The following is a 56,412-nucleotide window of genomic DNA, read 5'->3' on the forward strand; positions in this document are numbered from 1 at the left end:
CAGCCTAAAAAGGTGGGTAAACTTTACATATTACGATATGAACAACTTGCCAATTGGTCATAATTGGTGGCCAAATTGTCAATCGATATTTTTTTTTTTAAAAGTTGCCCCTGACACAGAGGCAACTTTTCCAAAAATAAAGTGTGCTGGGGAAAAACAGAATGAAACCCCAGTGATTTCTCTGTTTGTTTGTGTTGCTGCTGCTACACCGAACATCAGCTAGAGCAAGAGGACTTTCAATTATAGATCACAATTATCCCCCTCTCGCTCTCTTCTCACCCCACTTCTCTTTCTATCTAACTCTCTCGATCTTTTTTTTTCTCTCGCCTCCATCTCTCTCTCTCTCCAGCTGTTGATTTAGCTTTTAGCTGTGAAATGGAGATAATTCTGTCCTGTCTGGATGGGAACACAACAGCATTTTGCTTCAATTAGTCTGAACAAAAACACAATAAACCCTGCAGAGAGCACAGCATGACTCTGATCACTAGGTGTGAGTGTGTGTGTGTGTGTGTGTGTGTGTGTGTGTGTGTGTGTGTGTACATGAAGGTATGAGAATGCATGTTGTTTGTGCATTACAAATGGAGAGTGGATGTTATGTGTGAGGTTTTTTCCTGGTAAAAAATACATTATAATACATGCATGTGTGTGTGCTCATATGTATCCACACAAGTATGCATGTATGTGTATGAATGGTATCGTGCATACTGTGTTTGGGTACACATACACACACCCAATCACATGCATAAACATACACACAGAGAGTATGCACTGTCACACACACTCCACCAGTAGCAAAACTCCTTGGAACTTGCATATTGGAATTTGCACTCAGAAAATATAATAATTCACAGAAAAGATTTACAAATGTGCAAGTCAATATTTGAATGAATGGAATAAGAAGCTGCAAAACTTGAAATATGATATTTAACCAAAACAAAGAAAATGGATCACATTACCCCACTGCTTAAGACACTGCACTGGCTCCCTGTATCTATTAGAATTTATTTCTTTCACTTGTTTATAAAGCTTTAAATGACCTTGCTCCTCCCCAGAGATGATCTTTCATTTTATGTTCCAGCCAGATCACTAAGGTCCTCCACCACTTTTCTTTTAAATGTTCCTTATGTGTCCCATAAAAGTACCGGTGAGAGTGCCTTCTGTTTTCATGCCCCTAAACTGTGGAGCTCACTGCCTCTGGGTATTAGAATGGCAAGCTCTCTCTGTATTTTTAAAAGGAAATTAAAGACCTATCTTTTTAATCTGGCTTTTCATTTGGAGTAATGTTATAGCCTTAGTTTTTAAGTTCTAATCATTGGTTTTTACTTTATTTTTTATCCCTGGTGTTTATTTTATTGTATTTTTATTTTATTGACTCTTATTTATTGATTTTTCAACATTTTATTGTTTTATTGTTGTAATTTTGCTATGTGAAGCACTTTGGGCTGCATGCTTGTATGAAAGGTGTTATATAAATAAAGTTGAGTTGAGTTAGCTAATGAAAAATAGCATGTCTTCGCACAAGAACCTCTCCTTTATTTCATGCTCTTGCATGTTTTGTTATGACCATTAACTGCCTCATTGTCAAAATTGATAATAATCCACACCACAGATAAAAATCAAAATCAAACTAGAAGGGCACTCTGAGAGCGCAGACCTCCGCCAAGGTTCGTGCTGTTATTGCTTGTTCGTGAGTCGGATCCGGATCCGCTCCAAAATTTAATGGGTTCTTCCTTGGCCCATGCTACACCCTTCCACCAAGTTTCATGAAAATCGGGCCAGTAGTTTTTCCATAATCCCGCTGACAGACAAACAAACAAACAAACAAATGGCACTGAAAACATAACCTCCTTGGTGGAGGTAATAATGTTGCTAACGCTAACCTTGGTAACCATTTCACAAATTGAGCAAATGTCATAAGTTGGCAGCCTCTATTCCATTGATTCAAATACTGATTGCATATACTGTATGCAAATCCTTTCAAATGTAGGACACATAATAATATGAATATTTTCTGAGTGTAAATTCCAGCATGCAAGTTCTCAGGTGTTACGAACACCTTCATACCACTTTTCATACACACTCTTTCTTTTCACATACACATCCCCCCCCCCCCCACTCTCTCTCTGTCTCTCTCTCTCTCTCTCACACACACACACACACACACACATACATGTATGCATCTACCACACACAGGCACACACACAAAATAGGACACACCCGCACTCTCCTACACCTACACACACCTGCATGTAGTGCACCAATACCCATGTAAACATCTCACTCACACATGTTTGGTCATAACACATGTTTGCTCTTATACACACCCACACACACACACACACTAGAGTAAATAAAGCAACCATAGATAGCATGTTTTCTGTTGGAACAAGTCAGATTGCAGAAGGGTTAGGTTCATTTCACTCTTATCGTCGCCTCTCTCCTGTTCTGTTATGAGTCCAAATAATGTTGAGTTTCTGTTCTATCACTTATCAGACACCAGATAACTTTTTTTTTTATAATCCCACCTATCACTTTTATGATTTAGAACCGCCTTTCTCCCTCTCTCAATCGCTCCCCCGTCCCGTCTCTCTCTCCGTCTGCTCTTTTTCTCCTTCTATCTCTACACGATTAAAAGAAAATGAACATTGACCCAGCTATACAATGTGTGTTTGTATAGCTTCCTTTCCCCCATGACTGTAAGGGGAGACAGGATGATGTTCTCTGTTTTTAAATGTACAATGGTATCTACATAACTTGCATGGTCGGAATTTCTCGCTCGGAATTTCCGAATCGGAATTTCCGAGTTCCCAGTTGGAAATTTCAACTGGAACGCCCCCTGAAGTCGGATTTCCGACTCGGAAAGTCGGAAGAACCTCACCAACCCCGACCTCAAAATCCAAGATGGCTGCTCCGCGCCTCAAGCTGTAGTAATATACGGTTTATTAGCGCTTCTGTCTTATTTCTGTCTCATTAAATCAGTCGTACACACAGTACTGTCCAACTTCTATCTGTGGACATGTTGCTACAGTGTTTGTATGCGCAAAATACTGTGTAATGCGTTGTTATCAACTGGTATTGCTAACAATGGCTAACCTGGCTAGAGCAAAGCCCACTTCCCCCACCCCGTGAAATAAAAAAAACTAATTGGTTTTCCGACTTCTCAACTCGGGTGTGACGTCATTCCCAACTCCGACTTCCGAGGTAAATGGAATGCAGCATAAAGCTGCAATAAGTGTTTTTTTCTGACCACTAGAGCTAGCTAGCTAGCTAAACGTAGCTACAGAGAAGTCTCACCAGTTACCAGTCTCGTTTTGCCAGAACTTTCTGCTGCTGAAGGTTACATGTCGTACAAACAGTGACAAGCGATGAGGTAGTTAGCAAGTTCACCAGGTTACCCGCTAGCTTCATCAATTCCACCATTACGAAAACATTTACAGGAACGGGAGGGGCGAGGGCTGCTTCTAAACAGGAAGGAGTCAAGCTAGTTGGGAAGGAGCCAAGCTAGTTTTCAAAAATTGAAAAGCTACTGAATGGTACGGAGCCCCTCTGGGGTCACATGGTAGAAAAAAAAACTTGATGTGTAAATCCGTGCAACGGATTTGTAAACTGTGGGCACAGATTTCTAAACCATGCCCTCGGATTCACAATCCGTGCGAATGGATTTGTAAACTGTGCGAACGGATTTGTAAACCGTTTCACAATCCGTTCGCACAGTTTACAAATCTGTTCGCACAGTTTACAATGTTGGTTTTCGGGTGAAAAGCACAATAAATGCTAAATTACACATAAAAGCTGTGAAACTCCAAAAACACAAAGCTAAATCAATTTAACTAATTTCACTAACGTTAAATCTGCCGTTAAATCTAGATAACATTGAATTTACTTGGTGGATGTGGTCACCGCAGTCCATGCAAGGCCATTCGCTGAAGAACAGAAGAGTGCATGTAACCGTGCGCACGGATTTGTAAACTGTGCGAATGGATTGTAAAACGGTTTACAAATCCGTTCGCACAGTTTACATCCGTTCGCATGGATTTACACATCAAGTTTTTTTTCTACCATGTGACAACAAGTGCGTAAGCGTGTGTAGATATTAGTTTATATCATTATGTCTCAATGAAATCTCCACATTCGTTTCAGGATTGGTTATAAGGTCTGATATCACTTATTGCAGGTTTATGTTAAGCTACTTTTTTAAAGCTACATTTAAAATGCAGTTTAGAAACTCTCTAATGCTCTATTTCTGTCTTTCTCATTCTGTCTTTCCCTCCTGCATCCTTCAATGTGCCAAAAAAAAAAAAAAAATTCAGGACAAAATGTTACAGAATTTTATAATACATGCTCATTACAACAAGAGAGAACATCTTCGGAATGTTAAAAATGTTTGGTCATGTACAAGCCTGCAACATGTATATTTGGTCATAACAATAATGTCTGCTCTTATACACCCAAACACACACACACACTCACACTACAGTAAATAAAGCAACCATATATAGCATGTTCTGTTGGAACAAGTCAGATTGTAGAAATCTCATTTCACTCTTATCATCGCCTCTCTCCTGTTCTGTTATGAGTCCAAATAATGTTGAGTTTCTGTTCTATCACTTATCAGACACCAGATAACTTTTTTTTATAATCCCACCTATCACTTTTATGATTTAGAACCGCCGTTCACCCTCTCTCAATCTCTCCCCCCTCCTGTCTCTCTCTCCGTCTGCTCTTTTTCTCCCTCTATCTCTATACGATTAAAAGAAAATGAACATTGACCCGCTAAAAAGATGATCTCACCCAGATGGCACAGTTTCAAGAAAATATCAAAAATAAATATAAATTAGAACTAACATGCATTTGCTTGGTTCAATACCAACTATACTGAAACAGATAAAACATTCTTAAGATGTCTGACTGTTATTGGATCTACGTAACCAGATAATGTGTGGTTTAATTATTTCAGTTTGATGGAAATGTATCATTTAGCAAAGGTGGAAAGTAACTAAGTACATTTACTCGAATACTGTACTTAAGTACATTTTTGAGGTACTTGTACTTTACTTGAGTATTACCATTTTATGCTACTTTATACTTCTACTCCACTACATTTCAGAGGGAAATATTGTACTTTTTACTCCACTACCTTGATTTGATGAACTTAAGTTACTAGTTACTTTGCAGATTCAGATTATTAATACAAAATATAATCAACTAATAAATTGTGATGTATTATTATAGATTACTGTAAGCTACCCAGCAGTATATAAAGTAGTGGAAATCAGCCCCACCTTTTCCAGCTGCAACATTAAAGTGATGCTTACACATTAATGCATCAATAATTATAATTCAATAATATAATATATACTGTATTATTCTGAAATGGGCCATTCTGCATAGTGAGTACTTTTACTTTTGTTGCTTTAAGTACATTTTGATGCTAATACTTTTGTACTTTTACTTAAGTAACATTTTGAATGCAGGACTTTTACTTGTAACAAAGTATTTTTATACTGTGGTATTTTTACTTTTACTTAAATAAAAGATCTGAGTACTTCTTCCACCACTGCCATTTAGACAAAACACATTTGTTCATTCAATTAATTTTAGCTCCGAGTCAATTGATGTATGAATACTTTATTTCATGCAGTTTCATGAATGAATAGGAACTATCTTTTGGTAGGTAAAACATCAAAGCATCTGTCAATTCTTACCAGCATATTTCATTTAACTATGAAACTAACTAACTAACTATGAGAACTCCTTCTTACTCTTTCTCTTATACTCTCCCATTGTCTCTGTTTCTCTCTCATTCTTTGCCTCTACCTGTCTCAATTTGTCTCTCAAATCATTTTATGAGTCAAATAATGTATATTTTATGCAATAACATCGGAGTCAAAGGTAAAACATGTGATGAAAGGAAGCCTAGGCTCTCTTTTTTTGTGTGCAAATGTCAAAAAAAAAAAAAAAAAGGCTTCATTTTCCTATGGTGACCCTATGTGTTTCAGGACACACTTACACACAGAAAAATAAAGGCTTTCTTGACTTCTTTCTTTCTTGCCTTGGCTTCCCTTTTTCTCCAAGACGCGCTATTATTTTGAAATATCACTCTTCACTCTGGGTAACATTCCTCGGCCCTGTGTTGCTCTTGCTAAAATGTGATCGCTTCATCATTTTTACGACTTTGCGGGAAACTTTTGAAAGCGCGCTCACTTCAAAATTTATTTTAGATAGGAAAGCACAGCGGGGAGGTGGCAGATGGGGGTTATTAGCCATAGAGACGTAAATTAATTTTGAGCCATTTTATGAAAATTACTATCTTGTTGCTGTACTAATATGATATGCCGCTCATTCTGCCTGTGCCTGCACGCACACACACACATACACACACACACACACACACACATAAGGGTTTGACCGAAATGGGTTTTTCTTAAAATCTGTCCATTTTCATGCCAAAAAAAAAAAAGACAAGATTTTGAAGATTATCACTTTAACCTAACTGGGGCCAACCCAACTTTAAATCCTAAACTTTTTCTTAATGAGGTGAATAATTAACTTTCAGGTTTTCCACTCTTGTAGGGGCACACACACACACACACACCCCTCTCCTCCTCCCCCTCTCACGTCTCCAGATAAAATCTGAACCTCTTTCATAAATCAAATGGCCAGCTAACTCTTCATAACATCTGGAGGTTGAGCCAAGCTTCTCATAAAGATTAATCATCATCATTAATAAAAGAATATTAATTCCATATCTTGCCGTCAAATCTGGATGAGGATAGATGATATCAGCCACCGCCAGTAATATATTGGCTGTAACTTTATATTAACAGTTCAATCAAAAGACATGAGTTATAAGGTAAATTGATGTAGTGACACATAATGTGATTCAAACTCTCTGTTAAAACCAATATGGTTCAAGTGTGAGTAGTATGAAAATAATAATAATATATGCTTCATTGAAATTGGCTACTGGCTGTTCACTTGCTTACATTGATGTATAGCAGTGATTCTCAACCTTTTTCATATCAAGGACCCTAATTTAATCCATATTAGAGCCACGGACCCCCATTGATGAGATTTTGTCTCTCGGACCCAAATCTGAGAATATTATTTTTTTGTTAGATATGATTTTGTCGAGAATTCCATGACTATCTGTATTGTAGGTAGAGAGAGAACAGTGAAACTATGATCAAAACAGTCATTCTTCTACATTCTCTAATTGTGTTAACTTCTTGTAAATGAAATAATGCTGAAGTTTAACAATTCATCCATTTGCTGGGGACCCCCTGGAACCCCCTCAAGGACCCCTGGTGGTCCCCGGACCCCACGTTGAGAACCACTGGACTACGCCACCTTGGGACTTTCACCCAAAGAACTAGCTGGTTGAATTAACTTGTAACCAACACAGAGGGTTTCCACATACACAGATTCATTCTGCAGAATTGAGGACAGAGACGCGAGTTTCACAATAAAAACAGTGTTATTTTCCGTCTTGATCAACCACAATTAAAAGTAGTAATATCCTTGTTCTCTTAAAACAGTTATGATCGTTAAAATAACTTTAGCGGTTACCAAACCATTCAATTGAGACGATGGAGGGCTGCAGGCCGACTGCAGTGGGGGGGGGGGTATCACCATAGGCGGATTATGAGACAAAGGGCCCCTGGCAGGCACGTATACGCAGAGGCAATCGCACAATATCACCTGAACCTCAACTCAGGATTTACAGCTCAGAATTTACACAGTCAAAGCCAACAGCATGTTAGAAAAACACTTATCTGAATCTAATTTTGGAATACGTTTAAGTCACTTCTAACAACTGAATGCCCTCATTGCGTGTATAATATTGCTATGCCTACACTCTCAGAAAATAAAGCACATCTTTGTACCTTTAGGGGTACAACGGCTTGTCACTGGGGCAGTACCCTCTAAGGTACAGCTGTTGTACCCTTGACATTGGGTACTTATTTGTACTTTGTACTTTGTATTTTGTGTGTGTGTGTGTGTGTGTGGGTATTGTTTTTCGTTTACTTACAGTCAATATTATATCATAATTACAACATTAACTGGATAATTGTATTAGCAATTTTTCATATCCACAAATCTACTTTTATTTCTTTTATTTCAAGGCTACTCAACCATAGCCTACAAGTTAAAATCTACCTTAAATAAATAAGGAAACAGTAAAACCTTCAAATCTAAGAGTAAAATTAATATTTTACCTAACTTTTTTTGTATTTGGCCTAACACACACTGTCTCCTGATATTGTACCTTAACATTTAGAAGAAATGGTACATATATGTACCTTTTACTGCTTGGGAACATACAGTATATGTACCTTTTTGGTCCTCAAAAAGGTACACATAGTTACCTTGAGGTCCAATAATTAGCCCTAGGGGGTACATTAGTGTAGATTGTACCTTGGGGGACAGAAATGGACTCCTACTGTACCCCTATTTCTGAGAGTGTATTACTTATGGGAGAGAAAACAATTACAAAGGAATTACAAGTTGCAAACACATATTATTCTAGGCCTATGCCTGCAATGTCCCAAAATCTACTGTCTGGCCACACAGCAGCTGCATGGTGTGACTCAGTGGGCCCTACTGACAGATCAGGAGTGGAAAACCATGACTTTACATTACAAGGCCTTTGGACAATGATGCAGAGCTTTACTGCTAAAGCGCTATAGATAAACTGAGGGGAACACTCACTGTGACAGTGCCATGGTGACACCTTCAAAACAAATGTTTAGGTTATTATAGGGGGAATGTTGGGGCTTTGGTTTTGATATAAATGACTAAACCCTTTGACTGCAGGGGAGTAAATGTAAAGTTAGTGACAGCATCATCATGTGTCAGGCTCTGGCTTAGGGGCCCCCCCTGAGCTCTTGGGCCCCTGGGCCTGTGCCCGGTTGACCCGTTCAGTAATCCATCCATGGGTATCACTTGTATTAAATGGCACTCTGGCTAACACCACTTGTGTCGGAAACACCACACACTTCAAAAGAAAAATAAGTGATAAATTAATACTATCACTGCAGGAAAGCATGCAATAGGAAGGAGCTGCTTGTACTGAGCACCACCCCAGAGCGAGTACGACTGCAACCACTCACTAGAGCAGTGGTTCTCAACGTGGGGTCCGGGGACCACCAGGGGTCCTTGAGGGGGTTCCAGGGGGTCCCCAGCAAATTGATGAATTGTTAAACGTCAGCATTATTTCATTTACAAGAAGTTAACACAATTAGAGAATGTAGAAGAATGACTGTTTTGATCATAGTTTCTCTGTTATCTCTCTACCTACAATACAGATAGTCATTGAGAATCACTGCACTCGAGGAGCAAACAATTATAAATGTTACAGAGGTAGTGAATCAGAGCCGTGGGATCACTCTGAAACCTTTGTGATCACCACACACACACGCACACACAGTATACCGAGAAGTGGGATAGACTAATGTGGAGGTTACCTCAGTGGACACAAACACTCCCACAGTTGCTGTGTCTCCTACCAACCATGGATCTGCCCGCAACCTGTGGTGGACGGCCAAGTGCAGCAGTGCTGGAACCTCTGAAACAGCAGTGTAAAAATCACAAAAAAAAGAAACTGTTGATGGATAGATAGATAGATAGATAGATAGATAGATAGATAGATACTTTTATTTGTCCCCATGGGCAATATTGTTGCCCAGATGGCAACAATTCAAATGAGGAGGCAAGGGTGCCTCTGGTCACCCACAATGTTGTCTGCCTTCTTCAACGTTCTATCTCTGTAGATGCATTCCATACTTGGTTACGCAATCCCTAACAGTTTACTGGCCGTTGTTACAGTTTTTCTGACTGTCTTTTTCTGTGCCTCAGTAGCATTGCCAAACCAGCAGATGATGCAGAAGGTTAAAACACTTTCAATAAAAGCACAGCAAAACATTTGGAGCAATTTGGTGTGGACATTAAAAGATACAAGTACATTCTTTGTTGTGTCTTAGTTCTTATGAGGTCAGTCCACAGGTCCTATTTAAGCTTATGGTCGAGCACAATACCAAGGTACTTGTAATCTGTAACAGATTGTATTACACTAGTAATGGTGCATTCCATTGGAAGTTGGTAGCTCTGAGTTGGAATTACCGACTTCCGATCTAAATGCGTTCCAGTGCGTCTGCCTTTGTCCATTAACATTAACGGTAGCTATTAATGCTCTAGTAATACTAGCAAAGACTTCTATCTACTAACGAAGCACAAGTCAACAGAATGGAGTCATTCCTATGTCCCCAGGGTCCTATGTTCCCCAGATTTATATGGCACATAATGGGAACATGACAAAGGCTCCTATGGTCCCAGGGTCCTGTGTTCCCCATGTCTAGGGTTAGGGTTAGGGTTAGAGACCTTCGAAATCAAATAAACTGATAACCATATGTTTTGTTGTGTTTATATAGCTGTTTTGAAGCCTTGTTCCAATAAAAAAAAACTGGATAATATTTATGAAATATTTTAACTTGAAACGGGTCAAATTTGACCCGAACACAATAGGAGGGTTAATGTGTGTTAACAGAATATTGAACAGGGGAACTTAGGACCCTGGGAACATAGGACCTTGGGAACATAGGACCCTGGGAACATAGGACCCTGGGAACATAGGACCTTGGGAACTTAGGACCCTGGGAACATAGATACGCTCCCAATGACGTTACATATGGAAACTTGTTATTGTTACAACACGTTTTCCTAACACAAAAACTACATATCAAGTAAAATCAAGTTTTATTAACTACAACTGTTGCACTTTTCAGTGTTGGAAGTCGTTTTTCTCCGAGTTCTGTGTACAATGGAATGCACCATAATTCTACCGGTTACATAAAAGAGCAATTATTATTTATATTTATACGCGACAGCCTTTGAAAACGATGATAAACGTTGTTTTACAAAACACTGAGAATAATAATCTAAGCATTAATTCTGAGACTAATTGGTCCTTACCCCACCTTCTACTCATTGGGTAAGCAGAGTCAGAAATGAATGTACATCGGAATGAATGTTTGAGAAAATTTAAATGACCACTTTCTTAATGTAGCACAATTAGAGGTGCAGATGTGATGAACATAACGTAACACAAATGTGATGTTGTATATGTATATGATGAATATGATGTACTGGATTCGGGCCCCAGGAAGACTAGCTGGTGCCATGGGCATCAGCTAATGGGGATCCTTTTAAATAAATAAATAAATATTGCAGGGTAAACAGATGCTAACACGGACTTCTAGCTAGCCAGCCACAGTTTTGTAAACAAATCCCCATGTAAAGCCTGCCAGACACATATCCCTCTGCGAAACAACAAATAGTTCTGTGATTTCCTGATTAGTCAAAGTGTGTGTAATGGCGGAACTGTGTCATGTTTACTCTCAAGTCCCCTGTGGAGCCGACAAATGGCTTTTTTGGAGACCATTTTGTTCTTGATGACCATTGGGACTCATTGTTAGCAGCAAAAGGCAATAGAGCTCGCTGTTTCAACCAACAGCTGACTCTGGAGCCAATATTCTCTGCAGGTCTACAGGTTTAAAGCAGTGGTTCTCAACGGGGGGTCCGGGGACCACCAGGGGTCTTTGAGGGAGTTCCAGGGGGTCCCCAGCAAATCGAAAAACTGTAAAACTTCAGCATTATTTCATTTACAAGAAGTTAACACAGTTAGAGAATGTAGAAGAATGACTGTTTTGATCATAGCTTCTCTCTCTGCCTACAATACAGATAGTCATGGAATTCTGGACAAAATCATATCTGACAATAAAAATATTCTCAGATTTGGGTTTGAGAGACAAAATGTTATCAAATGGGGGTCCGGGGCCCAAATGTGGACTAAATTAGGGGTCCTTGACATGAAAACAGTTGTGAATCACTGCTTTAAAGAGTCACTAAACCCCAAACCCAAATCTGTGGTGAAGCCTGACACCTAATGGTGAAAAGTAGGGTACTGAACTGGCCTTCTCCTATTGGCTGGTCTTTGTGCCAGGTGATGTCACCACCTGTTGTACTCTATGGAGGGTGACATCACAGGGCATAAAAACCAGCCAATAGCAGATGACCAGTTCAGTACTCTACTTTTCACCAGTAGGTGTCAGGCTTCACCACAAATTTGGGTTTGGGGTTTAGTGACTCTTTAACTACTTGTATGAAGTGGACAAAATAATGGAAACAGCTAACGTAGGCTATGTATGAAAATCTAATAAGGAGCAGGGCCACTCTCGTATATGCAGACATTTTTCAGTGTACTGCCATGGGTGAATTAAGAGATATGGTGCTAGCAGCTGATTTCAATACTGAGAGTATGGCTTATCATTTTGAAATTTTGACTTAATTCATTTTTACATATATATACCTGGGTGGCGAAGGTATGAGTGTTGGTGTGTGTGTGCGCATGTGTGTCTGTGGATGAGTGTGTGTGTGTATGTGAGTGTGTAGTTTATGTACCGTATGTATGTATTTGCACATGTACATCTTTATATATACATTTTTATTTTGCCAATATTATTATTATTAGAACTGTATAATTTATTTATTTAATTTCTGTATATTACTTTTAATTTGTTATTTTTATTTATTTATTTATTTTCTAAGCTGTACTTAGTATAAAATGTCAACCTCTTTTGCACATCATATTTCCGCTATGTTATGTTTACCTTTTTAACTGATTGTATGTCTGCAGTTTTTTGTTGAAAATTAATAAAAATTTGGTCAAAAAATATAAATAAATAAGGAGCATGGCCACCGTTTGCCTTCACAGCTTCAGTCCTCCTTGTCATGCTGCCACCCTGCATCCTGATATGGGACCTTTTCTTCAAGAAGGAAAGCCTCCGGTTCTTTGAGGGATGAAGGAGGTGGAAATCTACTTCCCAAAAAAGTTCAATGATGTTTAGATCTGTTGACTGGGGAGGCCATGTGACCTTTCGCCATTATGGTAGTGGGAAAAGTGCATGGGTGGAGCTTAAAAAAAGAAACCAAACCATGCGACACACTGCAGCTAAGAACTATAGCATGTGATGGAAAGTTCTGTTCACACACTTTGATACTCCATTTTCACAATATAAACTCCACAGAAAAAAGCCAAACCTTAGAATTCTAAGATAAAACCAAACACTCTAGTCAAAACATGTTATCTTCTGTTTCTAAATTAAAGATCACACTGAAAAACCATCAAATAAATCAGTACTGAATACAAAAAACTCTGGTGAGATAAATTGGAAACACTACTAGTTGCCGTTGAATCTGGATGAGCACTACTCATCCAGATAACACTACTAAAAGTTGTTAATCAATCAGAACCAGCCTCTATACATTTTGCACTTGCAATGCACTTTGCACTGTAACATGCAACTGTAATTATACAGAAATTATGTAAGCATGCAAGAGTGTCTAGATAATAATTACTCAAGTAAAACAGTAGGCCACTATAGGTGACTTTCCTCTGTGCACATTAGCACATACTGATTGATGAAACTCTAGAGTCATATTCATTTTGTTTGCAATAAAATGTCCAAATCTATTGGCATCATCGGCAAATTTTGAAGTTTGGTTCATCAGAAGTGTCTATTAATTCTTTATTATAGCTTAATAATGATAATTGTTATCACAGTTTAGCTGTTATCTCTGTACCTACAATGGAATGGGTCATGGAATTCTGGACAAAATCATATCTAACAATAAAAATATTTTCAGATTTGGATCAGAGAGACACAATCTCATCAAACGGGGATCCATGGCCCTAATGTGGACTAAATTAGGGGTCCTTGATATGAAAAAGGTTGAGAATCACTGAAGTAGAGGGTTCACATCTGACAGAGAGAAAAAGCAAAGAGCTTTCACTTGAGAGGTAGGAAAGGCAAAGATTTTTTCCACTTGAGAGAAATGAAAAGCAAAGTGTTTTTACTTGAGAGGAAGACGAAGCAAAGCTTTTCCACTGAAGGAGAAGAAGAAGAAGCAGAGACGTTTTCCCTCAAGAGGAAGGAAGAGAGTTTCTGTCTGAGAGGAAGAAAAAACAGAGTAGAAGAAGCAAAGATTTGTCACTTCAGAGAAATAAAAAGCAAAGAAGAAGCAGAGAGTTTCAATCTGGAATAAGAAAATGCAGATTTTCACCTGAGATGCAGAAGAAGAAGCCAGTTGGAAAAAAAAAAGCCGAGCTTCCATATCATAAAATATCTAAGGTTTGGGAAAAAAAACTATACTACTGATGTCATAAAAGCATAATCCAGGACCAGGCACAATAATTTTGAATTTATTGTAGTGTAATGCTCTCTGGTATGCACATACATATGCTTGATATGTATTCAGCTGTATTTCAATTTTTTCAGTTTTGAAAAATACAAGCATTCGCGTCTTTTTGTAATGTAATGACAGATTTAAATTAACGGTTTGTCTTCTAAATCAGTGGTTCTCAACGTGGGGTCCGGGGACCACCAGGGGTCCTTGAGGGGGTTCCAGGGGGTCCCCAGCAAATCGATGAATTGTTAAACTTCAGCATTATTTCATTTACAAAAAGCTAACACAATTAGAGAATGCAGAAAAATTACTATTTCAATCATAGTTTCACTGTTATCTATCTACCTACAGTAAAGATAGACTTGTAATTCTGGACACAATCTTATCTAACAATAAAAATATTCTCATATTTGGGTCCAAGAGACAAAATCTCATCAAATGGGGGGTCTGTGGCCCTAATGTGGACTAAATTAGGGGTCCTTGATGTGGAAAAAGGTTGAGAATCACTCTTCTAATAGTAGACGGACTTTGATCCAACGTACTCCAAGTCCCACAATGCCTAGCGTGGAATTGGAAATGTGCGGGGCGGGGATTGGCTGAGCGCTTATCACGTGCCACCTCCAGGTTCTTTTAATAAGTGACATCCTGCATTCTCATCCAGGCTAGCAGCAACGGGGCAAGTTTGTAGTTGCGACGGTGTAGCCGAAGAGACGCCGTTATCCTCCTCAAACAACCACTACGGTACGTTCAACGTCTACGGTAGCGTTTGTGCTATCTTTTCTCGGCTTCACGGTTTGTTTTAGCACCTCCTGCGTGTCGTAACGTTAGCTTATCTGGAGCGCAAAGGTCTCTGTTTGAAGAGCTGATGCGCTGGCTGAAGTGACAACAGAGAGGGATAACGTTGTTGTTGCAAAACACACTCGGCTAAGTTAGCAAAAAACGGATTTATATCGAGGTAAGTGGATTAATTTGGATTTCAACGGATACCTGACCGAGTTGAACCGGTGAATAACTATTCGGCTGCTTTCTCCTTCACTAATTTTCCCTATCTTGTACTTTTCAGCGTTGTTTGTTTGTCTCCTTTATCGCTCAGTGATAATTGTTTGGCTCATTGGTAGCCTCGGGTGATATTTAATTAAGGGTGTGGACTCCAGGCCTAACTTTAACGCGAGTTGCCAAATAACAACAAGGTTGAGATTTGGAGTAAAGTTAATAACATTGGTGTCTGACAATGTGCGTCCTATAGGGACTTAATAAGAATAAAATGCACCTTTTTTAAAATATAAGGTAAATGTCACTGTCAATCCAGGCAAGACGTTTTTATTCACTGATTTACAATGAAGTTAGTATATTATAAAAAAAAAAACTTGTAAGCCATAACTCTCTGTTTTACTCATTCAGAACTGTTATAAATCATTCCCATGTTTTTAATAATGCAACTCCCATAGATTTCTAATAGAGCCTTTTCCACCAATGATTTCCTGCATTGTTTGACCTGCTGGTTTGTCTGTGTTCAACATAGTCAGGCTATTTGTGCGTTAGTTGGCCTTTGTCAACACAGTTACCCATCCAGCTATGAGGGCGTTCACATGAAAGGGGGCGGGGCTTGTAACAAACAGCCAATCACATGGAGCGTGTGGACAGATCCAGAGCAGGGGATTTAACTGCATAAATAAAAAATTCAGTTTGCAGGGATGCCACTGCCCTCTGACCACTTAGTGTGTTATCCTAGATGCATATAACCGTTTTGTGAAATGGTTAATTGCATAAATAAGATAATCAAACAATAAACTATAAATGTGGGATTATGTAGCCTGCATATGCTGCCAACCATTTCAACATGTCAAGTCGATTGTAAAAGTGGGTGTGGGGAAGAGATGGATAACATTTATGTCCTTCTCTCAATTAATCTCTCAATGCTGCTGCCAAGGCTAGAGAGGATTGCAAATAGTGTAAATGCATAACTTCTTATCACTGACCTATCAGCAAGACACAGTGTTCGTTCTTGATTGATACAATATTGTCACATTGGCTGTGAAAGATTATATATTCACGAGTCGGCATTTTGCAGAGGGCTGTGGTGATGGAGTGAGAGTGCAGTCTATTACGTTATTATTGTCAGTGTCGGGAATCCTGTGAATGAATGTCTGTGCACTTAGCAATAGTAGGCCAATGTTTCATTCATTATTGATAACTATGGTCAACTAATGTAAGCTAATGTAATTTATAGGCCTGTATCTGATGTAGCGTAATAATTGCAGCCCAGTGATTTTTCTATGTCTCTGACAGGGCTGGGCGATATGGTTGAAATCAATATCATGATAATCATAAGGATTTTTCTCGATATCAATATACATCACGATATGGTTCATGTATGCGAAATCACGTTAAATAATCAAACGAATGTTCATCTCATTGAACCGAATGGTAATGTTAGGTGTGGTGTCAAACAAAACAGAAATATTCAAATAATATTCCTACCATACCTCCATTTTATGAGAGTTTTTAAGTAAAATTTGCTTGTCATCATCAGTTTAGACAGCAGAAATGTGAGTCACGATATTAAAATATCTTCATATCATCACGATATGATTCCACTGAAAGACAATAAACGATAATATTGAATTATCGTTATTATTATGGAAAGCAGAGTGGTCCTACCGGTCTGTAAATGCAGTCACCCTGGGAACAACAGTCCTTCTTACTATCTGTCAATTCAATAGTTTTTTCCCCGTACGGTTCTTTCATTTACTTGAATTCAATATTTGTGTTCATATCGGGATCCTGTAGGAATGGTGACTCATGCCAGTGTTTTTGAATCATATGCAAGGTTTTAGAAGGCATTTTAGTTACATTGACAAGGACTGCGTTTACTTCACTTTTTAATGCAATCGATTCATGAACCATTCAACTATTCATTCAACCCTCCTGCCGACTTGAACTTCTTTCTCTAAACTATTAGTGGTGATCCTCCAGTTCCATTTTTTGTCCAGCACTGTGACGTCTTTTTTCCCTTAGATTTTCTGTTGAAGTTTGAGTTTCTTTCTGTAGGTGTGGCTTTTTTTTTTGTCTGCTCAGCTATTATTTGCAAATAAACTAAGAAACATAAGATGCATCACTTCCTCTACGTCAGAGGACACCCTGATTATAACAATGTAATAGCTTTCATTCACGGGGTATAGGTTGAATCACTATTTGTGTCATCAACTGGTGACAAAGTAGCATGTAATCCATCTAATAAACCACACATCACATGGAAAAAGTAAAAAAATAGTTCTCTCTTTTCCTCCTCACACCCTAGATCTCTTGTCCATCCGCCGCCATGAATTTCTTCCTGGAAACCCTCCAAGTCCTCCTCCTCTCCCTCTGGTACAACGTGGAGGCCTTCGTCCGCCTCTTCGTCCCCGCCGCCAGGAAGAACGTGGCCGGCGAGGTGGTCCTGATCACGGGGGCCGGCAGCGGGATCGGCCGCCTCATGGCCCTGGAGTTCGCGGGCCTCGGCACGGCGCTGGTGCTGTGGGACATCAACCAGGAGGGGATGAAGGAGACCGCCAGGCTGGCTAAAGAGAGGGGGGCCATCCGGGTCCACTACTACCTCTGCGACTGCAGCGATAAGACCGAGGTGTACAGAGTGGCTGACCAGGTAAGGATCAGAGTAGAGCTGTGTATCTGTTAGGGCTGAACAATTAATCAAAATTTTTATCGAAATCGCAATATGACCTACTGCAATTTTCAAATCGCATGGAGGCGCAATATTTGTTAGGTGAAATGTGTCAAAATAGCATTTTAAATGAAATATTGTGGTGCTGCAGAGATGTCCCGGCCTACACATCATATTCTACAGACGTAAGAAAACATCTTTGTTTGGTACAGATCCCCGCAAAAATCCCACCATAATCATTTGAATCCGTTTTTCAATGAAAATGAGAATAATGATGCAAAAATGATCATTCCCTCTAATATCGCAAATCATATCGCAATCGCAATATCAGTCAAAATAATCGCAATTGGATATTTTTTCAAAATCGTTCAGCCCTATTTTACGGTGTATCAAAAATGCTATGTTTTCTAAAACTATGCCGTGGAAAACGGTTAAGTAGAATTACCTGACTAATAAGACTAAGCCAACGTTCCATTGAAAAAATAACGCGACTGAAGGCTATGGTCGTCCTGAGAGACTCCCAGGTGTGAATATACTGTACGCAACTCAAAGTAAAGCAGGGTGTTGCTGGGGAAAGGCCGGGCATGCGTGTTTTTGCCTAGAGGAGGCTCTGTTTGGATACATTCACCACTAATCCACCGATGAAAGCTCCATGCCGCAAACATAGAAACTCACTCAAGTGAATGTTGTTCTTGAGTTGAATCCAGCAGCATGCGAGTGTGTGTGTGTGTGTGGCGCCCCGGAGGCAGGGAGGGAGTCGTCAATGTTGTGTAAACTGATGCTCAGGTGGCTCGGGGCGCTAAATTGTCGGCAGTTACAAGATATTGCCAGTGTCACGCGGAAACTTATCTCCCAACTGTTTTTGGTAGTAATTTGGCAGCAGAGGGCGATACTACAAAGTTTGTTTATGGGGGGTTAGCAAGGTAACTTCAGGTTTAATTTGTGTGTGTGATGTCAGGAATGCGGTTCACTTTTAAAGCAACATTCCACTTAATTTTAACATGGGGGGGGGGGTTATTCGGCACTTGAGCACCATGAAAGATGCAGCTGGATGAGTTTGTAGCGTTCAGATTTTTACTTCTCGTTCATTTGAATGAGGCCAGGAAAATAACCTGAAAACTGACATTTAACACGTTGGAGAACAGATTCAACAACAGATCCAGATACTGTGATTTTCACTTGACTGTTGGTCCAACGTTTTAGAACAGAATTTCGCCAAATAGCATTTTTATTGATAGAAGACAACATAGCGGAGGGATACCATTTAGGAGAGATAGTTCCTGTTTGGGAGACCGGAACTACTTTTATTTTTAAATACTAATTTTAGTGTAAACCGAGAATAGAAATGCAAACTTATGACGAAACCAGGACTGCTTTATTGTCTTAAAAGCGGGATCTGTTGTTGAAAATGTTGTGTTAAATGTCAGTTTTCAGTCTATTTTTTTTTTTATTGCACATGCATTCGTTATATTGTTTATCTTGAGAGAACCATAAATGAAGTGAGGCCTGTGAAGCTAGTTCAGGCAGACTGCTCCCTCACATGATACACACACTACTAATACCACTCTCAATAAGGCGGTCTATATATTTGTATTCATTCTCAATAATCTGTTTACATGAGTTGGCAGACTGAAATGTTAGTAATCCATTTCTTTCCCGTATATACTAAATGTGTTGAAATCGTTAGCGGCATACGTACATTAACTCTTTTCTACCTTTGTTCTTTTTTTTTACTGCTTCTTTTTTATATCCCCCATGGTGATTAGGAGCAGGTTGATAACCACCTTCATGAGACCAGTTAGGCGGGATTGCCTTTGTTTGGTTTTGTGCAGCCGGCTATTACAGAGATACTGGGACTGTGCTGAGCTTGCTTTGTGACATAGGGCACGGGACCAGATGATCCCACAATGCACTGCAAAGTCTCAGATATACCTAGGTTTCTGTGGGAAAAACTATCCAGATTGTTCTCATTGCTTGAAAACCTACAAACTATAACCATATGCTTTGTGAGGATTATGCATATCACATTGTACCTCGTCAATTATTTTGTTTGCCAGTGACCAGATTTAATCACTTTTCTGCTTAAAGAGCCCAAAAGTTTGAGTTTTCCTTAAGAGCTACTAGAAAACTAAGTGAGTACAATTTATAATACTTACTGATGCCACCTATTTGTGTACTTTTATTGAAATTGACAATATTAGCTAGCTACTTTAAAGACACTGTGTTAATCTAATTGTAATTCTCCCAATATCTAGTTGTAATTCTCGCAATTAGTTTGTTATGTAAGCAACATAGCAACATCAAACGGCTTAGTTGTTGGTATCTCTGGCCTTCCCCTCCACTCCACTAACAGCCATCTGTGTTATACACCTTTACCACACCCTCAGAGATAACACACACACACACTCCTCCTGCCTCTCCCCTTATCTCATACCAAGAAGTATATAATCTATCAGGACTGGAGTGTGGAACATTGGGTGAAAGGGCACAGTTAGTTCAGCTGCAAGATCAACTCCCTTGTAGTCTATTCGGAACCAAGATTCTGCCCATTTTACCTTTAACTGTGGTATAACCGACTTTAATGTTTGCAGTTGGTGCAGCTGTGTCTAGTCTAATGCAGTATTCTGGTTAGTGTAATCCTATTTACATACTGTTGTAAGATGGTTAAAATTGGACTATAAGGTCTACAAATTGGTTCATGCTGTATTAAGTAAGATTTTTATGTAGAAATCCGTATTGACAGTGCATCACCAAAGATGCTGTATGACTCTCCACAAAAAAGTCTAGATGAGGTTCAGGAGTGGAACAGGGGAATCGGGGAGAGGATGTACAACAGCAGTGTCAGTTCACTAAAATCCTGAGCTATAGTATGACGAAGTCCCCTGCATCTGATATTGATTACCAAAACCTCCAAATATAGGTCTGCCCCACGAGTCCCAGGACAGGTCTGTGATGTCAGAGTAAAGTGTCTGCACCTGTCACTCATCTGCGTTTGTTTAATGTGGCCCGGCTTCCCTGCTACGTGGAGTTCTCCGTTTTTTTTTTTTTTAAAGCACTGTGATTGGCCCCCCCCCGATCGGTGTCCAAACACCACCCAGCTGGCGAACTCGGGTGTATAAAACAAACCGAGCCAGTGGCGGAAAAGTATTGGTGAGGGCCTACATCCTGTGTTAAACTGAACTGCATAGAGCAGCAGGAGCGGTCTTTACCACACAGACCTCTACTTCCTCTCCATTTTTGCAATGAGGAAAAAAAATGCACAATCAAATTTGCACTCACTTAAGCTGAGGGATGGCAGGCGCTTTGCTTGAAGTTGTTTCTGAGGTCACTGTCGGTGGCTTTAAAAAAAAAAAAAAAAAAAAAAATGCTAGGGCAGTTGACTTGTGGGGCTATGACCCAGTTTCATTTCCATGATAGTGTAAAAAGTGTGATTACATGGTGGTTCAATGAAATGTAGGCTGCCATACACTTCATACACATTTTCAACTGAACCTTAAAAACCCTAAACAGTGGAATAGAAAGTCATCTGTGTTCTAAGATAAAAAAGGAAAATGTAGAAAAGTATTTGAGCGAATCACAAGGTTGTCCGATAGTTGTATGTAAGGACTGTTTGGCTGATGACCTTTTGAAACCATTTGTCTTGTCTTGAGGTCATGTCAAGATGACTAACCTTTCATGTTAAAGGGGAAATGCCATTGACTATGACTAAGTATTAAACAGAGTCGTATGGCCCTGATCACTTAAAGGAATAGTTCACCCAAAAATGAAAATTCTGTCATCATCTCCTCCCCCTCATGCCAGTTGAAACACAGGTGAAGTTTGTCCATATAACACACAGGGAGGTTGCCAGCACAACTCCATAGCAGCCTTCTCCAAAACAACTGAAGTCAGTGGGGACCAGTTCTTCAGAGTTCCAAAAAGACCTACAGTATATTTACACCATCATTTAGTGCAAATCTTAACTACAGCTGATTGATTTGCAACAAATAATGGTGTATAGGTCTTTCTATTCACAGTGTGATTGTTTGGCTGTTTTTGTTTTGGAGCTCTAAAGAACAGGTCCCCATTGACTTCAGTTGTTTTGGAGAAGGCTGCTACCAAGTTGTGCTGCAGCCTCCCTGTGTGTTATATGGACTGACAAATTTCACCTGTGTTTCATTTGGCATGAGGGTGAGTAGATGATGACAGAATTTTCATTTTCGGGTGAACTATTCCTTTAAAGTCTTGGCCAAGCTTTTCTCTAAACTGGATCACAGCATTAAACTACATCAATGACTGTTATGTTAAATGTAGTATGCTGACCAAGCCCTACACCTTTTTTACATATCACTGTCTCTCTGGTGGAATATTTGTTTGCTTTACATCGGAGGTGTGATTTCTCAGATTTTCAGTTACTGAGGTAAATGACAAAAAAACCGAAGGAAAAACAAGGCAGACGGTGGAAGGAGTGGGGACTCTGTAATTTCACAGCATTTCGTAAAAATGTCTCAATTATTGTGGCAGTGAAACACTCTTTCCCTGTCACACAGGTAGGCTCCCCGATACACTCAGTTTTCTCTCATATGGATAGACACACTAAACTTTGTTCAAAAATCTGGCACTGGCCGGCTTGCTTATCGACAAAGGTCCATACCCCATTAAAAAAATGATTCAGTGCCTCATCTGAATCTTTAGAAGCCATTCTGAGTCATGCAGTCTCTCAGCATGCATCTAATCCACCAAGCAGCACAATAACATTTGAGAATTGGGTTCACCTGTTATTCCCGCAATCTTCTTCCAGCCAAAATGCACCATGGAGGGCGGCTGGTGAGCGTGAAAATTGGGACTCCTCTTTGCAACAGCAAGCAATGAGGTTTACGGGAAATGTGCTCTTAATTTTAAGAAGAGTGTGGTAGAGGCTCCCCAATCGTTTCCACCATTGTGTTATTTGTTTATGGTAATTTTACCAAGGTCTTACAATTCATCTGACAATATCTTGATGTTTAAAAATGATACAAGTAGGACCTTTTTAGCTGTAAGATTAAATCAGTGCAGATAGTGGCTGCTTTTAGAGTCCAAGAAAACCTCTTTGGCATGAGAGGGTTGTCACTTCCAACTTATCATTGGCAAACAAATTGGGCTTTCTGTTTACCATTGGAATTGACTGAACCAAAATGATTTTTTAGGGTATGATGTCCTGGTCATGTCATATTACCTTTCACCTTTTAAAAAATGGTAGGGGAGCACTAGAATCCATGTTATTCCTATGATGGGCAGATCGATTGTAGTCTTTTTTGTGTAGAAGATAATGCATGATCCTTGACCCCAAACCCGAGCCATTCATTGTATAAGGTGTAAACATACATGGGAGTCAATGAGAAGAATCAATTGGTTTTCCTCAATTCCTGGAAAGGTGACTTCCTCATAGTGTCCATGGGGTCCTGGAGAAAGTCTTAAATTATCTCTATATGTATTTGACAAACCCTTTTTTTTTGACATTTGCCCTTTGCCCCCATGCAGGTGAAGCGGGAGGTCGGAGATGTCAGCATCCTGGTGAACAACGCCGGCATCGTGACAGGGAAGAAGTTCATGGATGCTCCCGATTCTCTGATTGAGAAGACCATGGAGGTCAACACCATGGCTCACTTCTGGGTCAGTCAGACAGAGTATCAGATTTGCTATGCTATAATTGAATGTCATTTTTTGTTTTAGTTCCACACTTGGTCCCCGTTTCAGCCCTCATTTATGGTTCTAATCCAGTAAACACATTAGTTTTAAATATTAAGACTACACTTGTGTGTTATAGATGCATATTGGGGGAAATTTTCACATTTTCTGCAGCAGTAGATGCAATTTTCTTGTCACGGAGGCAGAAATGAATACAGAGGAAACACTGCATTCATAGCACATACAACACTGCCTCAGTGTCTCTGTGGAAGCTTTACATGTATTCCTTCTGGTTTGTGCCCACAGAGATAAAAGGCCTCCGCAACGTGGCATTGAAACCCAATACTAAGCTTGATGTGAATGGGTTCCGAAAAAAAAAACCCAAAGCCCAGATTCACTACAGGTTTGCACTATATCACCAAAATGACCAAATCAGAATGCCATGCTATTCACTCACCATGCACAATGAGTGGAAAGCTGCCTAATAGTACAGTATCTTTTTCCACTCATAACTATTTGTTGGCAAGGCCATACGAATCAACACTCCGCCCAATTCACTCCCACTTCCCAATACCCACTTCCCCCAAACGACTGTAGCACGTGTAAGATCCCTTTTGTGCAAACTCTTTACACCACCTTTTTCCAAAGAGTTTGTCCGTTCAGACTGGCTGATCAATACCGCAAGACGCAGGCATTGTTGCCAGCAAGTCGGGGAAGCAAGAGAGAGGGTTTTTCCATCCTCAGGTCCTCAGATCAGATCGATGAACGCTCCAATTAGAAAGGAGTTGCTGATCGAGGGGGCTTGTTTGTGTCATGACTTGATTTGCACGAATTTCAAGACAAATACTGTTCTTGGCTGAAGCAACTGAGGCGGGAAGTTGCTTGCGATGGAATCTTAGTGAATCTGCACTAAGGGAGGAAAACATCTAGAACCACTTTCACACAGCAATATGTAATATTGATTAACTTGAATGAATGAATGAATGAATGAATGAACTTTATTTTGGTTGTTCACATTCAAAAAACTTCACAGGCAACGGCAACAGACCTGGTTCCTGTTTTGTTTCTTTTTTTTTTATTATCCGGATATTGTGTTTAGGTAGGCACCTGATAGATAGATAGATAGATAGATAGATAGATAGATAGACTATGTCACTTGTTGTTGTTATTGTCCTTGAAAGATTATCAGGTGAAGAAGTTTGATCTATTGCTGAATATGAACTTGTAGCACTTCATGAGCTCTTTGAACTCATGTTTTGGGCCTTACACAAACGGATGTAAAACATAAAGGATTCCCGTAGGGCTGAGCAATTAATCAAAATTTTATCGAAATCACAATATGGCCTACTACAATTTTCAAATCGCAGGAGGCGCAATATTTGTTAAAGGTGAAATGTGTCAAAATAGCATTTTAAGTGAAATATTGTGGTGCTGCAGAGATGTCCTGGCCTACACATCATATTCTACAGACTTAAGAAAACATCTTTGTTTGGTACAGATCCCCACAAAAATCACACCATAATAATTTTAATACGTTTTTCAATGAAAATGAGAATAATGATATCGCAAATCATATCGCAATTGCAATATCAGTCAAAATAATCGCAATTAGATATTTTTTCAGAATTGTTCAGCCCTATTTTCCTGTAGCAGTTGGTTCACTCCAAAAAGTGTTTTTCATCTGAGCATTGAAATGCCGTGCCTGCTTGTTCTGAAATGTCAGCTGACAAAAGCCTTGAGCTGAATTTTTTTTTTTTTTTTTTTTTCATAAAGTTGTGTAGATTTATGGAAAAGAATGCATGTGAAAAGGGTTTTTGAATTTTCTATTTTATGCTTTTCTGTTCTTCTTCTCAGTTTCACGTTTTTTTTTTTTTTTCTCTTCTCAGACCTACAAGGCGTTCCTGCCAGCCATGATGGCCAACAACCACGGCCACCTGGTCAGCATCGCCAGCTCTGCCGGACTCATAGGAGTCAATGGGTTGGCAGGTGTGTGCCTGTGCGAATGATGTCAAATATTTTTCCACAGGTCCCAATCATATCAAATGCAAAATTTCTGTGGGGAAAAAAAAGTATTCAACTCCTATTTTGATCTTTAAGTTTTGCATGTTTGATCTTTTTTAGACTCTTTATAAACTACTGCACCTCCTATCTGATCACAGTCTTAGCCTCTTAAGCTCTATACCAACATAATAGCCATTACCAAACAGCCTGTGCTATTGTGAACTCTGCTCTGCTCTAACTGTAGAGCAACTGATGTACAGTATTTCCTAACTGTGCATCAGGTAGAGAAAGGTCTATTTCGCAACCCTGGGTTTGTCTTATGAAGCCAGTTTGCGCTCTTTGATCAATGGACAAAGTCAAGCTGCAGTCACCAGTGATGCTATTGTAATACAGACTGCAACTGGACTATTCACCTACTGGAAAGTAGTCCAGCTGTTTCAGCGGGTTAACTGTAAGTGCCAGAAAACCACAATGATTTTTAAGTCTCCAGTACTACAATGTCCCTGTTTTTCCACTTTTCTATCAAATTTGAAGTTGAAAAGGAGAGCTGAAGCTGCTAAATTTTGTATTGTTTGCTCGATTGTTTTAAATCCTCCATGACATTTGCTTCATTAGGTTGTTTCTTTTTGTAATGCAAATTGGAAAATAGTTTCAAAATAATCAAGACATTTTACTGTCTGGAATTTTGGGAGGGGGCTTCTGTCTAGATGTTTTGCACATTTTTAAATGGGCCTTTTTTTTTTTTTTTTGTTAAAGGGTTTTTTTTCTGACCAAGCTGCAAAGCTGGAAGCTTGCCATTGTTTTCACCTAAAAGTTGATCGTAAACCTAACCCTAGTCTGAAATCAAGCTTTATCTTCCTTATGCTAAAACCTAATGGTAAATAGAGATGGGGGAAACTTGGACTTGTTTTTGTCTAGAAAGTGAAAAGCCCCTTTTGCTTATAGTGATCTAGTCCTTGCTTCCTAACTGGAATTCATTGTGTTTTCTGGCAGCAGTAGCTAATAGAACTGGGAACTTATGGGCCTCCAGTTCACTGGCAGAACTATTAGATGGCCTTGACTAGAGAAGATTAATATTTAATGGGTCTTGACTGCAGGACTCAGCTGCCCTTTCACCCATATTTGGCAGATGAATTTAGTGCCCTGGCTACGCCTTTTAACCTAGTCTGGGTCGGCTTATGTAAAGAGGTTTGTCCTGGGCACAAAATCAAACTCATAGTCTAACAGCCCTATGAGGAAATTATATGGCATGACATGAAATGAATTTGCATGCTCTTTGGCAATCAGGAAGTAGCTCGACTGGTATCCTAACTAGTCGAGCGAACCTAAATGAGATGAGGAAATTGCATAGCATGATGTGAAATGAATTTGCATGCTCTTTGGCAATCGGGAAGTAGCTAAAAAGGTGAAAAAGTCATTTTGATTTCAGTGCGACTTAACAGATAAAGAAAGGCATGATCTGCCATCCATTACACCTTGTAACTTAATTTATTTTTCATATGCCTTTAACCCCCTCCCCTTGCAGACTACTGTGCCAGTAAGTTTGCAGCAGTAGGTTTTGCTGAGTCAGTGGGTCTGGAGCTGTTGGCGAGCGGGAAAGATGGAGTCAAGACCACCATTGTCTGCCCATACTTCATCAACACCGGCATGTTCGATGGATGCCAAACCAAGTAGGTTCCTGATGAGTCCATGATTTTCAGATTTGACTTTTACTATATATATATATATATATATATATAGTAACGTCTGACAGATGAAGTAGTTGCTGATTGTGACTGACTGGCATGGGTGCCTAAACATTAAAGAACCTAATTCATTTTAAGAGATGTTATAAACACATGAGAGGTGTCTGCAAAGGCTTCATTTCTTCTTTTGTAAACAGACAGACAAACAGAATTCATAGGCTATATTGAGGCTATATTAGTTTTGGAATATGATAGTGCCCCCCTTTTTTTTTTTTTTTTTTTTGCTTTGGCATCATTGCTGTTGCTCTGCTGTGCTGACACTGCTAACAGTATCATCTTCAATAATCTGTTAAACATCTCACTTTTTAGCTTTGCTAGATAGCTTGCCTAATGTTAAACACAGATTCCAAGAGAAAGAGAAAGACCTTCACCATACAGAACACAAAATGGAAAGTTAGCCAGCCTAAGCCTATTCTTTCAAAAAAAAAAACAGGTTACATAACTTTTATTGACTTGTGGTGTTTTTTTTTTACTATTTTTATTATTATTAAACCTTTACTTAACCAGGTGAGTCCCATTGAGATTACAAGATCTCTTTTTCGAGGTAGCCCTGGCCAAGATAGCAGCAATACAGAGTTTCAAACAACATACAAGCAAACATTAAAAGCACATAAAAAAAAAAAACATACAGTAGCAACTCACAGAATCATTATGCCTAAAAGACAGACAGGAGGAAACGGGTCTAGCTAAGGAAGCAATTACAAATTCCAATCGAATTCGCCTCCAGACCCTTCACTACATTTTTGAAAGCCCTAATCGGGATCAGCTCATCTAGCTGCAGATCTGTCTGCGAGTGGATCCAGGCTAAAGGCCCGTTTGCCAAATTGAGTGCGAACCTTGGGGACGGACAGTAAGAGGGTGTCATTTGAGCGCAAACAATAATTACTAGTTTTGAGTGCGATATAACCAGTATAACCAAAGTATTAGGTTTAAATATTAGATTTTTATTACATTTTGACTTTTTTTAAAAGGGAAAAGTAGAGGGGCAAAAAGACAATTCTCCCTCCTAATTTACAAGCTGGACCCATCTGCCTAACTTGCCTAATGGTGTAGGTGCCACTGCTGACTGGTGGTATAAAGGCTTTTTTTAATCTAATACCATTAATGTGACACTGACTATGGATGAAACGCATCAATTGAACCAGTGTAAGGGAGGTATAGCTCACTAGGCTAGTGGGTTGAAGATTTAAAACTGTAACTTTGGGATGGCACATCCTGTGTTACTTTTCAATGCAACATGTTACATCTTGTGTATGACCCAACTAATGGGTGTTTTGCCTTTTTGACAGCTGCTGCAAAACATCTGCTTTGACATCATTTATTGGCTTGAACGTTTCAACCCATAGAGAGCAGGGCAACAGCTATTTTCTGCCTTATGTGACTCTTTGAACACTTGATGTAAACCAAACCCACTATTTTCTGAAGAGTTCTAGCCATTCGGTCATCGGCCTTTCAGCCAGCACTAATCACATCTCAGAAGACTCCACAGACTATGATGATGTTGCCTCCTTTGATCATAAAGTGAATAAATCTGTTTTTGGGATCGCTATGACGTCTCCTAACGATCGGCTATTATCACCTCGGCTTCACTTCAAATGAACCAATCGCATGAGCCGCTCTGATGGAGACGTATTGCCTCCATCTCTTTTCACATTATTTTCCCCATTGCCATCTCTCTCTCTCTCTTCCATCTGTTTTGTTTGTTTCTCTTTCTCACCCTCTCTCCTCTCTCTCTTTGTACAGCTCTCTCCCATCGGCCACGTTTACATGCACGTAAAAATTGCAGTTGTAATGGGGGGAAAAAAGTCCATCCTCAGATTACTGGATATCATCAAATGTGGTGGTGATGGTACATTTTACATTTCAATGTGAGTGGAAAACACCAGTAACACTACTGCAAGGCTCGTTCACAGTCCTGTTGGTATGTCGGACCATGCCGCAATACCTCTTCGGATTGGCTTCTGTAGTGAACTGAGATCTGTGAGGTGCAGGAGAGTTGTGTAACATTAGAGCATCACAAAATTGGCAAAGGCAGACCTTGCATTTTTTGAAAGGTTTCATACATGCTGTGTTGGATGGAATGAGAATGGAGCATATCTGAGGCCTTTTTTTCTATTTTAATTTTTTTATATATATATGTATTTCCGCCAAACTGGTGCGCATTGGCATATGTGCCTCTTTACTTTTGGTAGGCAGATAACACGTTACTGTGTTGATAGCCTGTGTATTCACCATAGATGTAGTTTGGCCAAGAAATTGATGCCTGATTGATTTTGTATTTTAGTCCAGTAGTGGATATACTAGCCTACACAGCTCATGTCCATCCATGTGTAAAAAAAGATGCGAACTCACAAAGCATGCTGGCCTTTCAAATGCTTTAACTGTGATTAAAAAGAATGTACTGTGAGGCCAGTAACCTGTTAATAAGGCAGTACTACACCAGATACTTTCTGGTCGATTTCCTAATCTGATTAAATTCATCAAAAGACCCCAAGGGGCAGAACTGTAGTGCTGGAATGTCATCGGAGAGCCTCGAGCTACTGTGATTAGTGATTTCCACCCACATTAAATGGGAAATGTACACATTTACAGTATTCACCTTTAGGAATTGTGTACATTTACAAACTCTGGCAAGGGTTAAACGTAAACCAGTCTTATTCTCTCTCTCTCTCTCTCTCTCCGTCTCTGATATTATCTCTCTACTTTCTTATTGAGCCATCATTCCTCTTAAGTGCTTTTTCGCATCATCTTTATCTGTCTTTGCCTTTTGTTAATAGATTATGATATGGCATGACCTCTGTTAATAGATTCCTATAGATTTTCTTGTCATGGGGTTTATAGAGGGGGGGGGGAGGTGAGTGCGTTCCTCTCTCTCGGAGTAACAGTCCATACAGAAAGGCCATTAAGCTGTGCTCGCTGGTGGGTTTTATAGCCTTCCTGTGATGGCCAATATACAAAGACTGCTTAAGATTGACTGACTTGTCATACAGGAGGAAAGGAGGAGGTGAAGGAGGGGAAAACGGGGGAGTATAGAGCAGACTTTTATGTAACTTGGCGAGTCAATTAAGAGCAACAGTCCTATTTCTAATGGCGGCCCAGCAATCCAAAGACCTCGAAGGGAAGACGGGAGGAAAATGAATCGAGGAGAGCGAAAGACACGGGATGGAAAAAGGAGAGGGTCTGAGAGAAGAGGGGAGAGTGATTGTGTGTAGGTAAAGAGTTGAGCTTTATGGAGCGTGAAATGGAGCGGTGGGATTAATACGGAAAGATGGATAGAGTGATGGATGGACAGGTAGAGAGAGAGAGAGAGAGAGAGAGAAGCCACTAACTACATTCAACAAAAAACGCATACAAAACAGTGCCTGAGGCCTCCTGTGTGTTGATGTTTAGGTCAGTAGACATTAGAGTGACAATCTCTCTTTCTTTCACACACACACACACACACACACACACACACACACACACACACACACACACATACAGGTGCATTGTGGTACGCTCCCGAATGTCCCGGGGTCGGGTTGTAAAAGTGTTAGGAGACTTATGTCCGTCTATCAGTCTGTCTCCATCTGTTCATCCGTCCCTCCTTTTCCTTCCATCCGTCCATCGGTCCCCTCCAGCCACCATGCCACATCTTTTAAGCCAGCATCCGAAACACCTGGCCTGTCACTTTCTATTGGACACACACACACACACACACACACACACACCAAGGTATTCACAGGTCTTGAAAAAGTCTTAAAATAATCAAAATGTAAGGACTTAAAAAGTATTAAAATCTTGAATCCAGTTATTAGAATGGTCTACTATCACACATCCTTAAAGCTGGAATCCGGGACTTTTTCCAGTAATAAATAATTACTAATAACGTCTTTCCCCTCTATCTCTCTATCCTCCTCTCTCTATCAGATGGCCACGGCTGATGCCAATCCTGGATCCCAACTATGTGGTGAAGAAGATCATCCAGGCCATTCTCACAGACCAGGTCTACCTACTGATGCCCAAGAGCATGTACCTCATTACTGGACTCAAGAAGTTAGTATCTCTCTCTTTCTCTCTCTCTCTCTCTCCCCCCAGATCATTTACCAGGTCACTGCACTTAAATTACACCCTCCTATCCACCTGCTGGAATATCTGCCAGTGAGTGGTCCATGCCTACTGATTGCCCAATAACACAGACATCGCAGAACTGAAGAAGTTCATAGAGTATTTGTCTTTTTTTTTTTTTTTTTTTAAATAATATTTTTATTGGGATTTTCCATAATAGAGTATTTGTCTTTTATACACTCCTCTGGTTCAGTCTTCTACCCTCATGTCAACCCTTTTCAGTCTCTTTCTTAAGGCATGGAAACATTTTATTGCGTTCACTTTTGGTTTTCAACCTATATCAAACTCAGAAAGCGTTATGGATACATTATTGTTTTCATTGTAGTCATTTAATCAGGAACTTTTTCACACCTGGGTTGCAAAATTAATGCAATTAACTGCATTTAACTACCTGGTAGGACACAAAACCAGTGTTTGAAAACCACTTGCTATTACTATTGCAATCATCATTTGTTTTCTGTATGTTAGAAGCCTTGTATTAGGATAAACTATATCAGTTGGAATGTAAAAGATAAAAAGGCAACAGTGAGACTCAGTCACACAGTATCCAAGGTCCATGGAAACGGATTAACCCAAATAGCCGGGATTACTCTGAAAACACTGGGCCACCTTTACTCGCACAAATATCTGCATCCCTTCTTCCATCCCTCTATCGGTCCACATTTCCCCCTACTTCGTCTAAGCACGGATCAAGAGGTCAGATTCCCCAGAGGCTCTTATTGGCTGGACCTCACATGACCCCTAAGGCTCGTGACCAGATCGGGGGGACAAGGGTCAGAGGGGTCAGCCTGGGTGAGACAGCTGGGAGAGAAATCCTCTCTGGCAATATGAGAATGAAATCCCATATAGCCTTCTTGCTTGTACCCCATCTTCACAGCTTTGATATTCAAAAGATGGGAAGTGTGGATGCTTGGGGTACATGCTTGTTCAAAAAAAAAGGCCCCTACCGTTCACTCACTTCCAGTATATATGGCCATTGTTCCTGAAAGAGGGCCTCAGAGGGCCCTTAGTGTCTGTGTTGAACTTTGACCCCTCTGGGTTGTAACCCCCACTGCTTTATGGCTCTGCAGCCCTAAAAAAAAAAAAAAAAAAAATGCACACCCAAACAGTTTAGAGGGCAAACAGCAGTGACTTCAGTGCATAGGAATTAGAATCCCAGTTTTTCTCAGAGGCTCTCTTCGAAAATGAGTTTGTAATGGCAAATCAATGAAAAGCAAGACCCTGTGTCTAGACAGTGTTTTAGGATAGTGTTGATCTATTGTAGTTTGAGTTGCTTGACTGACTGGCTAATTCTTGGTGAGGCAAACGAGCGAGAAGAGCACTCCACTCTAAGCAGCTGCAGTCGAGATGCTCTTGAGCAAGGTACTTGACCCCCAACCTCTCTCTCCTGAACTTTTTTTGTCTTGAAATACTAACACCAGTTTCATCATTTTTTATTTCTCAATTCTGCTGGTTTTATTATAAAAGGGAATACCCTACAGCATGCAAAAGTAGGCAAAACAAAGTGGAAATAAGTAGTTTTATGATGTGTTAGAATAGGATTAGAATAAATTCGGTGCTCGTCTCCTGTCATGAAATGCTCCTGTTATTATTTCAGTATACACTTCAGAGGTTCAGATTCAGAGGTTTGGGGCGAGCAAAGCACAGAAAAGCCAGTTGCACTTTGTGGAATTTTCCTTCCCCCTTATTCCTTATGCATTTGGTCACCAGACTGTCTTTCCCTCCTGGGAAACGATGGTGCATAAAGAGAAGGTAACGCCTTAATGGCTGTGGCTTTTTTTTTTTTTTTTTTTCCCAGGTGGCACCCATAATAACGTCTCTCCTGTTCTGTCTTGCTGCAGCATTGTTTGAATAAAATGTGGGCAACGACGCCAGCCGGGCAATCGGCCAAGGGATGAGTCGTTGCTTTTGTTGTCTAGATCCTCGTCATTTAGTTATACACATCTACACAGATATAGAACCCATAATGAAAAATAACAAATGTCAGTGCTTGTTTGCCTGATTTTTGCCCATAATCCAGTCTAATCACCCTACTTGAAATTGTGTCTGAGGCTTTATCTCAGATGAGTCGTATAGCCTGCCATTCCTAATAATTGGATATGGCGACATCTATTCATCCCTGCACTAAACTTTTTTATCATCATCACACTATTGTTCTGACAGCATGAGTAATCATATATGTGAAATTCGTTTTGATAGAGTTTCGATAGAGATTTGAGGGTGCTCACCGTGTCAATGGATAAATGCAGCAGCCATTCATTTGTTGAATGGCGACTGCGGGACAGGGAGAGACCTTCACACATGGCTACCAATGCCTTGTATCCCACTGTCTGGCCCCAACTAATGGGGAAAACTATGATAAACTGTCTGCATTCAGAGTTGCACCAGGCAAAATTTCAATGTTCTTCTTGTCAGCCCAAATCACAAAAAAGGGGCTGAACTGGAAAGAAGTGTCCCATGATCTCTGGTGGGAAATCATCTCCGCACAGGAAGTGACAAATCGAATTTCGAGAGTTCGCCACGAAAACGTGAAGCGTCCCCGAAACGGCAGCGAGCGCGTCCTCCGTCCAGAGGAAGCCGGACTGGTCAGTGACGGCTGAGCCTCTTCACCACCTCCCATCCCCAAAAGACACGAAGAAGAAGACATTTAGCTTACCGCTGTCAGCTTACGGGATTTCTGGGTATTGAAGTCCTCAAAAATCAATTTCCTTTCGCTGACATTTGTGCCCACCAATGTGTGAAATTGCAGTTAAAGTGCAAATATTGTGGTCGAGTCATGGAAGGATTATAACAGGACCTTTCTAGTGTTCAAAGGGATCAGGGACATTGATTGTTGTTGCTGTTTTTAATGTGCTGTGTGCTGTGACAGCAGTGCATTACATAGCCAGCTGTGGTTTGTCTAATGGAGAGTAGGTCAGAGACTAGCTTGTTGTCAATATATACATCAACTTGTGATGGTTCTGGGTTGAAAACAAATGCTACTCTTGTGTCCAATACAGTTGTAACCAGGCCTTACTCCTTATTATCCTCTTTCTTCACTACAGGGTGAACCAGCGCTTACTCATTAGCCCGTTTTTTTTCCCCCCACTTAGCTCTGCTCCTCTGTGTATTTAGAAATGGCCTTGGCCTTTAATAGGTGATAGATTCAATCATATGCTAGTTCCAGTTGTGTGGACTGCATGCTGGGTCTAGTGGTATGACACATTAAATGAAAATGGCAGGAGACCGGGAGAGTAGGGGGGCATGGAGTGGAGAGTTGCGCTGTTACAGTGAAGCAGATTTTCATCATGGTCAAATAAATTAGATGAACTGCACCTTTAAAAAAACATCACATGTTCTTGAAATTATGACGAGTCTTTTTGCTTTTCCAAATGTCAAATGGAATCAAACCTCTACGCTTTTTTTTTATTTTTACGCCACTAGACCGCATAACAGGCTTATATAAACTGTTAAAAAAAAAAAAAGTAGATGCACTTTAAATACATTTAATGTGTCAATAGATTCAAAAAAGGAGGGAAGTCTGCACTACCAAATGAATTACAAATGTTTATTATAACGCACGGTAACATACTCTCTTTGTCTGCTGCTGTGCATTTATAATAAACATGTGTAATTCATTTGGTAGTGCTTTTCTGAATCTGTATGCACAAGAGTCTGCACCCTGAGGGCGTCAAGAGTTTAACCCGTGTAAATAAACATCAACGTAACTATAGCAGTCATTCAAATAAAGTGAACTTGTTAACATTCATGTAACATTCACACTGTTGTAGAGCATTCAGAGGTATTTTGATGAACGTCAAACTTTTGCTTGGACAGATTTGAATACTTTGAATAGATAAAGAGGCCGAACAGAAATTAAAAGGGGTATGTTGTTGTGTTTATGTACCTCCACCTCCCCGGCAGTCTAAAAGCTAGAGATAAAGATACTGAAAATTCTGTAATTACAGTCAAAGCAGCTTGTCAAAAATATTATCTGAAAGTGTGCCGTTTTTCAGCATGTTTACTATGGTCCCCTGATATGGCTACATGGCTTTTGTATTGCTTGAAAAGTTGCCCAAACCCTATCAGTACACGTGTAATTGTTTGTGGTGAGTGTACACATCAATACACACATCAATTGACCAGCAGTATTGACAGCAGCTCTTTGACCTGATTGTGTTCCTACTCTTAATGTAAGAGGTTTGGAGCCTCTGTACTCATCTGCTGATGCATTGATGGGAAGTCGGTGCGCTTTGTGTCGGGGGTGTGTTAGTGCAGTGGTTCTCAACCTTTTTCATATCAAGGACCCCTCATTTAGTCCACATTAGAGCCACAGACCCCCATTTGATGAGATTTTGTCTCTCGAACTCAAATCTGAGAATATATTTATTGTTAGTCATGGAATTCTGGACAAAATCATATCTATCTGTATTGTAGGTAGACAGATAACAGAGAAACTATGATCAGAACAGTCATTCTTCTACATTCTCTAATTGTGTTCACTTCTTGTAAATGAAATAATGCTGAAGTTTAACAATTCATCAATTTGCTGGGGACCGCCTGGAACCCCCTCAAGGACCCCTGGAGGTCCCCGGACCCCACGTTGAGAACCACTGTGTGTGTATGTGTTTTTTTTTTTTTTGTTTGTTTTTTTTAAAAAGGGAGTTAAAAAAGAAAATCAACATATTGCTTTTTGAGTCATTTCCTTTGTCAGCTCTCGGTTTTACTATCCGCTGACCATTTCTCATTGCATGGCTCTGTTGTTAGGATTTGGTGCATTATCCCTTTAATTAAAACATATCTTGGTGAAAACAAAAAGTTAAAAAATGGAAATGTTGGCGAACTCGACATATTGATATTAAAAATGCTAAATATCAAAACTTTTTTAATTGTATAAGAACCAAAGCAAAATGGAATATTTTTGGTTACTTGTCTGTTGAATATTGGTGTGCATGTGCAGAAATGTTCTCCCCTCTTCCTCTCCCTCCCATCATCCTCTGTAGCACTCTAAACTGGAAGCTGGCCTCCCTCCTTGGCAGTTACCTGGGACTCTCCGACAAAGTAGACTGTTACCATGCAGACCTCAGTCTGCACCCCAAACTGCACTAGCACACAGCCCTGGCACATTTGAATTCAAAGCGCGTTTTTTTTTGGACACATTGGTTGTCATATGTGAACATGTGAAATGTCTCATTTGAATATGGCCTTTTTTTCTTTTTTCTTTTTTTTTACCTGTGAATCGTGTCTTTGCATGTGAAATTAAGTTTTTACATGTTAAGGGGCAGATGAGACAAAAGGAAAGATGCTTTAGGTTCTGTGTTCACCAGGCAACTATTAGACTAGCAGTGCTGAACAGATGCTTTGGGAAAGCTAATCAACTCTTGAAAACTAGTTAGAAATGAGGTGCGTGTTTGTTTGTTTTTTGGTAATATTTTTTTTACTTTTAGGAGCATGCAACAGTATGGAAGCCCATTTCCACCAGTGTGATGAAAAGTCATTATAATGATAAACTTTCTCAAAATAGTGACTTAGTATCTGGTGATTCCTGGTGGACATGTAACCTTAGTCTTGAGCTGTACTTTGTAGCTTGCAGTGTATAATGTCACCTGTGGATGGCACTGTTTGGGTGGTGGTGGTTGTGGTGTTGGCATAAGGCACTTTCACAGCCCGGGGACAGTTTTCTACAAGCACCCTATCACCAAGATCATTGTTCTCCATTGATTTTATAGGGATGGTGACTCAAAAATGAAGCTGACAGTATGGTTTCCCTTTTGATCCAGTTCAGTCTACATTTTACATTACATTTAGACAGTTCAGTTTACATTCCATCCAGAAGAAAAGCAACTCTTGCCCATAGCAAGAAACAAGAGTCTTTGTAATGTCATCAGGAGACAAATACTGCAGCTATTCTATTGAGAAGGAATGCAACTCATGATTTTTGGACAAACTAACTAATACATTTTCCAGGCTACTACTGCTAATGCTGCAATAAAATTGTGTTCTTTTTGGACATAAAAGCTTAGATATTCTAAGTGTCTATCAAGTCCGACATCAGTCAGTGGACAGCTCCAGGTTTTGTGTCTTCATGACTTCGCAGTTTAGAGCCTTATTTCTTTGGTTTGGCAGAGGCTTGTTCATTCATTTGACTGTCTAAGACCATAGGAATAATAATAATAAAGTGAATTCTTTTTCATGGTGGGTTTTTCCGTGTAACTTGAGTAACTTCAACAAAGCAAAGATTTTTGCACTAAGATGTGTGTGGGGAAACCCCATGCCTATTTATTCTGCCTTGTTTTGTAGCCTGTCAACAGAATATGAAGACATTGAAAATGAGTTAAATAAAAATGTTGTATTTTTTTTTCCAAATCTGAATGCCCTGTGTGTTTATAATGAACAGTCGGTGCCATCACATTTGCCACAATCAGTGCTACTATTACTGAGAGATAGTATGGGTGTGTTGAACAGGGCATTTGAATTGGAATTGAACTTTGCATGCCACGCCACTATCTGCAGCTGTACTTGTAATGATGCAATGATATATTCATTCAAAACGGTGTCACCTTAGTCGGGTGGCAGTACTGGGATTGTGACAAGCCCGGCTGAATGTTTGGACTGGCTGGGGAAGTTTTCACAGGGTAAGTAAATGAGTTAACCTCCCCTCCCATCAACCACTACTCTTGAGGTACCTTTGACCAAGGCACTGAACCTCCAACTGCTCCAGTGAAGCTGCTTAGTGGCTGACACTTGAACACTTGCGGCTCCCAGTGTGAATGCGTACTGTACGACTATGGAGCTGGCCAGTTGTGGAAAAGCTTGCATACATGTATTTGAAGCCAAATTGTAGCACTTATTCAATGAAATGGTACTGTTTTCTAATGCAGTCATGCCCAAAGGTTTGTACAAACCTTGATGATTCTTCACTCATTTCGTTGAGCTACAAATTTGTAAGTGAAATAAACACGTAATTCATGATAAGCTTGGGGAAACCAGCATGCATGAAACAACAGAAGTGCTAAAGTGACTCACTCAGATTAGAACCTGGAATCTCAGGCTCAGTTGGTAAAGCATAGGTTTGCCAAGCCAAAGTCAAAGTGATGCATCAAGTCACTAATATAAGATAGCGGACTTTGGTGCGGACTTGGCTTTTTGCAAAGCCGGATCATTTTGACAGGGTGTGAACACGCCATGTGGACTTGGGTGCGGACCAAAAAAAAATTGCAAAAGCTTCACCACAAATCGGTGGCCTATGTCCTCTTCCATTCAGATCATGGTGCGGATCATTTCTGGCGTGAAAACGATTTCGATAAAGCCCAACCCAAAGAGAGGAAATGACAATACGTGCACAATGTTTTGTTGGTTCACGGCCAGTCGTTTGGGTTGTTTTTAGCCAAGGGTTTACTGAACAGAGCTGTAATCACCTAGCCAGTAGCGACTGTAAAGTCATTGAAGCTATTCTTTTCACTAGCTTAGGATCGCAGTGTCGGTCAGTCGCTCTATTCACCACTTTTGGTCACGTGGGTGAAAGTGTGCTGTGGGGAGCTGGATTGCAGACTCTCAACCGGGAGACCTGTGTTCGATTCCCGACAAGTATGTTGAATTTTGTGGACGCATCCATTTAATATTCTAACACATAATTGTTAGAATTGTTCTGTCCTATGTCATCTTGCAATAATATTCTTTTATCTTGACTTATGATTGGAGCCTGATGTGATTCTTTGACAAAGGACATAACATTTTCCATTCATTTAGGAAGCTTCTGTATAATGGAACTGTGTGAGAGAGATACAGTCTGCTGTTGCTACTCACTGTAGTGGTTGTTGACCATAATGGTATATACCTATTCTGTTTAGGGAAGCAGTTGTACAAAGATGGGCCATAAACATGGAGTAAGGCTTCCTGCCTTGTGTCATTTTAAATCAAAACAAACTTATTCTGAAGCATTGTGAATAAACATGAGCTTGGCAAACATTTGTAAATCAAATTCAAATAACATAGGCATAGTGTCAAATAAGTGGTTCAAGTAGGAATTTTCATCAGAGTTCCATTGTACCATCCCTCTACTTATTTTTTTATTTTATTGTTTATTTTTACACGGACAATGCACAATTTAAAAGAAATTGCACCAGAATATATGTATATATTTAGAGAAACTGCACTTAAATGGCAAACAGCAGTGGAAGTTGCATGTTTTCTTGGGCACAAAGAACAGAGATAATTAGGGTCTGGAAGGTGACATCTCATGGTTTGACCTTATCCTTTTTTATAGTGTAATGAATATGCATTGATTTACCTAATTATATCCGGGTCGCAGAGACCGTTTCAATTTTAAAATCATTTGAAAATAAATTCCCTTTTTCTTTGTGCGGTGTTGCTAAAGTGTCTCGGCTGACTTTCTGCTGCCGTAAGGTGTGATGTGACGTTCCTCTAAAACAAACTTTAAAGTGAATAAATGTGAAACACTCTGGACAGTTTAACAGCCCATCAGGTTGGTACCATCAGTATCAGTCACATACTGCCAGATTTGGCTGTGGCAGCACACAATTGTATCCACTCTTCGACCCACTTTGGCATCTAAACAACCAGTGCCCTGATGTTTTTTTGTTTTTTTTTAAGCTTTCAGCTAATGGCAGCAATGGAGGAAAAATGTAAGTCCTCACCCTGCATGCTGTCCACGCGTTGAAAGATGTATGGATGGATGGATGGATGGATTGAGTAATGGAGAAATGGGTGGATGGATGGGGGATGAGAAACGATGCACACAGGTACAAAGCTAAGGCATTTAAGTGAATCTACTTGTCTTCCAAAAGCAGTCCTTGGTGGAATACAAACTCGACAAGATAAAAGGCCAGCAGAAACAACAAGCTGTAACATAATAATAGAAATAAATCAGCCGGCTCCTTTGTGTCTACCGACTGTTTTCACCTTCAGTAGAACCAAACTGAGGCCTCCAGCATGCTTTTATACAGCTATGACACCAAAGACCATCAGTTTTATGGAGACACCTGGTGCAGTGGGCACAAGTGTCTTTCTGGCTAGATGCAACTTATGGAGCATGATAATGTTTGTTCTATATTTTTTTTTTTTAGCTTATTTAGCTCAAAGCACTAACAAGCACATGGCACTTAGAATGGTGGGATTCCTACTGGGGCCACCCATGCTAAAAATGAATGCAGTCATGGCCCTGTTGCTTCGGATGCCTTGTCTATCGCACATAAATTAGGAATAGCATTAAAACGCAAATCCATCTTAAAATGAGAGTCGGGGTTGCTTCATAGAATGTGTTGTTGAGCGTTTACACCCTATTGGGCTCTATTGAGAAATGTAGCAGTGTCCCTGGAAATTCACCCTGGGGAGAGTCATAGCCATTCATCGTCAGTGGAGCAGCTTCAGGTTTGGGCTCTTAGGCTTTATACACACTTATAGCCAGATAGTCTGACAAGTAGATCACAGCATTAGACTCGTCTGACTACGCTGTTGGTTGGGATAGGAGGCTGGGGAATAAGACGATCCCAGAGCCAATTTTTTTTTTTTTTCCTGTCAGCTTTGGAAGTTCACCTTTCTATCGGTGATGCAAGCAACTGACACTGCGTCCATGCGGTTATGGAGCATGGTAGTGTTACAGTGATACAGTGATGGCACCATCTATAGTAGAACTGGGGCCAGTTGCATAAAGCTAGTATAAGACTAGTCTAAGCCTTAGACTGGTCTTAGATTCTCAGGTTGGACTAGGCTAATTAAGACCGTCTGTTACTTAAATATTACGACAGACTTATTTTGAGGTAGGAAAATTACCTTCGCCCCTGGCTAATCCTGAGTTAAGAATTTTGTTGTTATGGCAACGAGTCGGCCTAAGTCAGAGTGGGAAGTTTAAATACTGAAGTTATTTCATAAAAGATGGCAAATCTTTGGTTTTTGGAAAGAACCTGAAGAAGAGAGAGAGTCTTTAGACACAGAAACAAACCAGTAGAAAAGTAGTAGCAACAGGTAAATATAAATGTCTATAGCAAGTTTGACTAAAGGTCACATTTAAGTCTAAGACTAGGTCTATCTTTATGCCACTGGCCCCTGGTAGGCATGGATGCACACTTCAGCACTTCAGAAGTTGTCATCTCATACTTGCACTCACTGGCCACTTTATTAGGTTAACACAGACCAGCCTGCTCCTCCAAACAGCCAATCAGGTGGCGGCAACTCGGTATATAAAGCATGCAGACATGATGAAGAGGGTTCGTTTTTTGACTTTTGAGTCTGACTGTTGGTTCAGCAGCTCAGCAACATTTTCACACCACAGTCTGTAGAGAAAAGAGAGAAAAACAGCTCGTTAATGAGAGAGTTCAGAGGTCAGAGGAGAAGGGACAGACTGGTTCAAGCTGACAGAAAGAACAGTCTTCTGTGCAGGGCATCTGAACACACAAGTTGTTGGCTCTTATGATAAACGGGCAACAGCAAAAGATGACCAGCCGGCACTAGATCGTTGTAGAGGTCTTCACGGGTCCAGAATGACGGACCCGAACCCTAACGGATCCGGGAAATCTGTTCCAAGATCCGATTGGACCTGATCATTTTTTTAAAATATATATATACCGACCCGTTTTTGCCTGAGATATTACAGCCCCGACCAGGTGCATGTCCAAGAGGAGAGAAATCCGCCTATTTTATGGACCCGACAAACCCGGTAATTAAAATTGCTACTAAAAATTCCATTCTACTGCTAAAAATGTTTATCATGTCAGATACAACATATGGTAGCCTAATAAAAAGAGATCAAAATAACAGAAAGACTTGCCAAGTTGTGCCATTCTACAGTTTGTCCAGTACTGTAGATGACAGTGAGACTCCATAATGGAATCTAGCAGCTACGTAGCCTACAATAGGCTAAGTGACAAGGAAATGAAATTGCATGTTAAATGGATGATTAAAACAATAGTTGCAGTACATTGTTTCTATTGGTCAGTTTTGCGTTCCTGCGGTGATAAATTGGTGGTAATATCACGTATGGCTCTTCAAATGAGGAGGACCAAACTCCTGGCCATCACGTGATCAGCGGTCCTCGGATCCACTTGGGTATTACACATAATGGCCCCCTTTACACCTTGCATTAAAATGCGAGTCTAGATATGATTTAACCTGATTACATTTACACCTGGTATTAACATGTGTCTCCAGTGTCCACATTGAGATCCGACTGAGATCCGATCGCTCTGTCCAGCTCAAACAACCGAACGTCACATCCTCCTCTCGTTTGCGTGGGTCCAAAAAAAAAAAAAAGATGATACCCATCCGTGAAGCCGCAGGGGGTCTGCAGAGGGTCCGCACCGATGTTAGTTGGTTACCAGGGAAGTAAGTGTAATCGAATGACAGCCAAGTGACAGCTGACAACCGGCAAAAATGGACAATAGGAGGAGATTCTGCGCTCTCCGTGAACACCGCGTTGCTACCGCATTTACCATGAAATGCTGTGGCTCTGCGGAGAGAACGGTCTGCCGTGAACACCGGGCACACCGGGCACAGAAACCATAAATTTACCTGCTTGCTTTTGGAGGCGGGGGAAGAAGCCGTCTGGAATGCCGAAGATGAAAGTCACACGCGATTACGTATTTCCGCCCACGTAGTTGTTGTATGTGGATTGAAAACGCAATTGCATTTACACTTGTGTTCAATGTGGTCACAATGCGTCCCTGACCACCTCCGGAGGCGGTTTGGCCGATCGGATCACAATCCGTCCTCAATGCGTCTTGGGTGTCATTTACACCTGTACTTTCATGTGGTCACGCACTATCCGATTGCAATCCGATCACCCAAAACGCATTTTAATGCAAGGTGTAAAGGGGGCCAATGATAAACCGACCCGGGACCCGTGGTAATAGAATGGGACCCGACCCGGACCCGATTGCTCATAATACAACGTGGACCCGAACCCGTACGGGTCCCGGGTCGGGTCTCAGATCCTAGGGATCCTAGACCCGTGAAGACCTCTAGATCGGTGTACCTAATAAAGTGGCCGGTGAGTGTAATTATACCCATTAACAGGCAAGGTGAAGACAGTGTAACTGTATTTTGATTGTTTTTTTTTTTAACGCATAACGAGAAATGTAACAGTTAGAAAGGCGTTAAGGAGCCTTAGGTTTGAGCCCTGCAGAAGTCCAAAGCCAGTCTCTCTGGAGTCCAGGCTTATCCCTGGACAAACAGCACTGGCTTGCCTCATTGTACCCACCTTGTGAACAAGAGGCAACTGATTGCTTGAGAACGTGTTACAAAACGCCATTTTACATCTTTTTGAGCACCTGAATGGCAGCGGCTGATTGGCGATCGGCTATTACTCCTTTCCTCCTCTCCTCACATCTCTATCGTGTTTCTTTTTTCCCCCTCCCCTCCTCTTTTTCTTTTCATCTCATCTCTTTTCTCTCCTCACCTCTGCTCGTCTCCTCGCTGCCCTTTCTCCTTTCCTCATCATTCCTCCTCTCCTCTCCTCATCGTCCTTCCTTTCCTCTCCTTTCATCGTTCCTCTTTTCCTCTCCTTTGCCCATCCTGACTTCTTTCCTCCTTTCCTCCTCATTGCTCTTTTCCTCTCCTTTCGCCGTCTTTCCTCCTCTCGTTTCCTCATCTTTCCTGAGTTCTTTTCCTCATCATTCCCCCTTTCATCTCCTTTCTTGATTATTCATCCTTTCCTACTCCTCTTCTCTACTCAGATCCCTTCTTTGCCTCTTTTGAATCAATAATAAGGCAACAATATTGCGACCTTGTCAACATGTCATTGTAGTATATCACAGCAGATGCCTCATTAAGGGAAAATTAACAATTTATTAATTTTATTCATTAAAGTCATTAACTAATTCTAGTCCATTTGCTGGCTGGCTGAATCAGGAAAATATGCTGATTATAAATATGCGTATTGAAGCAATTTCTACCCTTGTAAGACTCAGACAAGTTCAGCTGTGATACAATTGTGGTTGTTTATGCTTGAGTCAATGCTTGCATTTCCCATAGAGCATCACATTCGACACTACATTGGTTCCAGTGGAGGGGGACAATGTGAATCTCACCTCACTTGACCCAAGTGATGAAAAAATTGAATATCTTAGCAGCAAGATTGACAGTGGAAATAAGAATGGAAATTTACTATCTGATAATTGTGCTTCAGATAGCTAAAATCCTTATTACTTAACGCGGAGTTACTTTGCCCTTTACCTCCGATAAGAGAGCATTATCAAGACGTCTTGTACTCACTTCTTCTTTTTTTCTTTTTCTTTTTTTTTTCCCTCTGGTCCATTCGTCTGAGGACAGACCCATTATTCTCTATTAGAAAGCTTTTTGTCTCGGGAACACATCTTATACAAATGGAGATAGTGCCTCGCCTGTCACCTCTGTAGATATTTCATAAAAGCCATTGTATTCAGGCTTTTTAATAATATGTTGTTGTATTATTCCAGCTTTGTCTCTCTTTGCCTTTTGAAGACAGTCATTGTTAGTCAGAGGATTGTTAGTCATCCAAAAGCTGGTAACCATGGGGTGATTTGAGAGGAGATGGAGAATGGCATAACTCGAGTTGGAACAAATTATTTAATAGAGCCCGAATACATAACTATGGATGCATTTTCTGTAAGCACGAGTGGTTACATGCGTTTTCATTGACACAAATTGTATTTCCCATTGTACGCACAAATATTAAATGTCACATACGACTGAATGCACTTATTGTACCAGCTGCTAAATACAGTCCCATTCTCATCACTATACTTTTATACTGAACAAAAATATAAACGCAACACTTTTGTTTTTGCTCCCATTTTTCATGAGTTGAAATAAAAGATCTAAGACTTTTTCTATGCATACAAAAGGCTTATTTCTCTCAAATTTTGTTCACAAATTTGTTTAAATCCGCACATTTTAGAGTGGCCTTTTATTGTGACCAGTCCAAGGCACACCTGTGCAATAATCATGCTGTTTAATCGGCATCTTGATATGCCACACCTGTCAGGTGGATGGATTATCTCGGCAAAGGAGAAGTGCTCACTAACACGGATTTAAACAAATTTGTGAGCAAAATTTGAGAGAAATAAGCCTTTTGTGTGCATAGAAATAGTCTTAGATCTTTTATTTCAACTCATGAAAAATGGGAGCAAAAACAAAAGTGTTGCGTTTATATTTTTGTTAAGTATACATTGTTAAATTGTTAAAAAAAAATTGTTAAATGCCTTTACACTTATTAGTACAAATTGTTAATTTCATCCCCATTGCTTGCTTCACCAGTTAATTAAGACTTTGTTAACTATAGATTTGAGGGAAAATATTTTTTCCCGATATTTTATTATAAATCATGAACAATGGTAGAATGTGTGCTTGTAAATGAGCTTAATATCCACACCCTATCAGCTTCCACAATTAGCCCTAAATAGTTGTTGGAATACCCCGTGTTCAGCTGTTACCTATTCAATTTCTCATTCAGTTTGGTAAGTTCTGCCACAAAAATAGGAATAGTGCACAGCAACAAATCTAAATACCCCCACCTTATTATTATCTATCTCAAAGATGAGGATATTGCTTTGAGGCATTCATTGGTATTATGAACTGAAGAAAATTTGTCACAGGATAAGAAATGATGGCGATCTTATTAAAGGTAAGGTCTGAAGTGTGTAAATCGTCACCATCAAGCTCCAGAAAAGCAGCATGAGCTCTAAATACACTTTTTTTAGCAGCGGTCCCAAAACAGTCATTACATCATTATGCATGAACATAAAGCACCATAATGAAAGCAATTTCGTTCTAGGCACAAATGCTAATTCATTGTGGTGAAGCAGCTTAGTCGCAAATGTTACATTTCCCACAGGCGGTCCAAGCATAGTCATTGGAACACCTGATCATAGTCATCATATATCATATTAAATTACTCTCAGATATTCTATAGCTTATGTGGCAGTCAGGGTTTAGGCCAACAGGCCAGGCTAACAATAAATGATTGTCTTAATTTTTCTTTATCCCAGAGGCCTGCTGAATGTTTTTTTTATTGTTTTAAATACCAAACATAAGATGTATGAAATATTTATTTGAACATGTTGATAATTACCAATAATAATAATTACCACTCTAAATTGGATCATAATTAAGCCTACAGTTGAGTTATAAGACGGGTGCATTGTATACATTTTTAATAGTCCTCCTCCATTGACTTTACCAACACCTGGAAATGTTTTAATAGGCATTTCAAGCAATTTGTCCCCCACTTTGTGAGGAACTAACTATAAAACTGTAGGAACTATAAAGATGTAGTGATGAGGCTTTAATGTCTGCATGTCTACGAAAACAACTTTTTATTCTCCTCCTGTCTTAAGAAACACAGCTTTTAATGTCATAACATATGGTGAACACTTTCATCCAAAGTGCCACACAGCAGAGAACCTACATTTTTAATATGGGTGGCTCTAGTGGGACTCAATCCCCTAACCATAGCAGTGTTAATGCCATTCTCTACCCACTGAGCTTCACATGACACTTTTACTGTTTGCTTGTCTTCAGTAAAACAGATTTTAATCTTAATAAAACAGCTTCTAATGTCCCACTCCAGTGACCTCATAAACAGATAGAAATAACACATAGAAATAATGAAACAGACAAAGATAACTATGGAAACATAAGCACAAACCAAAACAGACATAAAATGAAAATACAAAAAGAAATACAAAAAGTAAATAAATAATATAAAACAGAATATAAAATAAAATAAAGAGTGGCAGTCAATCAAAGCATCCAGTCAAGACAACACCTATAAATCCCTACCTCAAACTCACAAAGCTTTGGTGTATTCCGTTAATACAACATAATAGAATATGTAGCCTAAGTCCCCACCTTAGAAACACACATTTTTATTGTTTTGTTTTTTTTAATCCACTGAAATGTTAAAGCATTAACAAAAATAATGAAATATAGCCGTGAGTGGTCATTAGTGGGGTCCAAGCCCATGGGGCAGATTATTTGCCAGTGAGAATATTATCTTGATTCATCATTTAGGTCAAAGTCATGCAACTGCAGGTGAAATGGGGCCTTACATATTGCCATTTGAAAAATTGTCGACATCATAAAATTCAAAATGGGGGGGGGGAAAAACTAGGTTGTATCTGTTTAGTTGTAGTGTCCCCAGTCTTGAATAGTCTGAAATCTGTGAGCCTTAACAGCACGTCCTTGAACAATGCCCAAGGCTGCCAACACTCAGGGCATCAGCTTACAAAATGTTCCCCCTCTGATAATCTGATATGCACAGCAAAAAACCTGATACTGTGTAATGAGAAGGCTTGTTCCCTATAAAGGTCAAATTGGCGACTTCTTTCAAGGATAATCACTGTGTTCTTTGTAGACAAAATAACATCAGGGGTGTTGGGAATTTTGGGAGCACTATCTTGAGTGAAAGTCTATCAAGTAAGGCATTCAGTTGGCACAGTACTTGATAGCACACAAACACACACTCTTTGTACTTATATCCTTATACTATGCTACCCCCAGTGGTGGAAAGTAACTAAGTACATTTACTCAAGTACTGTACTTAAGTACAATTTTGAGATACTTGTACTGTACTTGTGTGTAGTATTTCCATTTGATGCTACATTATACTTCCACTCCACTACATTTCAGAGGGAAATATTGTACTTTCTACTCCACTACATTTATTTGACAGCTTTAGTTACTTTTCAGATGGAGATTTGACACAATGGATAATATAACAAGCTTTTAAAATACAACACATTGTTAAAGATGAAACCAGTGGTTTCCAACCTTTTTGGCTTTTGACGTCTTACAAAAAGCAGTGTGTAGTCGGGTCACATTTCAGATGTCTATGAGTTGTTAACAGCTCCACCAAATAGTGATTTTTCCCTCTAAACCTCACATGGTTTCATTTCAATAAATGTTCAAATGATCCAATATTTCAACAAAAATCAAAGATTAGAGAAAAAGTCCAAAAACTCAAAACAGATTTGTGTATCAGAACTTTGTTTTTTCTTCTTTCCTCTCCCATTAATCATCTCACGACCCCTCAGATTTATCCGGTGACCCTTTGGAGGGGCCCGACCCCTAGGTTGGGAACCACTGGACTAAACTAGCTAACTGTATATAAAGTAGTTCAAACTAGCTCCACCTCCAGCAGCTACAACAGTAACATGCTGCTTACACACTGATGCTTCAGTATTAATAATCTAATGATGTCATATATAATAAAATATCAGTCAGAGGGACCAAACCACTACTTTTACTTTAATACTTTAACTACATTTTGCTGCTAATACTTATGTACTTTTACTTAAGTAGGATTTTTCATGCAGGACTCTTACTTGTAATGGAGTATTTTTACATTGCTGTATTGGTACTTTTACTTAAGTAAAGGATCAGAGTACTTCTTCCACCACTGGCTATCCCTACCACTGAATGCAATCATCTAACTCCTAGCCCTCACCACTATGCCTGACTTTAACCCTTATTCTAACCTAAACCTACTACTAATTCTAATCTTAATCCAAAACCCAAGTTCTGACCATAACCTGAAGACCAGCCAGAAGGACTTCACTGCATGAAAATGTCCTCACTCCGAAGATGTAAAGCTCAAACCGGTTCTCACAAGGATCGTGATGCGAGACCAAGCACACAAACAAACACATACAGATTCCCCCTCGCTAACCATCTTTCCCCCTCTTGTGTGTTTATTTCCACAGCATCCTCCCCATGAAGCAGGGGATTCTGCTGGGCCAGTACCTGGGAGCCTTCAGCCTCATGGACTCATTCAGAGGACGCTCCAAAAAGCAGGAGTAGAGGAGGAGGAGGAGGAGGAGGAGGAGGAGGAAAAGTGAAGGAAGCGCCGGAAAGAAGGGAGACAGGGACGTGCTAAAAAGCTCTACCTCTAGACCTCAAATAACCGTAACAATTTGTTTTTATAGATTCTTTGTTATCCACTCGGTCAGCTTCAGCTTTTACACAGAGCAAAATCCATCCAGGCAAAATACAGGATAATAGATCCAGTTATATACTGGTGCCTTAAAGGGATTCCTTGATATATTGATTGTTTCTTATTTCCACTTTATCAGCTACTCGCCACATAAAGGGTAATACGGTTTTACATTTGTTGCCGAGCTTGTTCAAAATTTTAATTCATAACAAATTGAACTGCTAGCCATAAGCAAGCTCATTTACAGCAGTTCTGTCCAGTGAAGAATTCCCTCATTGCCAACACACCAATTTTTTTACTTTATTGAAGTGCCATTAGAAAGGTTTCCCTTCAGTGTAACTAGTGGCTGTTGAAGGAAGATAACAGAAAAAAAACCATTCAAAATGGTAAGTTAGTTTTTAATGTATTTCATTTAAATGGCTTAGATTTCCCAGTGTATTTAGTATAGGGCTAGCCAGTTATAAGTGCCTGTTAGTCTGTTTTTCTGTAACTTATATAGTCGTTTGTAAGTGTTAATATCCTAAATCCTTATTTTTTAAATTTTAGTACACGTGATTTTATGAATAATTCTTGTTTGTATTTGTAGAGATATATCTATGTTACCATGGAATCAGAATGGATAGAAAGAGCCCTCCCTGGTGTGTCATGAGAATTCCCTTTGGCTATATTTAAAATGGCTCAAGTATAAGTTTGATATCATAAAAAATGAAAATATCATTAGTCCAGGAGATCAGTGGAATTCAAATGGCCGCTTGGTTAATGAGCAAATGTGAGTCGAAGCAAAAAAAAAAAAATGTTTCTGGATCCAGGCCACTTTCTATCCTTTCAAATTCTATGGGAATGTCCTTTCTATACGTTGTAATTTCATGTATGTGCTCTATGAAATGTCCTTCCATAGCAAATATTAATCATGACTATGTATGGTCCAAACCAAAGAAACGAACACTCTCTATAACAACTAAATATGTAAACATCAACATGGCTGACATGACGGGCGTGGTTTGGATGGGAAGAGGGTGTATCCCACTATTTATCCCACTAGCTTTGCCTCTCTGTGTGCTTCCATAGTGCAAAATTGTTGCCATTATTAAGATTATGAATGGGAATAGCCCCAATTGCCTAGTGCCCATAATCCTAAGGTTCCATCCCTGTGTAAATCAGTTGGTCTCTTTGGGGCTATTTCTCTTCCTCTTCTTTTTTTGGGGGGGGGTTAGAATTCAAGTTACATATATTTGCTCTATTTCTGGTATGAAAATGCCTTCATACTCCAGTACTTCCACAGGGACTGATGACTAGCTGTTAATGGGAAGACTAGGAATTTGTGCTAATGATTATTTGATGCAATTCTTTGTGTGTAGAGTAACTCTACACACAGCAAATGCACTGTAGTGAAACGGAGACTGATTGTTTGTTTTTTTTAAATCTTGCTCTGTAAGCAGACTTTTGTTGTTTTGTTGTAGTTTCTAGAGCAGTGATTCTCAACCTTTTTCATATCAAGGACCCTAATTTAGTACATATTACAACCATGGACCCCCATTTGATGAAATTTTGTCTCTCGGACGTAAATCTGAGAATATTATTGTTAGATATGATTTCGATCCAGAATTCCAACACTATCTGTATTGTAGGTAGAGAGATAACAGAGGAAACTATGATCAAAACAGTCATTTTTCTACATTCTCTAATTGTGTTAACTTCTTGTAAATGAATTAATGCTGAAGTTTAACAATTCATCAGTCCAGTGGTCCCCGGACCCCACGCTGAGAACCACTGTTCCAGAGTACCAATAGCAGTCACCACTAGGCTTCCCCAGAGCCATCTGCCTCATCGAGTTGTGCCATTGTAATTAGCACCAATAGTTCCCAATGCCCTCTAATGTTGCCAGGCAGTGTCATTCCAGCCAATAAGCAGAGTTGTTGCTAATATTGCATAGCAACAAATTGAGTTTCAGAGAGTACAAACTGAATCAATGTGGCTTAAAAACATTTCAGACTCAATGTTCCAACGTATCTAGGCACAGGGCTTTGGGTCTCCCAAAGGCGCCTTAGCATTGATTCACAGTGGAGCAAAGTTGGCCTCAGGCCATATAGACACTAGTAGCTTTTCTAAGGTTTTCATTTCAGTTGGTTAGTTTAGTGATTCTCAATCTTTTTCATATCAAGGACCCCTAATTTAGTCCACATTAGATCCACGGACCCCCATTTGATGAGATTTTGTCTCTCAGACCCAAATCTGAGAATATTTTTATTGCTAGATATGATTTTGATCCAGCATTCCATGACTATCTGTACTGTAGGTAGAGAGATAACAGTGAAACTATGATCAAAACAGTCATTCTTCTACATTCTCTGATTGTGTTCACTTGTCTTAACTTATTGAAGTTTAACAATGCCTCAATTTGCTGGGGACCCCTTGCAACCCCCTCGAGGACCCCTGGTGGTCCCCGGATCCCACGCTGAGAACCACTGGGTTAGTAAGCTGCTATACTGACATTCCAGTGACTGGATATCACATAATTAAAATGGATAGTAGCATTGCCAATCAAGATGACATTGTTGAATAGTCATTTAACCGTTACCTGCAATACTATCATCATCAGTACAGAGGAATTGGTGATTTGAAGGAACTGAATTGTTTCCCAGACTGAGTGTGTGTGTGTGTGTGTGTGTAAAGCTACTTTAAAGGGGAATAACACTCAATTAGAAGAATCAACGTTATTTTTGGGGGTTATTTCTAAGCTAATCTTGTCACAGTTATCTTTGTCACTCTTTTAAAATGTTTTCTCACACTGGTATGTTGGTGTGCCATCTCCGATTAAACCTCGAGTCAGACATTTCTCTCTTGTTCCTGGCTATGGAAGACGATAGTGAACGTTCACTAATGCAGACACACTGTAGGCCAATAGGAATAATACTTGAATACTATCACTGAGTGTTATTCCTCTTTTTAATGTTGTATTCACAGTTGTGATGTCACCAGAATTACCGTCAATTGTACAGATTTGGGTTTGTGGCACTGTTCTTATGATTGATAACACGCATTTGTTGCTTAGTTTTTTGTTTTTTGTTTTTTTGGGAGGGTTTTTGTTGATGTGGTTCAGTGTTTCGTGGTCCAAGCCATTTCACAAACCAACCACACTAAAACCAAGTGTCAAGAACGGTGAACCCTGCTTGAAAGGGTTTCTAAAATAATCGTACGATAGCGGTCAGGGTCCAGATCACACTGGGGTTTTGCCAGCACCATCAACCACTGTAAATGTTTGTTTAAAATGATTGTCCTGCTCACAAAGTTATCTGTTCTGGTAAAAAAAAAAAAAAAAAAAAAAGGTACAAAAATATCACACACTGGTCTGGAGAAATCTGCTTGGTCAGAAAGGAAGAGTTGGACTTAGTTGTGATCTGATGTGTTTGTAATTCTCTTTTAATAATGAATTTAAGATTATTGTTTTAGCATATGCTTTTAATGTGTAACTGAATGCCATCATCTGAGCATTGTTCACTGATAGGTATGGTGTTATTGTATGGAGCAGGAGTAAAAGTGAGCCATCTTAATGACTGATGTATCTAATGGACTGTAATAAAGATAATATGCCTGTCGCCTTATGTAAATTATAACTGTTAATGGACAAAAAGAAAGGAAAAGACTAGAAATGGGCAAAAAGAATGTAGAGGATGTAGATTGTTTTGAAAGGAAAGGTGGTGTGAAATCCATTAGAATGTTCAGATTTCAAATGTAAACTGCCTGGAAAGCTGTTAGAATTAAATTTCTGCTCAATAAATTGTCATACTTCCACTGGTGTTATGATTGACTGTTATGATTGAGTGTTGGCAGCTAATGTTGGATGACGTAAGGCCTGAATCAGTATTCATGAACTGTTTAGGAACTCATGTTCAGGTGGAATGAATGAATGAATGAACAAAATCCCCAAATCCACATCTCACAATATCATCGATTGTACTGTAAATGTCACATAGATCAGTGATTCTCAACCTTTTTCATATCAAGGACCCCTAATTTAGTCCACATTAGGGTCATGGAACCCCTTTTGTTTTGATTTTGTCTCTTGGATCCAAATCTCAGAATATTTTTATTGTCAGATATGATTTTGTCCAGAATTCCATGTCTATCTGTATTGTAGGTAGAGAGATAACAGAGAAACTATGATCATTCTTCTACATTCTCTAATTGTGTTCACTTGTAAATGAAATAATGCTGAAGTTTAACAATTCATCAATTTGCTGGGGACCCCCTGGAACCCACTCAAGGACCCCTGGTGGTCCCTGGACCCCACGTTGAGAACCACTGACATAAAGCATTGTACTGTCATAAGTACGGTAGTATACGCACATAGCCTACTGGACAAGAAAATAAAATATGTAGTCTCTTAAGCCAATCTGGTTGAATTTTAAAATCGGATTATACTCACATTTTTCTTCAATTTATTTTCTTTACATTTGAGCTACATTTCAAGGCAAATCTTAATAAGCATTAACTAACCCTTAATTAACAGTTAACTAACCTTTAACTTAGTGACCCTTATTGTAAAGTGTTACCAAAAAAAAAATCTAACTTTGAAGCTACTTAAGGGGAAATTTAAGGGGAAAGTTGAGGTTTAAAGGGTTAACTGTGTCAAAAGTAAGACACTCTAAAGGCCCGTTCACATATAGAATGGCAAATATAAACGTAACTATAAGAAGAAAAAGATGAAAATCATTCTAAGTAAGTAGAACGTCTGTGTTCCCACTACGACAATAAAAACATCCAAAAAGATAACTTTATTTCTGGTTTGATCTCAGATTTCTTTGAATTTTTTTGAGACTACGATGAAACATTTTCAGCCAATCAAAGTGAAGTTCTGAGAAAGAAGTGGGCAGGAGAATCGGATAGCTCCCTGCAGTGACTCAGCATCGCACGCTGTGAAACCTATCAGACATAATTGCAGTGTGAATGCTCGAGCAACAATCTATCACTAGAATTTAAACAAAATATACGACTCATAATTACATAGAACGTGTAATCGCTTGTAAATAATGAGTTGTACATTTTGTTTACCGGTATTTTCATTACTTGTTAAACGTGACTATTATATTTATTGTCCTCAAAATGGTTGTTGACTCCATCACAGTGTGGGTGGGTGTGTATACAGCACCTCCCCCTCTTCCTTTGTTGCTGTTGTTGACTCTGAGGAAGAGTCAACAACATGTTGCTTAGTTGAAACATCAGTCACCCTCCCTGCAATAGGCGTGCAGATTTGAATGAACGCCCATGTAAAATAGCTTTGTGTGCAAATGAATCGATTTGCATAACCGACAAACCCGACCGGGCGCACAGGCAGGGGCGTTCTTAGTGATTTTGGGGGCCCTAGGCAAAGGCAAGCACGGGGCACCACTGAATCCCCCCCAACTCTTTCCCTTTATAATCCAGCCTTTCTTTTTTTTTTGTGACGTTTTTTTTTTTTTCCTAATGTGAGGGATGCAGGTACCTTCACAATGACATTAATTATTCAAAAAAAATAAAAATAATAATAATAAAAAATAAATTATAATAACAATAATAACAGTAATAATAATGTAAATATACATATATACACACACACATACATACATATATATGCATATATACATACATACACATGCATATATAAAAAAAAAACATACATATATAATAATTGTAGTATAATAATATTATAATAATAAATAATAGTATAATCCAGCCTTTCTATACATTACCTTCAAGTTGGGCTGAGCAAAGTAAGTTGGTTTTTCCACCCCACTTGTGTAGCTTTGCTTATTTAAAAAAAAAATGTTTTACAGCTACTGATGCAGTGGCAAGGAAAATTAGCTTAAAAGTTAAGTAGCAAAATCACACTAGAAGTGGAAGAGCCCACTGTAGCCTGACTGAGTAGGGGGGGGTGACCATGTCTTAAGATTGAAATCATTTATTGTGACAGAAAGAGCGGTGTTTTTCAAGAAGTGCATGTCTTTTAAATTGATTAAAACATTTTTGATTTTCTCCTCTATGGGGAACATGAAAAAACATACTCTTCTTCCCTCTGCCAAACATTTCATCCTGGCATTTGTGCAACCAGGGACTAGCTACTGTAATAGCTAGAGAGTATAATAGAGTAATAATATTTCTGTTCCAGTTTCAGTAATCGTATTACAATTACTGATCTGACAGACATTTGAACCTCTTTACTGGTATAATGTCTATGAAAGAAAACAATGTAAAAGGAGTATTATTATGAAAATTTAACTTAAACTGTAATTTTTCACGTTTTAGCTGTGATTTCTATTGAATTTAAACCGTAAATCTTAACATTTTTGGTGCAATTTTAATCTGCCATAATCCTCCTTGTATGCAAATTAATTTCGATGACGTTACGATTGAGGTTCGATGACGACAGAAGAATTTATTTCTGGGTTCTTCATCTGTTTGTATGGACTGCTGCAGTATAGTATATAGCAGTATATATTTTGTCTTATCCCCCCTTCAAGTCATGTCCTAAATAATCAGAATTACTACACGATTGAGCCGACAAAGTGGTAAATACTTGCTGCAGTGTGTCGTGGCTTCGGAGCTTCCCCGCAGCACCTGAACGCACCAGAACGCCTATCGACTTTTCAAATCAATATGCACGTTCAGCTAAATTACCACACAAAGTAGCCTAACTGACAAAGATAACCCTGGGCAGGATCTTCACGGATGCACGTTACTGCAAGTTGATTTTCATAGCAATAAGGAAATGAATGGAAACCAATGGCTGCCTGGGAGGTAGAAAAAATACATTCAAACATATGGAAAATAGTAGGTAGTAATGTAAAGTATGCATGCAGTGGAGTGAATGGGCTAAAACAACGGGGGAAAAAACGCTGATATGGTTCTTTTTAAAGAAAGATTTTGTGTCAGAGTGAAATTTTACATGGTGAATATGGACACAAATACAAACATTATGACTTTTATTTATCTTGTTGGTAACACTTTACAATAAGGGTCACTAAGTTAAGGGTTAGTTAATGCTTAATAAGCATTAATTAACAGTTAACTAATGTGTCTGGTAATCATTTACTAATGGTGTTCATGTTAACTAAGGTATTAATTTA

General features: G+C 39.5%; 1 protein-coding gene across 2 annotated transcripts; it reads left to right on the plus strand.

Annotated features, from left to right (window-relative positions):
- The first annotated feature begins 14,909 nt into the window (after nucleotides 1-14,909).
- On the plus strand, nucleotides 14,910-53,205 carry LOC139647160 (epidermal retinol dehydrogenase 2-like). Of its 2 annotated transcripts, none has more exons than XM_071523011.1 (7): nucleotides 14,910-14,985; nucleotides 17,546-17,887; nucleotides 23,405-23,536; nucleotides 25,438-25,537; nucleotides 27,078-27,222; nucleotides 31,207-31,332; nucleotides 49,080-53,205. In XM_071523011.1, the coding sequence occupies exons 2-7, from the start codon at nucleotides 17,567-17,569 to the stop codon at nucleotides 49,174-49,176; spliced, it is 921 nt and encodes a 306-aa protein (XP_071379112.1). In that variant the 5' UTR covers nucleotides 14,910-14,985; nucleotides 17,546-17,566; the 3' UTR covers nucleotides 49,177-53,205. The 2 variants fall into 2 exon arrangements, with proteins under 2 accessions (XP_071379112.1, XP_071379113.1); XM_071523012.1 differs by lacking the exon at nucleotides 14,910-14,985 and adding an exon at nucleotides 15,005-15,199.
- Nucleotides 53,206-56,412: the final 3,207 nt, after the last annotated feature.

Source organism: Centroberyx affinis, unplaced genomic scaffold (genome assembly GCF_046629955.1).
Source record: "Centroberyx affinis isolate AG114_WGS23_722 - 3 ecotype Tasmania unplaced genomic scaffold, CSIRO-AGI_Caff_v1 ptg001055l_1, whole genome shotgun sequence".
In the NCBI taxonomy this organism is placed as follows: domain Eukaryota; kingdom Metazoa; phylum Chordata; class Actinopteri; order Beryciformes; family Berycidae; genus Centroberyx; species Centroberyx affinis.

Coding starts and splice junctions, on each gene's coding strand:
- LOC139647160 (XM_071523011.1), top strand. CDS start 17,567: ATGAATTTCTTCCTGGAAACCCTCCAAGTCCTCCTCCTCTCCCTCTGG. Junction 23,537..25,437: donor ACACCATGGCTCACTTCTGG/GTCAGTCAGACA, acceptor TTCTCTTCTCAG/ACCTACAAGGCGTTCCTGCC. Junction 27,223..31,206: donor TTCGATGGATGCCAAACCAA/GTAGGTTCCTGA, acceptor TCTCTCTATCAG/ATGGCCACGGCTGATGCCAA.